General features: G+C 48.1%; 3 protein-coding genes across 7 annotated transcripts; all 3 read left to right on the top strand.

Moving 5' to 3' along the window:
• Positions 1-15,821: 15,821 nt before the first annotated feature.
• LOC104581058 (regulator of G protein signaling 8) lies at positions 15,822-30,855 on the top strand. 5 transcript variants are annotated; one of them, XM_010228612.2, is made up of 6 exons: positions 15,822-15,853; positions 17,300-17,831; positions 19,717-19,818; positions 20,721-20,785; positions 28,683-28,849; positions 30,601-30,855. In XM_010228612.2, the coding sequence occupies exons 2-6, from the start codon at positions 17,806-17,808 to the stop codon at positions 30,781-30,783; spliced, it is 543 nt and encodes a 180-aa protein (XP_010226914.1). In that variant the 5' UTR covers positions 15,822-15,853; positions 17,300-17,805; the 3' UTR covers positions 30,784-30,855. The 5 variants fall into 5 exon arrangements, with proteins under 5 accessions (XP_010226914.1, XP_010226915.1, XP_010226916.1 ...); XM_010228613.2 differs by having other exon boundaries at positions 20,724-20,785; XM_010228614.2 differs by lacking the exon at positions 19,717-19,818.
• Positions 30,856-39,635: 8,780 nt separating this feature from the next.
• On the top strand, positions 39,636-42,550 carry LOC104581057 (regulator of G protein signaling 16). Its single transcript, XM_010228611.2, has 4 exons — positions 39,636-39,741; positions 40,365-40,426; positions 41,886-42,052; positions 42,341-42,550. The coding sequence occupies exons 1-4, from the start codon at positions 39,701-39,703 to the stop codon at positions 42,539-42,541; spliced, it is 471 nt and encodes a 156-aa protein (XP_010226913.2). The 5' UTR covers positions 39,636-39,700; the 3' UTR covers positions 42,542-42,550.
• A 7,874-nt stretch (positions 42,551-50,424) lies between these two features.
• RNASEL (ribonuclease L) lies at positions 50,425-55,047 on the top strand. Its single transcript, XM_010228633.2, has 6 exons — positions 50,425-51,908; positions 52,314-52,402; positions 52,786-52,976; positions 53,078-53,183; positions 53,747-53,865; positions 54,823-55,047. The coding sequence occupies exons 1-6, from the start codon at positions 50,456-50,458 to the stop codon at positions 54,959-54,961; spliced, it is 2,097 nt and encodes a 698-aa protein (XP_010226935.2). The 5' UTR covers positions 50,425-50,455; the 3' UTR covers positions 54,962-55,047.
• The last annotated feature ends 3,637 nt before the right edge of the window (positions 55,048-58,684 follow it).

Raw genomic sequence — 58,684 nt, forward strand, 5'->3', positions numbered from 1 at the left:
TGGTTTTGGATTCAACAAAAGCAGTGGGAGTGTTAATTCTTATAAACTATCCGCAGATGCAGCAGCCCATGACATGTACCCAAGTTGCAGGTGTGCGCCAACAAAGTAAATTATATAAAAGCATTTCTAGGAACAGTTAGTACAAGGGGAATACAATTGCAGTTTTCTCTGGATCAACACACATTCTGTACTATTGGATTTTTTTTATATTACTCTCCATTTAGGGAGTGATAAATTTAAAATAAAAATACTCCCAGTCCTGACAATGTTACTTGTTTGCTTAGCAGCTCGAAGAGAATTGCAGGTGAAGCCTCTAGCTCTTTGGTGGTGTCCCTTGAAACGCAGGATCCTCATTTGCCATCTATTCAGCTCTTCTTGGCATTAGATGTTTGCCTTTTGTGCATAAAGAAAAAGACATCCAGTATTATTTTGTAAAAGAAAAACCTTAAATCGTTTTGTAGCCTGAGCAGAATTAATTTGACAGCAATTACAGCGACAGGGCTCGGAGTCGAATGTGCCACGGGACTCTAATCATTTTTTTTCCAGTTCCTAAAGCATCACTTATTTTCAGTGCAAAACAGCAATGTTGGGAGCGGAGGGGATGGGGGTGTCTCCTCGGCAGCGCAGCTCCCGGGAATTGCGGCCACCCTTGTCCAAGGTACAAACACCTCAAAGAGCAAATAGGGCAGGGGGACAGATGACGGGTTGTTTTGCTCCCTCGGGGTCACACAGTGTCTTGTCCCCGAGGTAGCAGCCCAGTAATGTGACAGATTGGGGAGAAAGCTAACGCACTGCCAACCCCTGGTATCCCCCTACAAGGGAAGAAGCCTGCAGTGTAATTAAAAGATACTGTCATGTACAGAGTAAAATCTCTTAAAAACGATTTAAAAACATTAGGGCTTGATTTGGATGTTTAAGATGTCTTCTTGTAAAACCCCCAATGATTTTTTTAAATGGGAAGAATATCAGGCTGTGAATTCTCATTTCATATTTTCACTGTTATTCTAGCATTATCAAAGGCAGATCCAGCAAATCTCATAGACTGGTTAAGAGAGAAAATGAGAAAGAGAGAAAAAAGGGATCCTTTTAATGTGAGGGTTTTAATTTTAGCAGAGTTGCCACAGAAGTGCCCAGTACCAGTCTCTGCCCACTGTTACATTTGGAGAGAGTTTACTGGTTTTACTATAGGTGCAGGGGCAATGTGAAGAAAATACCTGGCACTCTGTATTGTCAATTTCATTAGAGGAAGAGTAGATAAATAACAATGAATATATAAAGCCTTGAACCCAGACTCGCCAGTTAAATCAGTGCATTGACTAAATAATGAATATAGAAAGGGGAACTCTGTAGCCAGGATGACCTTCAGCCGGTGTGACACTTCTGAAATGCCCTTTCCTAGAGTTTATCAACTTACCTATTCCAACAGAACAACGTTTTGGTCAAACCTAAGTAGTGATTCTGCAGCTTCCCTTCCTTGTTTTAACTGGGATTGATCTTTGGATCCACCTTGCTGCACAGTCTCCTGACAAAAAAAGTTGTATTCTCGACTCAGAAAGGGTTGCTCTTTTAAATGGAACTGTACTGTTCACAGGAAGGACAAGGTTCAGTACGTAGTCTTTTTAGTATAATTTACCTATAAATCTGCTAAAGGGAGTGTAGTTACTTCTGTGAGTGAAAGCAAGAGGGGTCTGTGAGTTCATGCAGCTTGTTCATGCTGCCATCTTGCGGCTCCTGTTTAGGGAATTTGAGAATACAGAGGGAAAAAAAAACTGAAAATAATGGAAGCCCATGAAGCAATTAGAAAATGAGATGCTCTCTAAACAGCCAGTGACACAGCTAGAACAGTTCCATGTATTTTCCTAAGCAATTGCCATTCCCTTTGTAATCACAAAACTAGCTGTCATTTTCTCCTCAGCCTTTTCAGGGTAATGTGAACCCAGTGCTAGAGTGTGTATTTATATGTATTCTTCCTGATTTTACAGATCTGACTATGGTGGGCAGTAATATGCACATAATCATGTAACACGCAATGAGAGAGATTTTTGTAGATTTTTAGCAAATTCACCTCAGAAATGAGGTTTAACGCGAGCATATGTCTAGAATGCACCTTTGTGAATTAGGAGGTTGTTGAGCCTGTTATCTTGTACCATTATACTATGCAGTAGCATTATAATTGTCACCTATTAAGTTGCTGTTATCCCTGAAGGATTAGTAAAAAGGAGGATGAACGCTATGGCCAGCGTGTGCCGAAGGCTGCGTCCAGCCCTGATGACACAAAAGGAGAGAGGAGGAGGAGGAGGAGGGAGGCGACTTGCTTAACTCTCCTCGCTTTCAACATTCAGGAGTTGAACATGACGCTGTTAAACAATAGGTTGTTTGTAACAGGGCTTAACACTTCCATGAAATCTCGGGCAGTGCCTGCGTTTCACTTGACCTTGTGTTTAAAGTGCTGTTTTATTTTTTTTTTCCATTTTTTTCCCCCTTCCTGGAGCCAGAATTTCTCATGCTAGTGTCTTAGATTTCTTGGTGGGCAACAAACCCCGATTCCCTTAGTCGCTACAGTCCCAGGAACTGATTTCCTGGTAATTCCGTGGCTGTTTGTGGATCTGCTTTTTAGGGCACAGCTTTTCCTTAACCATCACTTACTGTAAGGCTGTCAGGCAAAGGCTTTTGTGACTTTATTGACCATCTCTTGCTGTTGTCTAATTTAGATACCTGTTTTGTAAAGGTTCAGACTGATATCCTAAGTGCACATCTAGAAATATATATGCGTATATATATAAATAAACCTTTTCAAATACCATTGTCTTTAGACAATATCTAGTCCATATTTTCCTCGCTTTTCAAGTGGCTTTTGGATGCTGCAGAAGCCTGCATTATAAACCAATTAATCTTGCTGCTGTTGTGTAACTAATCTTCCCACCTTCTAAATTTCTCCCCCTTTTTGTGTTAATAGCGCCTGCAGCTCTTGTGGTTGCATCTCCTTTCAGGCACAGTCTCTAGCCTGCTAGTTTAGCATTTGAAAAAATCCGAGCCTGCACAGATTGGCATCGCTTAGCTTTTGCTATTTGTCATTTACAGTGTTTGATGTAATCCCTGCTTCTCCACAGACTTGTCTTTATGTATTTTCCACTTGGGTCCGTATGCAAATCCTGTGCTTAAGTTTGGAGGCTTTTTGCCTTGGCAGCGCCGGCGTCATTTGCCGCATACTCATCCTTCCGCTGCACCTTGAGCACATTTCAGATAACAGATATTTCCTTTGATTTGCTGCTGGCTGAAGGCAGAGTTTCTGTTGCAAAGCATTGATTTTTTTAAAGATGCTTTTGAATTGTCTTTCTCTCTATTGATTTTTTCTAATAGTTACCAGTGGGTTTTTTTATTGTAATTTCTCTACTCCTTTGGTAGGTGACGTGTTTGGACTCTGCTGCATAGCTTGCATTGCCAAATATGTGAGGCTTGTTTTTTTTCTTTTTTTTTTTCCCCTCTTTCCCCAATCAACTAGATCTTTATTCTACATTTTGGCTTCTTCCAGGTCACCTAGCTCAGAACTTGACTCCTGAGGAACAGAAGAGGACCTTTGATGGCAGCGACCCAAAGGGCCCCTACCAGCTGAATAACTGTATTTCTCCCTTTATAACCAGAGGATTAGTTTATCTCTCAGCCTGCAGGGCAAGTACTTTCTGCTTTGTCACAATCCCTTAATGTAAGAAACGCTTTTGGTAACTGATGATCTGTTCTTTCAGTAGTCCCAGTGAGCACCACAGATGAGAGGGCCAGCACTTTCCTACTTTCCTTGGTCCTCCTCTTACCACTATAGGACGTGTGGAGTAATCATGGGAAAAGAAATATTTATTGAAAAGATGTCAAAAAGGCCAAACTGTTTATTTTTCCCCCATACTTTATTATAAAGCCCAAGAGGAAAGAGGTGATTAGGACTGCTGGTGATAGTGAGAAAATAGTGAGTTCTCTGCTTAGACTCGAGAAAGAGGATGTTCAAGAGTGTTCTTGGGAAATCAGGTGGTTTCAAACTGTCTAGGGGTCAGGAATTTTGTTAAAGAACCAGCAAAAAAAAAGGTTTTGGAATCATTTGTGGTTATTTTTCACAATTTACAGTGGATAGGTGAGGTGCCCGAGTGCTATAAAGGCCTGGCAATACCTGTCCCTAGAAGGAATAAAAACCAGGTCTGGGTAAGAAAGATCAGTAAAATTTTTGTTTACAGATTAAAAACCAATTCTGAAACAAAAGCAGTCTGGAAGAACTTGGACAAGGAACAGACCATGGGGGTTTGTTGATGAGAGTCATGTCAAGCCATAATAGTTATCATCCTGTGACAAGGGAAAAAGGTCTTATGCTAGAGGAGAACACAGTACCTGGCAGCATCTAAAGTCTGTTTGGCATAGTCTGTGGCAATCTAATGATGAGGTTTTTAGACTTGTAGATTTTAAATGGTTGGATAACACTATTCAGAGAAGCATTTTTTGTTATGCCTGAGAGAGAGGGAGTATTTCCAGGTGCTTGTCCTGGGAGCATTCCCTTCAAACTTGTTTGTGAACAGAGAATATAAGTTTATGCATTATTTAGTTAAAAAAAAATAGTGTAGATATGGTAGCTGGGAGAATCTGCAGGCTGTTAGGAGAGGAATAGGGTGAGAATTCCTATCTTGGTAGATAAATTGTCTTGGAAAAACTAGGATGCTGTGCGGTAAGTGTAAATGCAGGCTCCTTACCACAAACCCCAGTTGAGGACTGGCTGTTCTGCAGCAGGCACTACTGGTGTCTGTACATATGTCAAAAAAGTCCTGATGTGAAGAAGCAAATGCTCTCAAGGAGCAGTGCAGGCTGCAAGACGTGTGCTGCGGTGTCTCTGTTGTGCTCAGCACGGGGTGGTCTCAGCTACAGCACTCGATTCTGGGTTTGGAGCTGTGCCCTTGGAGAGGTTGCGTGTGCAATTCCGTCGTCATCCCAGATCTGTGCCTCTGCAGCAGGGAAAATAACACTGCTTCTTACCTCATCTCTTGGACGTGAATGTTTGTCACTGAAACAGCAAGTCTGAGTCCCCCCTCTGAGATCAGTGATGGGGGAGGCTGATGTGAGAAAGTTGTCTCAGAAAGTTGGGTTCTCCCTTGAGTGTCACGTTTGGTCCTCTTGAAACTTCATTTCTGATCTATGTCGAGCTGATAGAAGAGACCTGTTGTCTTGGTGCACTTTGACAGTTAGTTTTATTTTTGGGTCAGCCTGTCTTGTCTAGTAGATGCTGATATTTTCCAAGAGGGCTACTGAATGTGTTGCTTCAGTGACAGACCCAGTTTTTCCAAGAGATGTGAACTCCTACAGTCTCGCCAGCTGAAGTGATGGAAAACTTGTTTTTGTCCATAAAGATTGTCTTTATAGTGGCTGAAAAGGAGCAAGACAGGCATTCAGGTAGCTATGACAGTCCCTTCATATATACATACACAGCCACATGTATTCTGTATACATACACACACACACACACACAAGTAAGCACATTTACACACATGCATATATATGTATATAAAAATTCAGTCTCCTTGCAGATTTCACATACAGTGAAGGCAAGTAGCCTTTAAAAGCCCCTAGGCCGTGCATTAGGATGCTTGCACACTCCTCAGATATCTAAGCAATCTTTGCTGGCCTCCCTGTGTGTTTTCTGTAGTACTGCCAATATTGATGTTTTTCCTCTCGAATTTTTGAGCTACTAGCTTTTCCTGTCAACAGTCCTGTAATTCTTTCTGTCTTAGGGGTGCCTCTCTTTTGGGGCCTTTTCCACAGCTTAGCAATTTCCTTTGCCAATTTTAGGAAGCTGGGATGCCTTGGAGCTGGGTGTTGCATCCTTGGACACAGCTGAACCCCTTGGAGAGGAGGCGAGTGGTTGCAGAGAGAGGATTGCACCAGCCCCAGGCTTGGAGGCGTTAGCAGAGCTGGTATCAGGCAAGTAGAGGGTTAGGCTGCCTGAGCGGGGAGCGGGGTGATGTAGAGCCAGCCTCAAGAACCAGAGGCAGCCCCATCTCCCCACAGGTGTCAGTTTTGGGGGTTGCTCTGGCTGCTTTCTGGGCCCCTTAGGTGACAGAGCTTCCTGACGGCTCCTATGTGTTTGGAATGGACTTTCTGCTGCCTTGCGCTGGGGTTTGCCAGGCTGCACTGATGGAAATCTGAAGCAGGGATTAACCAGCAGACGCTTAGTCGAAGCTGGCATGAGTTTTCCAAGAATGTAAGCCAGTTCACAGGGTCAACTGGCTGGAGCGTGTTTGTGTATCCTAGCCAGTGTCATCAGAGCATCTAAATACAACAGTCTCTGTGCTGGAGTGAGATGACTGGGTTTTCTTTAGCAAGTAGTGCTCAGGTCACCCCATTTTCTACAGAGCGTGGAAACAGTCACGCGTCTTCTCCAAGTGCAGCTTTCTTTAGAAAGCGCCGCAGCAGTTTTCCCAGATATTAGCTCAGTAACACCAGGGCTAAGTAAACAGCAACAGATGGCAAGTGCCCTGTTCTTGGGCACCACGAAGCTGGGGGCTGGCTCCGAAACGCGTTTCGCAGAGCCGCTGCTCACAGCGGGCGAGTGCGAGCAAGCAGCGAACTGCAGCCGGAGGAAATGAGGGAGCAGCAGGAACGTTGTTACATCCTCCTCCGACGTGATTAGGAGGGAGTATTGGAAGATGATGACTTACCTCTAGTCTCTGTCCCTCGCTGCGTGAGCGAGGGTAAAGGCAGAATTAAGAGGGTTTTTTGTTGCTGATTCTTTCCCCAGAAGCCCTTTACCGAGAGTGCGGTTTCCAGGGGCATTTACTATAGACGAGAGAGAGGTGATCTCGAGAGCCCTTTCCCAGAAGAGCTTCCTGTTGTGGGATGCTTTAGCAAGAAACACTTTCTCCAGAGACTTTGCTTTCCCTCTGAAAATTGGTCTGTGCTGCAGAGCTGGTTTTGTCTGTGCTTCAAAGACTAATTTCTGACTCTTTGTCTGAAAACAGCACTTAAGACTGGCTATAGTCTCTGGTCTGTAGTTTTCTCTGTGACATGGTGTTTTCTCCTACTTCCCAGACTAGACTTTCAACCACACAGAAGTTACAAAACAAACACCCCTAATTGATGCCCCGGTTCAAAACTGTCTCTAGTTTGGACTCTGCTTAAAGACATTTAAAGCCCTGGGTCACCATCCTTTCTGAAAATCCTCCTCTGCTTTCAGACAGATGTCCAAGAACATCTGTCAGGATCTGTCAGTATCAGGGACTAGTGGAACCGGAGACCATGGAAGCAGCCCCAGTTCAGTGCTGTTTCTCTTGGTTACCCTGTGGGAGCAAAATTGCCAATTCTGCTATTTGCTAGCACAGCTTAGCCAGGTAAAAGGTTTCACTGGAGTCCTAGGGTCATAAATTCAAAGCTAGACAAGTATCAATATCACATTTCCTCCCAGCATCGCCAAGTGATGGTATCTAGAGCTGGAAAGCCTCGTAGAGCGCAGCGCATCCGAGAAATGTCTGAACCACCTGCTCTGTAGTTTCCATTTCCGAGGCTGTGCGTTGCTGCATTCCTGGCCCAGTTTGAGCAGAGAGGGATGTGTGTGTGAGGGAGGAGGACTGTCACGGCTGGGTACAGGTGGAGCTCGGCAAGGAGCAGGTGAGATCCAAGCCAGCAGCCTTCCCAGCCCGGGAGCTGCTAACGGCAGTAACGGCACTGAAAGATGCCCTGGGATTTCTTTACGCGCCAGACACTCGGTGTTTTTGTGAGCGTCCTGTCCACTCGGGGGATGTCCCCAAGCACAGGGGGGTGTCCCCGAGCACAGGCCTGGCTCTGGTGCCATCCTGCACAGCCACGAATGAATCCGTCCTTTATCCGGCGCCCGCCGAGCCGAGTGCTGGGCACCGCTCCCGGCTGCACGTGCACTCGGCCAGCCGAGCGTCCTCGCGCCGCTGCCCCTCATCTCGCCCGGAACGGTGGCCGCGGACAGAGCCGCACAACGAGGCCTCTATTCCTAGCCCAGAGCCCCCTGAGCCGCTTCTGCGGGGCGCAGGGCTGTGGATCTGGAGTTCCTGGAGCTCCCGACAAAGCGAGCGAATAGCAACGTTTGGCCCTGAACGTGTGTTCCTCCTTCGCTGCAGCTCTTCACGGTTACATAAATATGGCCTATTTTTCCTGTGAATTAACATCTCGCTTGCTAAGTTTAGGCTTTCATGCGCACACCAAACAAGCCGCCTGATTCTTCACGCGCAGCTGGAATCCTGGCTCGGCAGGGAAAAGCCATCCCCGCAAGCAGCAGCGCGGGGCGGCAGTGCCAGCGGGGCCCCTCTGCGTGTGTCCCCGTGAAATCCTGGCCGTGCCTCGTCCTGTCCCGCTGGGGAAGCCGGAGCCCAGCAGTGTGGATGTGAGGATGCAGGAGATCCTGCTTTTCCCTGGCAGGCTGCATGGTTACACTTTCCGAGGAGCAGGAGAGCTTTCCTCTATGCTCTGGGGATTGGAGAGGTGGCTGCATGCTTTCAGGCATAGAGCAGATGGTCTCTCACTCCCCAGAAGACACAAATCTGGGTATTTTTTTTCCCAAAAGATGTTTTTTTCCTCGTTCAAAATGCACTGGGAGACAGAGCTGCTGCAGTGTTTGGAGGACAAAGCAGCCCCGTAAAGAGGGTGTCATTTGGAAATCACCCGCTCCTGGGGTGTAAGGAGGCTGACTTACAGCCAGTAAACTTAGCACTTACTGAAATAAGTAATACAGAGGTACAGGGCCACGAAGCCAATTCCTGCACATATTGCTGCCTCCTTCAGCAGCCATCTCCAATACAGGAGATTGACAGTGTCAGATCTCAGCTTCTTCCTTTCCTGTTGCAGAGGGAATACAGAAACCTGGCTGTGGTCCTTGCAGCAGCTCCTTAATTTATCATCCCGTGGGTCAGTGGATCTGCTACCACAGCCAGAGAGCCCCTCCGTGCCCTTGGTTCTGATGTGAGACCTTTCCGACTCTTTTTCCAGGACAGTTGGTCCGCAGCGACTGAAACACAGTGTGTGTGTGTGATCCCAGGGGAGTCCTGCAGGTGTGTTATTGAATGTGCACATGGATTCACTGGGAAAGGCAGGGGTGGCAACGTGGTGTCCTCTCAGGTGAGCTGCCGTGGAGGGTATCGACTCGGAGGCTTCCCATGCTCGTAATCCAAGGCGTCTCGCCTATTTTTATTAACAGCAGCCATGTGGCCAGATCTCCACGTGTCTCTGAAACCCCTGGAGAAACTCTTAGAGCAGGGAACTGTGCTGAATGGGTGACCAGGGCTTTTGTCAGATACCTGGAGCATCTGATATCGTTTGCTGTCATCCTTCCTGCCAGTGAGAGCCCGTCCCTCTGAGCAGTAAGGCAGTGGGGCAGAAGAGGAGACACTGCAGGGTTTTTCAAAATGCTGCTGAAGGCATTAGGTGCAAAATACGCAGTTCCCTTCGAAGGGGCCTGCATTTCTAAGTGTGTTATGCTTTAGAGAAATGCTCTCTAGAAACTGTGGGTGGGAAATTGGGAGGATTAGGCCAGGTCTCTGGATCCCTACGCTTTGTGTCCGTCATTAGAGCAGGTGACCCAGAGAGCGTGTCGGTGGCTGCCAGCACTCTGCCTGTAGCTTTCAGTGCCACGTCCAGCTGGGAGGTGCCTTTCCACCCCCTCCGACGGCCCTGCTGTGCCTCGGACCCCACAGGGCAGGACCCAGGTGATGGGAGCGCGAGGGGAGGCTGCAGGTCAAAAGATGCTGGTGTTTTCTGGCTGTCTTGATGCGCTGCTGCGTTCAGCCCTGGGTCTGGCCAACCCTGTTCCAGCTCTTGGCACAGCTCGGGAGCACTGGGGCCTGGGAATTATTTTATGCTCAGAATAAATGAGTCATCAAGGAAAAGCTGGACTCCTGGCGGTCACCGTAATCCTTTCCTCCTCTCTAGGATGGCCCCTCTCTCTCAGGTAAAAGCAAACAAAGGCGGTAAAAGCCGAGCCGGTAGTTCTCCTTGCTCCAATGGTCCCTGTCTCCTTTTTCCGCCGTGTCCCTTGGACAGCAGCGGGTGCTGGCGGGGCCCCCGCGGGCAGCCCAGGGCACTAATGAGTAACGAGAGCCGGTCAGCGCCACCCTCCGCGAGCCCCTGCCCGCTCTGCGCGGTGCCCGCGGGAGCCCGCGTGTCCACAGCCCCCCTTCCCGCAGCTCCTGCTCTTTCCACGAGCTGCAGGGCTCGGGGAGCCAGGACAGGGGCACGTCGTGCCGTTCCTCTAGGGTTTACTGCGTCTGCGCTGCTCCTTTGCGCTCGCCGATGCACCAGGAGGGCGCAGCCGGTGTCGCGCAGGGTCCGTCCAGCGCCAAAAGCCACGTGGCCACCGCTCTGCTGCCAGCTGCAAGACAGGTAAGGGCTGCGAGAGTGGCCTGGCTTCCTTGGAGGGCCTTGCAGGGTCACGAAGACGCCTGGGGTCTAGAATCTGTGCGCCCAGCAGCATGGATCCCGCTTGCTCCGGCTCCGTTTCGATTGGATTAGTGGTGGGCCTTTGATGTTGGGAGAAAACATTAGTCGATGCTGGTGCCTGTAGCTCAGATCTTCACTGCGTTTTGATTTTTTTTCCCCCCCTTCACTATTACTATCATTTTTAAGTGGTGGATTGCATTTCCTTTGAACATTCGCATCGAGGTTATCTGTGACAGTGCGACTAGCACCAGGGCCGAACGCTGAGGCTGAGTTAGTTAAAAATAAGATTAATTGGGGCAAGAGGAGAGTGTCGGAGACGAGAGAGCTGCATCGAGCACTGGCTGCAGTGAAAGCTTGCAGATGGCAGGGGAGTGCAGGTGGGGAAGAGCTGAAGGAAAATCCAAGGGGGCTCCTTTTCCTGCAGCACTGACTAGCAAGCTGCTATCACTCCTGGAGGTAAAGGAATCTGCTGGAGAAGAGGATGAGCCTGTCTAACTCATTTCATTTATGTTTTAATTAAAAACTAGAGCAGCAGCTTCCGGAGATGAAAGAGAAGTCCCAGCTGAGCCGGGCAGTTAACTGTGTTTGCATTTCATCATACAAGTCTCCACTCAGCAGCCCGCGTGTTTGAAGTTGAGCACGTGCTCAGGTGTTTTGCTGCAGCAGGAGTGACCTTCCAGGGCCACATTGCGTTTCTGTGTGGTGGTGAATGGTCCCAGCAAATCTTTGCTGCGGGACCTGAATGTCCTGGAAGTCCAAGGCTTTGAAATAGCAGTGGTGAGCACAAACAAGTGCAGACTTTATCCCTCATAAATGGATTTGTTACTGCAACCCTGAGATCTCGGGGGCGATTTCTAGCATTCGGGAAACAATGAGTTCACAGAGTGCTCAGCGAGCAAAATTCTGGCTGCAGAATTAGCCCTGTCTTCCAGCAAGCTCCCTCCCTGGCCCGAGCCCAGTGTCAGATCTCAAGGCGTATGAGGGACAGAGCATCTGCAGTAGGGAGGTTTTGTGGAGCTCCATCAGGGCGGATCAGTCTTGGCTTCCCGGCCGCCCGAGCTGCAATTTGGGCACTGCCATATTGACAGCGGCAGCAATCCTGCGAGCTGGGAGGACTCCGAGGCTCCGCAGAGCAGCTCCGTGTCAAATCCAATCCTTTCTGCTTCCCTGCTTTGCGCGTAGCAGCATCCTCCCCGAATGATGCGCGCGCACATGTGGAGGCACCAACGTGCCGCTTGACTTGGAACTGCTCCTGGACATGGCAGCGTTGTCTCCCAAGAGAATAATTACAAGATTATAGTAACGTGCATTAAAGGGGAAGCTGTTTCCCTTAGCGCCTACTTGCACTCTGCCCTCTCCCCCATTGCTTAGCTGATGTTTTTATCCTGCCTGCCCGTAGGGTTTGAGGAGAGAGTTGGGATCACCCAGGCTGGGGCCAGGAGGCATCTGAACAGTTGGAGGCATCTGTTCTGCTGCAGCAATCACAACACCCAAAAGCTGCAAACATGTCCAGGAGACACTTTTGTCATTGACAGGGGGCAGAATTTAAATAGCTGCCGTTCTGTTAAGCTAAACCAGAGACAGAATCGTGGATCACGTTTTATGTAACTCGGTTTTATTTTTGAACATGGTCTCTTATTTTCAAGGGGAATTCAACTCAGTGGGTGTCTCCTAGCTCCTGCCCTGTCTCATTAACACATGAGATGAGGCTTCTTTTATCAATACCTCCCATCCAGTGCATCAGCTGCATGGTTTCCTCACCTACCCAGAAACACCAGGTCTCCTTGTTTCACCTCTCTGGATTTGCTGTGTACCTGGGAAAGAAAAGAGTTTGAGCTACAAGGTGAATAAAAGCCTCATTTTTTTTTTTTTTTTTTTAAGTTTTGTGATGCATTTGTGGGTGTTTATGGGTGACACTGGAGCTCCTTTTTAATAGCAGGAGCTGTTCTCGTGGCTCTGTCTCATGGGAAGATGGTCTGTAATTTGTTTTGCAGTTTAGGAATCTGTCAGCATTACTTGTAACGTCCTCTTACCCAGACTGTCACCTTCTGCTGGACCAAGTGTATTTTACAGCAGACCCTCAGATGGGCAGGCAGCCTGACACGGCGCCTGGGGCACTGGATGTTTTCTGTCCACTAGTAGCAGCACTTTTATCTCTAACAATTTTCTTTCAAGCAGTAATGGAGAAAAGCAAGCCCTGGTGACAAATTGATCACTAGTTTGAGTAACCTTGGTCTCGTACCCCATATATATAGTCTAGCTGCTGGATGAATTCAGAATGACAGTGTGTCAGAGGAGGACCAAAGGATGCTTGGTTTTGTGAGAGGTTCCCCGCAGTTTCTGTGTTACATGGAGGGCAGTAGTTCAGGCCAGCCCTCCAGCACCAAACCAGAAGCTCTGCTGGGTCTCAGCAGAAGCTGGCCTGAGGTGGAGGCTTTTGGTTGAGCTCAAGGCAGCCTTCATGGTGTGTGGGTCACAACTTCTGCTATGGGGATGTAGCTGCCAAACATTGCAGTCCTTTGGAGAAGCACGTTCTGGACGCGAGGGGAAAATACGCTTGGCCTAGTGAGTCGCAACGCACAACCTCAAACGAGTTTCTTGCAGCACAACCAACAGGGACGCTGGCACAGAACCAGCGAAGGTCGTGAAGCAACCACAAACATGACTCCACGAAAGTTTAAACCCTTGTGGCAGGGATCACTGTAAATACGACAAGAGCTCAAAGTCAGAAATGAAGGGTGGAAGTGACAGGAGGGACTCGCATGGCGGCTGGTTAAGCATAAAATAATGGAGTTCCACAGAGGCAAACAGACCCTCAAGGAAGCAAAAGCACGAGTGAGAAGATGGGGGGAAATCCACTTGAATGTCAAGGTGATGGAGATGACCTAAGGTAACCACTGAGATGTCAGCCAAGAAATGAACTAGTCAGTGAAGACTCTCTGAGGTGCCAGCTGCAAGCTGGCTAAGGTGGGGCTACCGTTGCCTTCAAGAAGGGGGGTCAGATACCAGCCATGGAGATGCAAGGAGCCAGAGCTACCTTTCCTCAATTTTCATCCAGCAATTCAGTAGCGGTAACTGCAACCTACTGAAACCTGTGATGGCGGTTTGTCTGGAAGAATTTTTTGGGTAAAAACCACTTGAATGACAGTACAGAATGAATGGAGTAGGCAGGAAAGCAGTGAAAATAATAGAGATAAAATAAATATCCAGGCTGGCAAATTCCCTTCCAGCCTGTGCAGTCACAGCCAGCAATCCCAATGCTGTGCATATTCACTGCCTGTGCGTTTGCTATTCATAGGTCATGAGGAAATTGCTTTTAAGTATTTCTTGAAGAGATTTAAAATGTTGGGTGAGATCCAAACCTAATATCAAAATGGGTTATTTTATTAAATGCTTTTAAACAGAGATATAGAGTAGTCAGAAACATGAGGGTCTTTTTAGAAGGAATTTTCTATAAACCTCTTCTCCAACCTCACAGAAGCTTTCTAAAATATTACCCTCTAAAACATAATTCTCTTTATCTGCAATTTAATTACATTTCTCCCAGTGCCCGTGTCAACACAGCGTGCTTGCTTTGTTCCCAATTAGCTGAAACCTGTCCTGGGAAAGTAAAAGAAGGAGATGATAATTTTCAGAGTCACTGTGGGCTGCTCCAGAACCATTTTTTTCACCCCAAGAAATGAGTGTACTAATTATTGGAGTAGTAGGGACTGGCGTTTCTGCCCAAATTAGTGATGACAGTGAGATAGCAATGTGTAAAACTGGGGTAAAAGCAGATATAGTGCTTACACGTTTGTTTTTTAATTATTATTTATCCCATCCAGAGTTGGTCAGAGATTTTGATTTCTTCCAGACCAAAGCGAAGTCCAGTCAGACAAAAAATGACATATTAGAAGCTAAGCCCTCGATATCATTATATTGAATTTGGCTTGCGGTAAGGGCTGAAGTTGATTGTTATTTAGCTTGAACAAATTAGTCTGTTGCACCAGAGGCGTAAGATGAACCTCACCCTTTGACTTGGCTTCCAGGGGCTTGTATCAGCCCTTGCATTTCTTCAGTCTTCTGACAACTCGAGACGCGATTAATCCAAGCCGGGATGTTGTGATGGGAGAAGGAGAACAGGGCAGGTAGTTTCCTCGCTAGGTTGTGTAGGGCAGGAGAGGAGCCAGGCTGAAGAGCTGGGGTCATTCCCCCAGCACATCTAATTTTTGTATTTTCTGATTTCTTGTAGGGCCATCTTTCTGCAGGGACGCTGCCAAATGATACCATGCCCCCTCGAGGTACGCTGCCCATTAGTGGTACAGGGATAGCACCAGGCCTGGCACTGCTTTAGTGGAAGAGAAACAGGTTGACTCCAGGCTTTCAGAAAACAGGCAGGGCAAAGAACTGATAAAGAAATGACTTGTTTAACTGCAGAGGACACTTTAACCTTTGCTAGAGATCAGAGTTAAGAGACAGCAGGAGTTTGGAGGAAACGGGAGGCTTTGCAGAGAGTCAGTGTGGCCAAAGGGTCATTAACCATCCCCTGTAGCTGGAACACAGAGGTCACATCTGGTGCCCAGCCAGGTGGGGGCTGTGGCCACAGCGTGTCCTGGCACCTGGGAGTGGTGATGGAGATCCTATAGCCACCCTCTAAGTCCCTGGTGCTTCTCTAGCACCCAGTAAAATCCTCGTGTCACCTTGTGGATGGATGCAGCCCTGGCATGGGGGTGCACGTGGAAGCCCCCTTGTGTCTCCTACCAGTTCAGGAGAGAGGTCTGGGGCTGGAGAGGAAAGGGGATGGGAACCTGTATTGCGGGTGAGCAGACTAGGGATGGCTGCAGGGACCCGCTGGGAGCAGGGAGCAAGCGGGGCTGCACACATCAGGTGCGAGGCAGGTAAAGGGGGTCACTTGCTGTCACTAATTCACCAGGGAGAATTTTCTTTTATCCCGTGTGCTGCAATAGGGTGCCTTCCTTGGCTGCTAATGGTTTTGTTCGGCCCTGCTGCCTCTGGGGCTCTTTAATGAAACGCCCCAGCCCTTTTTTTCCTGTGGCAACTCTCAGTGATCCGTGATTTGAGGGCTGGAGCCTTCCTTAAACCTCAGAGGAGCTGATTAAATGATGCAGGCTGCTGCTTTATTCCCGCATACCGAGAGCGCCGGCAGCGAGCGCTTTCCCCGGCGTTTCCCCCTCGGCAGCCGCTGCCCGTGCGGAGCCGGAGCCCGTGCGGAGCGGGGGGGACCCGCGAGCAGGTTGTGCCCAGGGATGCGCTGAGCGCGCGGCTCGGGCGGGCTCTCCGGCGGCGCGGGGACGGGAGGTGTCCTGGAGCGCCAGCGGCGCCCAGCGCGGGGGCCGCCCCTTCGGAGGCTCCTCTGCTCCCTCCCGCAGAGCCTCCCCGGCTGCGCTGCTGGCCAAGACCCGCCGCGAGGGAGGACAGGTCAAAGGCAGTGAGTATCTTGTCTCTGCGCGCGGCTGTCCGTCTGCAGTGCCTCTGCGTTCAGTCGTTGTGCTTTACTGCATGCGAGTGGATGGTCTTTATCTCTTGAAGCCTCTTAGGTCTCCTGGGTTTTATCCTGCTATTTCTTTTTTCTCTTGGGATGGCCTCTTTATCTTTGCTCAGGTGATTTCTTGGGGTGGTCTGAGAATCTGAATGTCATAAGCGAAACATCCCCCTCCCTTTTCTTCTCCCAAGGAGAAATCTCTGAACACATCCATGATGAGACCAGCAATTCTCCTTGACAGGGGGCCCTTTCTTTGGAGAAGGGAGGCAGGATGAAGCAAAGCTGCAGACCCTTGCTGAAATGCCTCTCTCACACCGTTATTATTATACCTTTTATTTCTGAAGCCGTCAGGATCCGGCTGTATTCGCAGCCAAAGGGGGCACGGTGGGTAGGTGAGCCCAGCAGTGGGGCTGGGTCTTTGCACCCACACGGTCGGACTTTGGGACCGGGGGAAGTTGAGCACCGCTCAAACGTGTGGGATTCTGTTGGGAGCAGCTGAAGCGAGGGGGCTTGTAACAGTACCTGAAAGAGCAGCTGCTAGAGGGGACCACGAGGGAGCGGGAGCCCAGCGGGCACCCGGATCCGCTTCCCACGGGCAGCGTGGCAATGGGAAAGTGGAGCTGGGGGCTGCCGGGCTCCAGGGGATAGTGTGCTGTGGCCTCACATGTGGGTGAGGTTGTTAATGAGGAAATTTAAGGGGGCTTAAGGAATTACAAGGATTGATTTCAGTTAAAGCACAGCGAAGCAGCCGGTCAGGGTGAGGATTAGGGAAATGCACTCACTGGCATGTAGTGCAATCCCAGGCCCATTAATTTAGTTGGGAAGAGGCTTTGTGCGTTTTTAATGTAATCAGGTTTTAAAACGGATGCCGTATTGGGCAGCCCAAGCCTTGGGACCTTCCCAGGCGCAAGGAGAACCGCAAAGGTGACCTGGCTTCCCTGCACACGGACTCTTCTCACGCCGGTTTCTTTGCCCCCTCTTTGGCGTCCCCTCTGGGCAAGAGGACGTGGAGGTTATCTGGAACTTACCTCTGTGCTGACAAGTAGGAAGCATTTGTGCTGTGGATACTATCCAAACATCTCGGTTCTGCTCTTTGTCCCGTCGGCCTCCTGGCCGGCGGCCTTTGCCTTCCTTCTCCGATGTGAGATTAGTTCAACCAGCCGGTCGCATGCCGAGGCCAACGGGGACGCTGACACCCCTTCTTCCTTTCCCCCACACTCCCAGACCATAAATCTCCACCCTGGCTCCCCACAGGCTCCCAGCACCCAGAAGAAGAGGAAATGCCTTATTTAAGTTATTTTGTGTGTGTGTGCGTGTGTGTGTTTGAGGCTGTGATGGTGAAAGGAGCATCATCTGCAGATGCGTGAAGTCCTCCTGTTATTTTATTTGCAGTGCCAGCTTTTCCGTGATGCCTGGCCAATAACATCAGCCATGACGTGGAGGGACAGGGACGAGAGGTAGTTTGGTCTTCTTAGCGAGGGCAGTCCGGAGCTTTGCCTGTTGAGGAGGGACCTGCAGAGGTGTTGGATGATGAGTACGATAATGTCAACTCCCGCTGCTCTTTGGTGAGCTGTGATGCCCCAGTCAGATCACTTTAGACCTGCAGCTGGACTTAACTCCCGGTCCTGGTCTTAGAAGGAAATGCTCTCTCTCCTGTATGATCATCCCTCAACTCTGAACGTCTTCTGTTGGAAAACCGACCTTCCACTCTAGGAGGAGAGGATCAAATGGGTTGAGAACAACGGGCCCTTCTTTTTTGCAGAGGATTCTTTGATGTGTTTTAAGTGCCAGGACATGAAACGATAAATCCCTCCTTCCTGCACTCCTATCTTCTGCAAACAGCCCGGACTGCTGTCCAAGCCAGCCAGTTAAAGGGTTAACCATAACTGGATGCCTCCATGGCTGCCTTACTGATCCCGCGGAGGTAACTGCAAAGACATGATGCATTCCTCACCCCTGCCCATCCTGTTGCCATCTACCTTGTCCAGTGAGTCTTTTAGCTTGCTGCAGTGTCCTCCCTTCCCTCCCACCCTCTCCTTGCCTCTCCACCCCCTGCAGACCCGGTTTCTTTTGCTGTCCTTCTCCTGTGTCCTGTCTTGGAAGTCATGACCTGAAGATCCGTGTTCCACAAGAGATGAGCTCCTTTCTCATGCTGCAGCATCTCTGTCTCCCACAGCCTGCGGTTCCCTGCTGCACTCCCTTGATCTCGGGCATCAGAGAGAAATCCGAGCAGCATTGCGGTAGTGCATGTCACACCTCTCGCTGAGAAATTTGTGAGCTTTCTTGCTGAGAAATTTGTGTGAACAAGCAGTGCAGGGAGGATAAGGGCTGGGGACATCAGGAAGGGTACCAGGAGGATCATGCAGCACGAGGGTTGGAGCGGAGCAGAGCTCGCACACCCCGCTGGGAAGAGCTCTCTGCATGCAGCGTTCTGCACCGGTGTTTGAAGTTTACGTAGCATTTCATCCGGAGAGCACTGGTCACGGGGCTGTGTTTTGAGGCTGTCCGACACTTTGTGTGACTAAAGATTTCAAGGTTTTGTGTCTTTTAAATGCTGTGAGCTCTCAGCGCTGCACCAGGGAGACACTCACTGCATTTAATTAACATTTAATTTGCTTTAAGATTACATGAAAATGTGCAATAATAGAAACTATCCGAAGGGCGGGAGGAGAAGGGGGGAAACAGGCGTGCCACAGATTGCCTCGATGATTAGCACTGAAGTGTTCTGCAAGGATTGCATATGGAAAGGAAAAAAAAACTGTGTTTCTCTGCAGTCACAAAAAGTACTTGCTGTCTGTTTGGCACTAGGGATCAGTGAAGGGCTTCCTCCTGCTCACAAGTGGGTCCAGCAGTTGAAAAGTGCAGACTGGGTTATTAAACTGTCCTCTGATGACCAGGGGAGCCTGGGCCTGCTCAGGATTGGGGCCAATTTAGTAGAAACGATGCCTTTAGGCTGGAGAGGCAAACTAGGACGATGTCCTTCTTCTAGACACCATTTAAAGCCATTAGCCAGCATTTGTATGCTTTTGAGAGGAGGCAATGCCAGCCCAGGCTAATGCATGTGTGTGTTGCATTTCCCTCTTTTGTGTTTCCTCTCTTCCCAAGTCTTCCCAGCCTGACCGTTATGTAAGGAGTGATGCTGTGTATGTGTTGTCTGTCCCAGGAAGGGGCTGGCAAGGACGTGAGGGGCCTGCAGAGGAGCAGGAGCTCTGGGACTGTTTTAAAATTTAGAGGAAAGAGAAATGAAGCCGTTTTCTGCATGGATAAACCTGTCATGGAAGAGACAATTCCGGTCTGCTTATGTAACCCTGAGCCTACAGAACCCGTCCAGGATCCCAGCTGGGCTCCCAGGGCTCTGCAGCTCAGGCTCTCGTGTGCAGGTGCCTTGCTCGCTCTCCTCTTCCTCCAGCCCCTTCCTCTTCTCATGCACTGGTGTTTGTGCAGCTCTGGTGCTCCTGGATCCCGGTGACTGATTTCTGGTATTGTGGCCCTTTGCCATTCTCACACCCCTCCCCAGCGCAGAGCTTTCCAAGAAACCATCCCAAAGAGCAGCCTTTCTGGTCTTGTTGCTGGTTGGACCAGCTGAACGACTGGTCTGGAGGAGCTTCTAGCTCCTCTGGGGCTGCATCTGCCCTTGGTGTCTGTTTGGCCTCAGAGATGTTTCAGGGTCCCTGCCGCAGAAGAGGGCCTGGGTTTGGTGAGCTGCAGAGCCACTGAGGTCTTTTTTTGTGACTCTGGCTAGATTTGTAATGATCATCTTCTTTGGTTTTCCCCTGCTCACACCCCTGCTCCCCCCACATCGACCACAGGAACAGAGGGATGAGGACTCGCCTGGGCTGCCTGTCTCACAAATCAGACTCATATAATGATTTCACAGCTATTCTTCCGGACAAGCCCAACCGGGCTTTGAAGTGAGTATAGCTGCAGCATCCCACCCTGTCCCTGTTTTGTCCTTCCCCTCCCACTTACACCCTCTACTTGTGTTACTGTCCATTTATTGTACTCTGCATAGGCTTGGAAACCCAATTCTTGTCGCCACAAAGAAGGAGAAAAACACAACAAAGCGAATACAGCAGCATCTCTCTTTAGAAGATACCTGGATCGTTGATATTATTTCATCCCTGAGACAAGGCATGCAGACTGTTTTCACTGCAGCATGCAGGGCATCCGCACATCTGTGAGGACAGTTATGCCTCTATAACAGCAAATTAAAGTCTGAGCAGTTGACTCTGTGCGAGAAGTGACCAGCATAAATTGCAGGTCATTGCCCTCCTTAGCAAAGTTTTTATTAGATGCTGCCAATATGCCCTGTATTCATTCACACATCACTTAGGGAAGATACTTTCTGAAGTACTGATTTAAGAGGAGGTTTTTGGATTCGTTTGGTCACAAGTTGTTGCTTTCATCTGAGCTAAACATCTAAACTTCCCCTTAAAGCCAAGAGAGAAATGAACACTTCTGCAGGAGTGAGTTTCATTTCACTTAACTTTTGACACCTACAGTGTAAATGTCTGTATCTGAACTTGTTCCCTGGGGTGCTCTTTAGAATCAGTGAAGAAGAATTGGCCCCTCTTCGTCTGGCCTGGTGATTCATCTCGCCTATTTTATCAACCTACTTGAGGATGAGGCGAACCCTCATCCTCACTGACTCTAAAGGGACCCCAGGGTGACTTGCTCACCTGGAGACCTCTACACTGTAGACATCCAAGCTAGGTGAGAAGGATTCCAGTTCTGGTATCCCTGTGAAACAGCCCCGGAGAGAGCTGGCAGCTGTGGGAAGTCTGCAATTTGTTTCTCTCTTCCTCTCTTTCAGAAGACTGTCAACAGAAGAGGCTACAAGATGGGCGGATTCCTTTGATGTCCTTTTGTCCCACAAATGTGAGTAGAGATCAAATCCTACCTTTTGTTCCCCACAGCCCAAATACGGAGTGACTATAGGGCAAGCAAACATGTCCCTTGGGACCCTCTGTCATCGCTGTTTTCCCACTAGGCAGCAGTCAGTCGTTTGCAAGAAGGTGACCTGTGGTTAGAAGGTGGAGAGAGCTTCTATGGCAGGCGCTCCACCTTGTTTCTCAAGTCTTCTCCTTCCAGCTGCTCTTCTGGGCTGCTGCAGGACAAGATTCGGAAGCATCTTGGGACACTCTTCATGCCACTCATCACTCCACTGATGTTATACTGATTGCCCGTTAATATTTTACTTTCACATTTGGAAAGGCTGGGCAAATTAAAAAAAAAAATTCCTATCAATAAAATCTCTTTGCAAAATATTCTCATTCAAGCCAACACTGCAGCTGAAGTTCTTAAAAATATCTAGTGACCCTGTCAGGCTGCTCCTGTTAATTTTACTGGAAAATTTGATAGGTAGTTCAGTGACCTTGAGCGACTTGATCTGCAGCAGTCCTCACTGGAGAAACCGTGCATGGTAGCACCTACCAGGATATAATTTACAGTTACCAATGCAAACCTGAAAGTTTCACATCCAGAAACCCAATGCAAACATATAATCAACACACTTTATTCCACTCAATGGATCAGTTCTGTTAGAAAATATTATTTTGCTTTGCTAACATATTCATGCTGAGAAATTACAAACAAGATAGCAAGGTTCACAGTGCAGATTCATTAATGTATTTCTGGTAGAGAATAAAACAGGAGCAAGTCAAGGCTGGGGAGATGTCAGTGTGGGTGGTGAACTATTTTATTGCAATAAGGAACTGACTGACTTTTTTAACAGTTCAGGTTTTTTCTGCACTTATTTTAAAGCATAAGTGTTGAATTATATTATTATTATTTTAAATAAAATGTAATTTTCCTGGATCTTTACTGAAATGACAACAGTTTTGGCAGGAATTAACTGCCAAATTTAAACAGGCTGGCTGTCCTAGGCTGAAAAAGCAGGATAAAATTCTAGCTGCAGTATTTTGTTGAATTCATTGCTCTCACAGCCAGTATTTTTTTTTCAGGGTACAGTTGAGAGGGAGCTTTTATTTTGTCAAAATTCAAAGCGAGAAGGGAAAATGCACTGAAGTCACTAGTCACCCTGGGGGGTGGGAAGTGGAAGTAGACTGGGCACTCACCTCAGTATTGCAGTTCTCCTTCCAAACTTGAGCTTATCCTTCACCAGTGTAAAAGTCAGAATTTTCCTCGTTAGTGACAGACTGCAGCAAAAGAGCTTCAGTTGTAAAAGCCAGTGAAGGTGTCCATTTAGGTACTGAAACCATGCAGATTGTTCCTCTTCAGCTGACTGCTGTGAGTGATATATCAAACCTTGGTACAGCCACTTCATCCAACAGCCACCACAAGAATATCTGTTTTATTAGTAAATTGGCCCTAGAGAGTGATAGATGTAATAACAATATTTTCCTTGTCTCTAGAAGGCAAAGTAATTCTGATGACACTGGCACCTGATGAAAAATACTTAGTTCCTAATAGCAACAGGGCTGATTTTAAAAATTTAAATTAATCTTTTTTTAACAGCAGTCATAGTGACGTTATCTGGTGATCCGTGGCAAAAACTTGTTGTTTAGCAAACCTAAAGGAACACATCACATCTGCTCTGCACCTGAGGTTTCTGGAATTGCTAGGTTGACAGCCAAAGCCTGCATTTGGTAACCATCATGCACATACAAACAGATGATGTTATTTTAATTAATTGATTTAGAGGACATAAGAGCATATATATACATAAAAGGAATTACCTTGTAAAATTATAACATTATATATACTTGCAATCAGAAGGCAGAGGAAATGGCAGACTTGCTACATTCCTAGGACAGGATGGGACCGTATCAGTATTATTTCTCTGTCGCTGCACAGGTGAACAATATTAGCCAGGGAAAATTGCAGTTCATGCTTGGGGGCACAGGCTAAGCACCAGCTGGGCTTAGGGAGAATTTCCCCTGCAGCTGATGACATTAGCAGGTAGAAGTGTTTCTGCTTGACACATCTGTCATAAACTCCTCCTTCACTAGATGGACAGTTTTCATCTATTTTGGAAGGCAGATTTCTATGCTGATTTCAGGGAGTTAAGAGTCTGGCACAGTCTGTCACAGCCAACATCACTTTTCATTACTCTCTCTTTTTTTTTTTCCCCTCATCAATCCATTATTTGGAAAAAAAAGTACACAGGTCGGACTTGGGAGCTGGATATGGCAGCTGGAAATGAGGCAGTCGCAGTGGGGGGTACTGCAAGGCACTGGACATACAAAAACAGAGTCCCAAGGAGCAAGAAGGTAGATCAGAGTCACTCTGATCACCTAAAAGTCACTCTGTAGTGCCAAGATGTGTGGGCAGGGAGGCTGGTGCTGCTGCAGTGCTCTTTGAGAAAGTCAAGCAACTTTTACTCCTCCGGTGCTTGTTTTCATGAGTTTCCAAGAGGACTCAAAAATGGAGGTGATCTGATCCAGTTCTATACCTTGTACCTCTCCCGTGGAGACTGTTAACTTACCCATTTTTAAAAATATCTTTCCAAGCGTGGTGGCTCTGTGATCCTATTGCTTTAACGATGAGCTCTATAGTGAGGTTTGAGCCCAACATGCTGCTTTCTGGTAGCATCTTGAGAGCGGTATTGAAAAACCCTGGGTTTTGAAGCAGCCTCAGAAATTCTCAGGCTGGGCAGTACTTTGTGTAAAAAGAGTGGCCTCATTCAAGCTTTTTAGTATCCAATTAATTCTCCTGTACAGAAAGCACCTTTCTTTTGTACCAGCACTGGGATTTCAGCATCCCTCCGTCTAACCCACTAGCATAACCCACTAGGCTGTGGTTCAGCTCAGCTTCTTTGAAGCCTCAGATGGGCAAGTCAATGCAATGAAATCTTCTTTGCTTTTGCAAATGAGTGAAGCAATTCAACTTGAAACCATCGGGTCAGTTCTGCGGCAGGGCCTTTGCTGGAGCTGCTTGTGAGAGGCACACCTCAGTGCCACAGTTTTGCCCTGGGTTGAGGCTTCTAAGCATAGCAGGGAGCAGGAGAAAGGAGTTGGAACCTACTTCACAGGAGGAGATTGAGAAAGCAAGAGGCAGAATCGTGTAGCATGTTTTCTTAAGTGCTCAGGGAGCAAAAGTAGTGGTTTTAGCATGCCAGCTTATGGAATCTTTTCCCATTTTGTGCCAGTGCAGATTAGCAGTGACTCCCAGGGAGCTGGAGCCCCATGTGCTCTGCAGAGTTGGTGCACATGCGTGTGAGAAACAGAGGAGTAATCCCCCTTCTGTACCCGTGCCCAGGAGGTGCATTCTGGTCAGCCAGATGGAAATTCCTTTTGACAGGTTGCTAGAGGGAAATACAGGCGATGGCATGTCTTGTTCTGCATCCCTTCCGGGGCTGGACACATGGCTTGTCATTTGTCCAGAATCCAGCAGGACAGTCTGTCCTCAGCCCTTAGTCAGTTTTCAGTGAAGCATCAGATGCAGAAAACCTTTGCACTGGATTTCTGTTTTTGTCTCGAGGGTTATTTTTCCTCTCGAGGGTTATTTTTCCTCTCCACTGTCTTTTGCGCTCCCTGGACTCTTCTGCCCAAATTTTATTGTCCTCCTCCTCTGTTGTCTACACACTGCTGCTCTTCCTACACAGCACAGGAATATTCCATCCTACCCCCAATTCTTTCTAAGCCAGAACAGCATTAGCATTAGCATCGTGCAAGTGACAGGCAGCTAACACTCACCGAAGCAATGCTAAGCAGCAGTGAGAGCTTATACATACGCTCTATGGAGACCTGGGGCCTTGTCTCTTCAGTCTGAACCCAACCTGCTCTATACAGCTGATCCATTCATCTATTAGCCCTAAGGAGTCCATATTTCCTCCACCAAGTGCTGATCGCCCTGATAACATGTATACATTAAATAAATGTTTGTTGATAGCTTTCTCATTCTGGCATTGTCTAGGTGCTTGGTTATTAAGCTGTCTGCCTGAATGATTTGGCTAATCTCAGCTCTTCCTTGTTTTGTTAAGGTCTGTCTTAGTTAAAACCTGTTGCGCTTGCCAGTTAAGTCCCTTCTTCCCCAGCCTTTCTTGCTATAAAGGGTCAACTCTCCCTAGCCCAAGTGACAGTATTTGAACTGGATATCAGGAACTTCTGAATCTTGATCCTTATGTAGTCACTGCTCTGCTTGACAGTTTATAAAACACAAATTCTACTCTTTGTCTTATTCACAGTGAGGTGTAGGGTTGTATCTGTAGAGCACACTGGGATGGGGTTATCTAGAAATACTTGTATAATCCTTCCCAAAAATCATCTCTTGTTTATCCCCCTCATCCATTTGAATGGGCAGCAGGGCATGGTCCTTTTAAAACTTATATTTACACAGCAAAAGTAAAAGGCAAATGTCTCCTGCTCCTTTCACGGCTGTTGTGTTCCCACTCAGTAGAAGAGTGTGCGTATGTGCTCTCTCTTTCTCTCTCTCTCTCTATATATATATATATTTATGTTCATTTTTGGCCTTCCTCCGATCAGCTCCATCAGTAGTGATTTACTGCTTTGGGTTTAAGCAAGGTTTGCGACTCTCTGGCTTCAAATTCCTGCTTAAGTGACCATTGGCTTTTTAAAGACCATGCTTCTAAAGCAAAACATCTGGTTTCTTGAATGGTCGTGTCTTTAGGCTTGTGTTTTGGGGATTTCCCATGCAGCCTCATCTGAAGACTTCTAGTCCTGTTTTTCCTTTCTGTGCTTTCTCTGTAACACATCCCTTTGGAATCACACTTCTCGGGAGCTCCGTGTATCTTCCAAGATATTTAAGGAGACTGACACAGCAGACGATGTCTTCTGTTCATATCGCATCGAGTGCTGGCTGCCTCACGTTGCAAGAAAAGCTGTCGTTTTGGGTGAGTGATCTTTGAAACGCCCATCCTGCTCGTTCCTGGCTGTTGCTCCCTTGGTAGCCATCATGCGTATGAGGAGATTGAAGGGAACATGCAGGTCAAATTCCTGCTCAGGGGCCATCACCCCCTGCGCTTACCTGTCCTCCTGACCTCTCAGTTGGATCTGTTGTGGTTTTGTAATAAACCCATGGGCGCACAGCAGTGTGGCTCTGATTTACTGCCACACAGTCGCCTGGGCTCCCTGCTCAGGCCAACCTGTGGCTGCCCAGACACGGCTGTAAATGCCAGCAGGCAGGCAGAGGCCAGAGGAGAGCCAGGCACCCTGGGGCCAGCAATCACCTCTCCTGTGTCCCAGGCCTTCTCTGCAAGGTCCCCTCAGACCTGTCCTGGTCACCTCCAGCCCCCTGAGGCTGTGAGGAGGGCAGAACAGGGATGTATAGAGTGGATCAGAGCCAAATACTATTATTTATCTATCCTCTATCTAAACTTACTTCAAAATAAAAAGCAGCCGATTGATGTGAGAGTGGGAGGCAGATCATGTGGAGACCTCCTGGCCTCAGCTGCTGTGACTTGCTCCGGGCTGCTCTCTGGGGCAGGGCAGAAGCACAGGCTTTTCTCACCCCATCAATCATGAAGTCCATTTCTTCTAGCAGATACTATTTTTTTTTTTTTTGCAGTTACTATATTTGCCATGCAAAGCTGCTATTTCTGGCACATGTTCCTCTGTCAGTACTGGGGCTCCAGGACTGCAATAGAGGAATGGGGATAAAAAAGCTCAGGACAAAGGGTGGCAAACCTTTTTAAGGACACAGCAGCATGGATTTTATGGTTGTAATAGTGTGTTGGGGTGCTGGAATATGTAACATCAACCATCCTAGGAGCTGATGATGTATAAAATGGCACACACCTTGGGGATTTGTTTTTTTTTTTTTCCTCGCTTTCATACTTTTTCCATCTGAAATCTGTCAGTCCACAATGACGTCCCCTCTCTCCTCCCTGTAGAGACTCCAGGGTCTGTTCTCAAGTCTTTCCCTTGCTCTTGTGCAGGCCCTGTGAATCTGATAGGCATTAAATAGTGGAGGAGACACAGGTTTTGCAGTATCTTTGTACCTCCTGGATTTTGGGAAGCAAGGCAGACCTAAATATCTTCCACAATATTTATGTACCCATGGATATGCTTGAAAGGCCCAGGGACACTGTGCTCCTGGTAGGTACTCTGCTTCTTGAGGTGCTCTGCTGGCTTGTACAGGGCTTATAGCCCCAGTCTCAAATTCACAATTTGCACCTTTAATTTGCTGCTCCCAGCAGCAGGCAGAAACCCTGATGATCCCTTCTAGAGGTGCATTAATCAAGTAGTGTTAGGATAAGCTGGTGTCATACAGCTCTTCCTTGTCCTCTGGGGGAGGCAGGAAGAAGCAAGTGCAACCAATGTATGTCCCTATGTCCTAAAATATCATCAGAATCAAGAGAGGAGCAAGAATGAGATCAGGACATAGAGAGAAGAAGATATAGACATCCTATATGTGGGGTGGAGGGGGGGCATACGTGCACACACTGCTAGTGGGCACAGTGCCCAGTGGTTCCTCCTGTGCTTTTCAGTGAGATAGTCAGTGTTCTTCCCTCAAGGACTGCTGGGGTCTGAGCAGCTGTCTCGGTGGCTGAACTTTGCGTTGGTTGCACAGGAGCAAAGAGCCCCCCAGTTTGCTCTTCCATCTCCACTAGTGGCAGTAACAGAGTCCTGGGGAGGAGGAGTAGATCCCCAAAGGCAAGAACAAGTTGTCTCTGCTTATCCTCCCGGCATTCAAACCTCAGTGCAGGGATTTCCTGTTGCATCTGGACCATCGGGTTCAAAAGCTGTGTGCAGACCCGTCCTCTCCGGGTGTGGGAGAGCCCCCAGCCCCTTGCAGCATTGCGGGAGGAATTGAAGCCCTGTGAACCCTCCTCGGTCTCTGTCTGCCTTACACACAGGTGTGTGCACCCTCACTCCTCACATCCTCCCCGTATGAGCGGCCTTGCTGAGTGAATTCCCAATTTCACAAGTATTTTTAGGGACTAACTTGGAAACAGCTAATGCTGAATCAGCAGGTTTCCATGTCATGAGCTACAAATACTCGGAAAAGTTAGAAGCATGTTACTGGAAATAAATGAAGAGCTAAATTCATCCCTACCTTAAGGGAGAAAGGGCATGTGTAGAACCTTCAGCTGTGTCAACTCTGCCTGTGCCATTCAGGGAAAGGAAATAAAAAACAATAGCTGTGTCCATAAATACACTTAGGCTGAGGTTTAGGGACACACAGATTTCCTAGCAAATTTTCCATATTTCTAATCTGCCTGTCTGACTCAGATTATGTTGCTGAAATGCCACAATTGCTACGCATTAACAAGTGATAAGAAGTTTTTACCCGCTAATCAGACAAGCGGTAATTATGCTGTGTCCCTTTTCCTTTCTCCTTTAATGTTGCTCTAAGAGTTAGACTCTCTAGAATCTTTCCTGTGTATAAATAAGAACTAAAATTATGTCACAAGGCAATAAAGCAAAGTGACAGAAAACTTAAGAGACAAGTCTACAGATGCTGTCTTTTATTAAAGTTTTCTCTTAATGACAAACAGGGTATTACAAAGCAGGGCATTAGTAAGCACAAGATGATGTGGTAAAGAGAACATGTTATTGAAGCCTGGCATTTTCAAGGGGAACTTTTCAAAGGTTAGGTAACTCAATCCCAAAGGAACCCTTTTCCTATGTTAACTGGCAAAACACTGTTTTTAAAAATAATCATAGGTAATGTGGGTGCCTCTCCATTGACTTCATGACATCTCATGAGACTTCAGACTGTGCTACATCTATTGCAGAGCTTGTGAGAAGAATCTAATGGCCTTTGGTAGGCAGAGCTGGATGGAAGGGTACCTCTAAAACAGACTGTGTCCTGTGTCCTCCCCGCTGTGACTACAGTGTCTCCCTTGCAGATGGGCTGGCTGCTTTCCGTGCTTTCCTGAAGACCGAGTTCAGTGAGGAGAACCTGGAGTTCTGGCTCGCCTGTGAGGACTTCAAGAAGACCCGGTCAGCGGCCAAACTGGCATCCAAGGCCCAGCGAATCTTTGAGGAGTTCATTGATGTTCAGGCTCCTCGAGAGGTGGGTACACAAGTGCCCCAGGGAAGCAGAGTGTCCTTCTGGTGCAGGGAACAGGCCCATGCGCCCTTAGCTGGGAGCTGGGACCTGTGCATGTGTGTGGCAGCTCTTCCTCCCCTTCTAGGGGTGATGGTGAGCAGCTGGTAAGGAGAAGAATGTTTCCTGTTACTGGAATACTGGTCCTGTCTGCTGCAGCTGTGACTCATCTCCTAGTTAGGGCAACTACATTGCTGATATTTAGTTAGTCATAGAGAATGATTTGACTGGCGACTGCAGCCTACATCTCCTAACCTCCACCAGCTTCATAGTAGTAGTTCACCTTGAAATACTACTTCTCATCTACTATCAGTACCCGAGCAGGGTATTGGGCTCATTTCTCACAGGACATTTTGTATAAGAACATCCCACGAATGACTAACTTGTTGACTCTCCAGGGAAGAGTGTTTATCTGCTGACTAACGCTAAACTCAATTAAACCTCCTAAAAGATGCAAGCAGCAACTCAGAGCTGAACAAAAATGCAGTCACAGCTCAAAGCCTGGAATTCTTAAGCCCTCTTAAAGCGCTGTCAGGCTGATGCTATAGTCAGATCCTGCGTCGTGACGTTGGGTTGCTTTACCCGTTGGTGACGCAGCCAGGAATGCACTTGGTGGTTGTCCTCTGTACAGCTGCTCTCCCGCGGCCATCGGCCAGGTAGGCAGCCTGGGTGCTTGCAAGAGCACTGCCTGCAAGAGCATCCTTTAAATGTTTGAACTAGCATCGCTCTGTGGAGCCAACACGAGTATCCTGATTTACACCCGACGCTGTGGGCATCTCGGGTCATAGCTTGATCCCTAGGGCCCTTAGTGACCGTCTTCCTGTTGTTGTTTGTGAACTTGGGTGAGATGTTCAGGACTGCAGGACAGAAACTGGCCTGGATTAGAAATGTGAGTGCTGCTTGAATGGAGTCTTTCCTAAGACTGGTTCCTATTTCTGTAATTTTTTGCATGCTAGAATGTGAAATGACCTGTAAGTGACTCAGAAAGCTAATCTGTATTGCCATCATCTGAGTTAAGGCAAACAGCTTTACTTTCTAGACTGCTTTAAATTTGGATAAATTTGTAATAATGACAGATAACATCCTTTCCGTCAGGTTTTAAACAATAGCCCTAGCAAACGCTGGCTGTTTGCTGGGGAAAGAAAATAGGAAAATTCATAGTGTTGGCTTTGCAAACAGACTGCAGTCATAACACATGGGTTGTTTGTTTTTTAATGTCCCTTCATAAGTTATTGTAACATGAGGCTGTTATGGGAAAAATCAAACAATTTATTTTATACCAACACAGTTTAAAAACATTTAATAAGGTTTTACTTATAGTTTAAACATAGTTAAAAGTTCATTCACCCTTAAATTGGGTAAATATTGAAGAGAAGAAAAAGAATAGACGAATCTGAGTCAACAGGAGAAAGGTATGCTATGACACAGTTAGCCTTTTTAGAAGATTTGCTACATAAATCTGTACTAAGAGCCTGACTAAAAGCAACCTGATTTCAAGAGTGCTCAGACCAGATAAATCTTGTTCAATTCCTGCAAATTTGGGCCAGGATTTCTTGCTCTGGAACAGTAAAACGCAGAGGTTGGGGACTGTTTTACACACAGATGAGGACAGTGCCCAGTTGCTCTGTTGCTTCTGCAGCCATCACAGAGATGAAAGAAGCTGTTTCAAGCAGACAAATCAGTCACTCAGTGCCACACTCTTCTGTTCTTTTCCCCAGGTGAACATAGACTTCCAGACACGGGAGCTGACAAGAAGAAATATGCAGGAACCCTCTCTCTCTTGCTTTGACCAAGCCCAGGGGAAAGTGCACAGCCTGATGGAGAAAGACTCTTACCCCAGGTTTCTGAGGTCCAAAATTTACACAGACCTGCTGTCTCAAACGCAGAGGAGGCTCAGTTAGAGCAGTGGTGGTGCCCTCAGAAACCATGTGCTTCCCACAACAGCACAAGTCCATGCCTAAATGTGAAACTTCCTCGTTGTTAAAAGTGGTGGGATGAGAAGAGAGGGAGGAGTGGAGAAGTGAGTTCCCAGAGTATTGTATAATGCAGTATTAGGACTCTGAGTTTCTGTGCTTTTTTTGATTAGTAGTTACACCTTCTCTCTGGCCCAAAAGCATATCCTTTGTAGTCATCTCTGGGTCATCTTTTGGGAAGGTAGGTTTACATAAAAATTACTACATTTTGGTTTGTGTGTAAATAATACCACCTCACCCCTATGTCCCTCCAGACATCTCACTGGCTCTCTCCTATACCCTGTGTTGGAGGGGCCGCAAGGGCAATTCTGAGCCTTGTGTAGCTGAGGACAGTCTGAAGCACCATTGCTCACCCTGGCTCCTGGGGTCTGGATCCTAGACCGTGAGGAGGAAGAGAAGGGAGGTCGAGAGAAATCAAAGGCAAATGATTCATGCTACTTTCCAGGATGGAGACCAGCAGTAGACTCAGCTCACCTTTCCATTTTGGTTGCACACCTTACAACACCAGCTGCTGCCCTCTCACAGCCTCTCCACCCCTCTGACATGCTTATATTCCAGGGATGTTACTTTTGTGACTGTCAAGGAGATGAGATTTTCTCTCAAGAAGGTAATCCCAAAAGCTTCTGATAGACCTAGTCAGGCAAGTCTTCTGGTGCAAGTGATTGTTTTTCGTTAACATCGTTTATTTGTCGTGTAGTTCAGCCTCAAGAGCTCACATAGGTTCCAAATGTTGGTTGTGCTAGGTGCCGTACTAAAGCCTAACACAAAGAGGCTCCTGGCACCAAAGACATTACTAGGCTTGCTGGCTTCTCAGGAAGCAGCAGCCAGTTATCAGGAACGAGTTAAGAGAAGGAATGTCCTCCCTGTCCTGTGCTGAGATGTAAGAAGAGCACAAGACCCGTCTGCTGCATCAGATACCATTTTTCATGTAGTACCTGACCAGCACATGGCAGGGAGAGGAAACATGAAAATCCCAATTATATTTTTGTTATTCACTGATTATTGACTGTTGTTACCAGCTGATTGCCCACTGTGTACTCAAAACCATGTAAAGAAATACTAAAGACAAAGACTCTGCTGCATGGCGCTTGCTTAAAAACAGCACCCAGGGAAGCATGTAGAGGGCAGGATGGGGGTCTGGGTGTGAAGTGGAATGCAAAGCACATGCTGGCCCTATTCCTATAGCCTGGATCACTTGGCTGCAGGAGAACACTGTGTGCAGATGTGAGCTGCGTAGCAGCACCTCTGTGCTGTGCAGTCATACTATTTGAAGGTCCAATTTCCATGGCGTTGCTTTTCCAGCTTATCAGCTGCCAGATTCTTGCCATGAGGGGAAACAGCCTGTGCATGAATTTAAGCCTACAGACCAGAGGTCTATTTACTTAGTTTTATGAAGGCCGGGGAAGTGATCCCATGGATTTTTTCCTTCTTTTCCTTCCCTTTCCTGTGGATTGCAGGTGGTAAAACACTGCTGTAGTTTAGAATGGTGGGTTTGGTACACCAGAAAACGGGTGATAAAGTTCCAATGTAAAGCAATTAAAGCTGGGTAGACTGAGTACTAAACCTAAATGACAATATACAGAAAGTCTGCTTGGATGTTAAAAGCCAAGGTTTGGAGGCCTGTCGTAAGGATGCTGTGCAGGAAATTAGGACATATTTGGGCTTGGCGCTTGGGCTCTGTGGTGCCTTCTGAGACTGCAGAGCTACATGAGGTCTACGGAGCCTTGAGGATGTGTCCAGAGAGACAAAACTCAAGGCCAGGGCTCCACTGTGCACATTTCACAGGGGCAGCTGCTTGCAAATACCTTCACTGCCTGTTTGAAAGTGGAGGAATGAGCAAAGTTCACAGTGAAAGCGAGTCACTTGGAAGCGCCACAGCTTTGGCTGTGATTCTTCCAAGGAGGCTGCATTCCCCAAGGGGCTCAGCTGGCCATCGGGTTAGTTGCACGTGGGCCTGTAGCTGTATGGCACACAACACACCTGGCAAACGCGGTCTGGGGGGACAGTGGTCTGGGGATACTTGTGCAATGCTCTAGAAGAGGGCACTGCAGAGAGGGCTAGAAGATTTCCCCTTTCCAAGAAATACTGCACCAGCTGGGGTCATGGAGACAGGCAAGTGAAGGAACAGCAGGATAAGATGGGTTTTGTGTAGAATGAGGACAGGAAATTCAGAAGTGAGGACAATTCCCAGGATTTCCTTTTGGCTACAAAGGTTGATCCTGTTGAAAATGTGATTCCAGAAAGTGCAGACAACGTCTCTGAGCAAGCATGTGCAGAATCGGTGCTGGTGTCCTTTCAGTTCTGGTCAGAATTCATCAAAAAAACCCATCAAAATAGCCAATATCCTGTAAAAAACAAATCCCATATTTCTTGCACTGATCTGGAGTGCTGCCTTGAGCAGATGCATTCAGAGACAATATTGCTACAACTGCAACAGGAGCTGTACTCATGCAGGCTGATGTAGGATAAAAGTTTGCCCTCTTTTGTTGATGCTAGACTATATTCTTCATAAGAAACAGCCTAGAACATACAATGGAGCAAAATTTACTGTCTGAAGGATATGAGTCTATCAATTATTTTTGTTATTGCTCTTAAATTTTATCTCCCCATCAGGAAAGCAGCCTAGTTATTTAAGGTATTTTATTTTAAAACAAGAAATTGGCACTAGCTGCTGCTTTTATGCCAAATGTCAGTCTGAGGGTATTAAAATAGGCAACTTCTATCTCTTCCCCCTAAACCTGGGGCTGATTAAGGAAATAATGACTGAGCCAAACTTTGGAAAGCACCGTGTGATGACTAATCCTCACTGAGGACAAATATCCTTTGATTCATCTGTTACTGCTGTGAAAGGGATATTCTTAACCTACAAAACACATTTCTTCCTTCCACAAGTGCATGCCTCCACAAATTTGCTCCTGTTTCAAGTAATGTCAGAGAGCGTTAGCACAGGAAGAGAGAAAAATCATTCCATTCACCTCCTTTAATTCTGCATGTTTGCTGACATGAACCCAGTCAGCACTGAAGCTTCTTGACAGCAAAAGGAAAGAAGATTTCGCAGTTGCATTTTTCTAGTCTGTGAACTTCAGAACTTGTGAAGTCCAGAGGCAGATGCAGAACCTGAACCTGCGTTGAATTTCTTGCTCCTGCTTTGCTCTTTGTCACATCTGGGAATATGTTCATCACTTTTATTGTACTTGTTAACGTAGTGATGGGTCTCTGCTCTCCATGCCGAGAAAGTGTGAAGGGCAAAGTCCTGCTCGTCTGAGCATGGGAGGGAAGCGGGGTGTGCGTGTGCGCGAGCAGGAGCATGCATGGGAGGTCGTGTACATGTTATTTAGTGTCTCCCACTACAGAAGCTTTTCTGGGATATAGATGTGCATGTTAGACTAGGAAAATTATGCTTAAGTGGCATAAAAAGAGATATTAGCTAGTGTTGTCTTCGCATTGTGTGTAGGTTTGACTAGTAATAAGAGATGCAAAACTCTGCTAGGCTTCCAATTCCCCGTAAGAGCACATGTATCAAACTGAACTGAATGTTCGCTGAAGACACAAACCCAAGATGTTTACAGCATTCAGAGCAATAGGAAAGCATACCTCATGCCAGTCCTGGAGTGCCTCTCGCTCATCACTGCAAACCCTGCCCTCCCTTCACATCTCACTTTTCCCTCCCGATTCCCCTCTCGCTGTGTTGTCCTGGTGCAATCCCCTCCTTCTCCTTATCCTCACCTCCTCCAAGCGCTCCTGTCTGTGCCAAACCATCCTTTCTGCCAGCACTGCTTGTCCCCGCGCATCAGCCCTGGCCTCGCATCCTGACCTCTAGCCCCAAATCCACTATCCTTGTGTATCCCTCCTCTCTCCATTTCTTTTCATCTCCCCAGACGCTTGTCTCGACGCTTGTCGTGGGCCTTTCCATCCCACGTACCTCCTACTGTTGCTGTAAAGCTCTTAGCAGCTATCCCTTGCCCATTACATAAGAAGAAAATGCTCTGCATAATTTCTGCATCATTTTTCATCCCTGGGGCTGCTGCAGTCATCTCGACTCTAGCTACTGTGTTTTCTCTGGCATTGTATCCTAGAAGTGGAATTAAAGTCTATTTTGCTGCTAGTCCAGGCTGCTTTTCTCCCCCTGCGCACCCCTTGGCTTGTCCCTGGTACCGTGTCTTTCTTACATGCTTTGCTTCCTGGCAGGGTCTGAGATGGGGGCAGTGCTCCCGTTCACGGTTTTCTATCCCTGAGTGCGCAGCCAGTAGCTGCTTTGACAGGGTCACAGCTGTGCTTCCTTTTAGCCTTCTGATTAAAAGAATAGAGCGTAAATAAAGGTGTGTGTGTTGTATTTGCTTAGCAAAATGAGTTGTTTTGCTCCGTGCCCCGCTTTTAGCTCTGCAGGAGGTCTGTGTCTCTGATGTGAGACTGTGTGCCCTAAGCTCACCTGGGTCTTGGGGCAGTGTGTGCACCGGAGGGAGGTGGCAAAAGGAGACCCAAGAAGCCTTCTTTGCAAAAAGAGGAAAAGAAAAGGCAGACCCTGCTGCTGGAGAGACTCGATATCAGGGAGGGCCAGGGATCATGGTGGGGATCGCTTGTCTGGTGGCCACGTGCCTCCCATTGGGAGCTCCACCCAGCCAGGATATGCTCAGGTTGGATACCAGTCCCTCCCTGCTGCTCCTGGCATGATTTCCTTGCTGTCCTGAGGCAGCATGAGGGAACTGCCATCAGAGTGGAGGCTGAGCTCCTACGGCTGTAGACACAGCAGCACCTTTCACCCTTTCACGTGCCGCATCCCCCAGGGAGCATCTAAAACAGGACAGGTCAGGAGCAGCTCAGCTTTGTGTTTGTGGCATAGCGCAGCAACGTTGCCCCAAGAGAAACATCTTTACATTGCTGTGCCAGTGCATGCAACCACCAGCTTAAAAGGGGTGGGGGAAGGATGTGTTTAATGTGGTTGGTTATGTGAGAGAATTGGCCTCTGTGGGATTACCCATGATGAAAAGAAAGCAGGTAAGGAGTGCTCCCCAGTGGGTGGATCCCCCTTCCTTAAAACAAACAAACAAACAAAACAACGAAAACAAGATTGAATATGTCACCATTCTGTAACCTCTCTTCCCTTTCCTCTACAAGCAAAGTGAGTCAGGCACATGGAGTTCAGAATTTTCCTTAACGCCTATGGCATCTGCATGCTCCATGGGATGAAGGGGATCCCACTGGGAGGAGGAGGTTCTGAGGAAGCTGAGTCAAGAGCCAAGCACGAGTCCTGACTGAGGTACGGTTGAAGATGTCTTTGCTCCTGGGGACACAGGGTTGTGGGTAGCTCAGAGAGGGTTTAGGAGGGCCCTAGTATGTGGAGCTAATTCCAAACAGTCACCTATATCAGGACAGAAGGACCAACTTTTAAGACTTTTCCCATGCCACATTTCTCTTTTAACTAAATCCTTAAGTTGAAAAGCATCTACAGTGTGCAGGTGCTACCGATTTTGTTGGATCAGTAGCAGGAGCAGCTGGACAGGACACAGGCTGTTCAGTCCCATTCTTTTCTATTCAGCATCGAGGGAAATCCCGGCTGCTGTCCCGACCCCAGCCCCAGGGGTGAGTGTGCATTGCTCGGCCTGCGCCAGCATGTGCCGTCCTTTAGCAAGAACGGTTAAATAGATCCTGTTTTCTTCTGGAATCACCACAGAGGAATTTCGGAGCCCCTCCTTTCTCTCTCTCATTTCTTGCCCTAATTCTCTTCTCTGTTTTTATTGGTTTTCCTTTTCATTTGCCATTTTCTTCCCCCTAAGCCTCACTCAGAGCCAAGATGATTTGCATGCATCCGAGGGAAGAATCTGCCATTAGCACTGCTCTGTCTCCCCTCTTTGATAAGATATACTTAGCAATTGCTTTTGGGTGGCTTTTTTTTTTTTTTTCTGGCTGTTCAGTTACTTTAAAAGAGCAGGTGCTGGGAGCGGAAAGAGAAGATTAAAAATACCTGCTGTCAGATCCCTCTGCCTTTGCGGATGCGCTCCGGTGCTGCACAAAGAGAGCGCGTGAGCTGAGTGGATAACAGCTGCCCCTCGAAACCCTTATTTGTAATTCTGATTTTTATTTCCAATAATCTCTTTCCGCACTGCTACAAATTTCCTGAGCCGCTCTTTCCTCCCGTGCTCCATGCAGCGCTCCCTGCTCGGTGATCAATGAAGCAGCCTCGGGGTTTTGGCAGACGACCCGGCCGCTCACAGCACCTGCCGCAGCGTCTCTGTCTTTCTCCCCAGGCTCCCTCCAGTGCCCAACATCCACCCTTGTTTCACTGCAGCTCTTTCTCTTTCGTGTCTCTTCAGGGAAAAGCTTTCCAAGGCTCTCTCTCAAAGCACGTTGCGCTAAATGGCAGCTGGGTCAGTGCGTTTTCAATACAGGTTTGTTGTTGGTCCCTCCATAACTACCCACCTTTGCCACCCTGCAACGAGGCAGGTGTTGGTGAGTGCAGGCAGCAGTACGCAAAGCTCAAGTGATGGTACCAGAAATGCTCCTCACTGGCTCACAGCCCTTGATGGCACTTTTGGGGCACATGCGTAAAGGTGCTGTGCCTCTGTCCCCAGTCCCTCCTTCCTTCTCTTATATCTACTTCATTTATGTGGTCTTGGGGAGGGAAAAATTATTTTCTTGCTTTGCAAGGCTCTTCCTACCCTAGAAACAACAGAAGTGAGGCCTGGGGCTAGGAGGCTGTGTGCGGGGTTTGCTGGGCAGCGAGGGGGTAACCAATAGCTGGTTCCCCTGAGGATGACACTGCTACCCTGGCAAACACTGCTGCACACACAGCTCCTTCACTGCAGGCACTTATGTGACCTATCCCTGATCCCACTGTCACAAGCCAAATGTCCCCCAGCCCGGGTGACACCGGCACATGCTCAGCCGAGAGCCAGGACCTCCCCAGTGGGGGCGAAACACAAGGATCATCTCTGTGGTGCTGGAGGAGTCGGGCACGCCGCAGGACGGGCGCTGGGCCACGGCATTGAGGTGCTGGCTGCTTTTTGTGTTCCAAAACAAGGGCTGATAATGCCGGTGACTGGGCTGGAGAGCTCGATGATACAGGAAGCACGTAATCAAATCAGATCTAGGACAGAATAAAGACATCAGAGGACGCAGACGTAGCTGGACAATTGCATAACCTTAATGAAGAGGAGTGTATTATAACACATTGCATCCGCTGGAGAGCTGCTTCCTTTTAAGCAAAATACCTTATTTCTTGCTGGAAAAGGAGAGCAGGAAAGCTTAGGCCCCAGAGAGGAGCTGAGAACGTACATTTGGGCCCTATTGCTGTTACAGCTTTTCCGGCTATACATAAACAAGACACTTGAGTTGTTTCTTCCTACACGCCATGGCGGGAGAGGAGGATGGGTCTCCCCACTTCCCCTCTGGAGCTGGCGTGGGGGGTGATGTTGCTCTGTACACTGCAGCTTCCCCTCCACAGCTTCTCCCATGGCCACGATGCACGGGCGATTCCCTGTGCGTGCTTCAGTTCATGAGAAATGTTGGTGCTGGCCACCAAGTTGATCACAGCACAGGCAGAGACGGGGGGAAGGAAGATGAGGGGTGCAAACCCCAGTAGCTGGACCCTCCCTTTGGCCTGGGTTCCTTCTTTGGTTCCCATTATCATCCATCCTTACGGGATATTTTCCTTGCTTGGCCTCTCCTTGGTATATTTCTTCCCTCCTCCTCTTCCACCACAGACCTGGCAGGAAGTTTGTGGTGAAGTACAACCCGCAGGTCACTCCTGCCACCATGACCGCTCAAGCACCACATTTATTCGGGCTGCAGCCCAACGATGTGACTGGGTTGGTGTGGGAATAATGCTCCCTTTCGCTCCTCTCAAACCCAGGCAGTGGCATCACCTGTGCCCCTTGTACCAGCTGTTCACCCAGGGCAAAGCAGGCGCTTCACAGTGCCAGGAGAATGGGGAGCCACCATCCAGCGGGATTCAGTAGGAATGCTGCCGGCCTGCCCGTCCCCACCGGCGCCTGCTGCCTTTTCGCCGCTCTCCGGGACGCCGTTGGGAATGCGATGCTCAAGGACAAGCCTGGGCCTCCCGACCCCGCCTCCGCGCTCCTTGGCAGCACCAAAGCAACCGGCTATCGCGGCGGGCGCCGCTCGCCGTTGGCTGCAGGCCGGAGCGGCGCGGGGCTCGCCACGCGCAGCCCTCCCACTTCCCCCGCGCTATAAAGCGCCGCTCTGCTCGCTCCCCCGGCAGCCGCAGGTGCTGCACGAGCTGCTGCGCGCCCGGGCGCCCAGCCCTCAGCATGTGCCGCGGCTGGGCCGCGCTTCCCGGTGCTTGCCTGGAGAGGTAGGAGGCTGCTTTCTGGGAAGAGCGCGGCACGCGCCGCGGGGATGCTGCGGGAACAAGAGGATGCCTGCGGGACGGGAGCCCGCTCTGGCTGTGGGGCAGAAGAGAGCGGAGGAGCAAGGGAAGGAGCCGGTGTCGCAGGCTGCAGGGCTGGCGGGGAAGGAGGAGGCTCCAGCCAGGCACCCGGAGGAAAAAGCTCCCTGTGGTTTCTGCCTGGGGACAGCCAGGGAGGGACGGGTGCTGTGTGAGCGGTTGCCAGGGAGCGGGAGGAGCAATTTGGCGGATCATTTACTTCATATCTCCAGGCGCAAGAGAGCCGCCGACGCCGGGGGCCGCGGCAGCGAGCTGACGAGAGGGCTGCCTCAGGGGTCCGGCCCCTGCGAGTTGGCCTGGCCGCTCACCCCACCGCGACGTGGGCACCCACATCCCTCCAGCGGCCTCACAGTCCCACCTCTGCCCTTCTTCCCTTGCAGAGCCAAGGATTTCAAGACACGCTTGGGGATCCTGCTTCATAAACCAGAGCAGGGGCACAGGATGGGGAGCTCCAGCAAGCTGCAGCTGGGTGCCAAGCGGAGGTGAGCGGCGGCGTGCCCGTCGGGGGGAGCCCCATGCCGTGGGGACAGGAGCAGAGCAGCAGGACGGTCCTGTGGAGACGGTGCTGTCCCGAGGGATGCTCCCGTCTGTCTGCATGCAGAGCGCATCTCACCACCCCGCGTCCCACCCCGCCGCCACGGGAGGCGGGACGCTTCCCCCTCCACCGGTTATAAAGTCAGACTGGGGAGCTGAGGCTCTGGCACTAGGCAAGAAACCCGGAGCCTTCCTGCCCTGCGCACGCCTGAGAGTCAATATCCCCGCTGGAGGCAATCCTTGAAGAGGGGCTCTGCGGAGCTTGTACGTGGTGCCAGGGGCTCCTCTGCCACTCCTGTGCAGGAGAGGGGCTGGCCACAGCCACGCTATGGAGCTGAGGTGTCCTGATCCGGTGGGGAAGGTCGCAGAGAGGGAAAAAGAGAAAGGGAAGAGGCCCCACAGGTAATGGGGGCCACAGTTGGGTTTCCTACCCAATGGTGCTGCCTCTCTACTCACCCTGGCTCTTCCTACGTGGGACTGCTTGTAACGAAGCCTCTTTCCAGCCTTCGCTGTGGGGCAAGGAGACTCTGCCTGTGGGGCAGTAAAGCTCATGTCCTTCTGTCTTTTCCAGGGATTCCTCGAGAGAGGCGCTGGAGTGGCGAGAATCCTTCGACCAGCTCCTGAAGAGTAAAAGTGAGTAGGACTTCGTTTACTCTTGATGGGAACATGCAGGGCAAATACCGCCTCCGTGAGTAGAGGTCCGATTACATGTCTGTCTCCTCCTCAAATCGGACATTTGGGAAGTTAGGGGAGGCCCCTTCCCACTCGGAAGAGCTGATAACTTGGGTTACTGCCTTTCTTGGTCAGAGACCCGCACCATTATACCTTCTCCTGAATGGGGCACAGTCACTGTCTTGCCACGCAGTGCCACTTCTTTGGGCCAAGAACACTGTCAGAGTGACCTAGAGCTGACTGTATGGAGCAGTAGTGGGATAGGCACAATGCAAAGAGCAGCAGCAACCTGATGCAACTCTCCCTTTAGTTTTATTCACGTTGTTATTTTTTGGATCACTCCATCACTTCTTGATGCCTCCATCGCCTCTTTCTTGCAGCCTCCTGCTCCTTTTCCTAATGGTCCATAAGCAACCCAAGCAGCCCCTGCTTCCCCAAGCTTCCCTTTCTGCACATGCATAAAACAGCAGCTCTGTCTCTCTGTCAGTATCTTCCACTGCACAGTAACACAATCACCTTTATGTCAGTTTTTGTTCCTTGGAAGCCTATGTTGCTGCCGTCTCTCTGTCTGACTGGTATGAAAGAATTCAGCCACTTTATTGAATTATATGTATCCATCTTCACATTCAAAATTTGCTATATATAATATGGCGCACAGGATTTCCAGGCATTGCCTCCCTCTCTCTTCTTTAGAGTGTCCCTTCTGACCTAGAGAAGGCATCTCCTTCCGAGTCCCACACACAATCCCTCCCTTACATTGGCTTTACAGCAAGAACATAGCAGCAACACTGCCAGATTTGAACGTAAACGTTGTGGTCTTCCTTAAAAGTCATCCCACAGTAACAGATAGTCCTTCCATACTGCTAGTTCAGGCTGGGCATATTTTTTTCCAGCTTTTGCTGTGTGCTGTGATGGCCAGCAAGCATCTCCCCCTTTGTAATCAAATAGATTCTCCGAGCCTGGAAGCAAAATCATTGCTGCAAGTACTCTCCCACACTCCTCAGCATCTTCCCTCTAGCTCTCAGCCAAGAGGTAAAAATAAAGCCATTGTTGCTCCGTTCCTCCAGATGTACTAGTACCTAAATGGATTTCTCTGTAGGTAGAATTAGATCTTTTCCGAAGCTGTAAAGAATATACTCCAAAGACTCATTATAGAAAGGTCAGATAAATAAAGCCAGAGGAATACTTGTCTGTGGGAAAGGATTTCACTGGAGTCTAGAGGCCAATTAGCAGAATCTCAGAGGGTGGAATTTGTCCAGCGGGAAAGGAAATCTGCAGATGTCATGGTCTGAACTCCCAGGGAGACTCTTGCTCAGCAGTGCCGCATCTGGCAGGCTTCCTTGCCTCCCAAGAAGGAGACCAGCACTCCTTTCCTCTCCTTCTCTCAGTCCAATTACCTGTTTTTCCCTTTTCCTCCCAGGTGGGGTGACTGCCTTCCACACCTTCCTGAAGACGGAGTTCAGTGAGGAGAACCTAGACTTCTGGCTGGCTTGTGAGGACTTCAAAAAGACTCGGTCAAAAACAAAGCTAGCGTCCAAGGCCAACAGGATCTTTGAGGAGTTTGTTCAAAGCGAGGCACCCAGAGAGGTAAGAACAATTTCTGGTGCCTGATCTGCGGCCTTGACACTGAGCAGAGGGGCTGAAGGAATAAAACATCCTGGTGGTCTTTGATAAAGTCTTTCCTCAATTCAGTGGGAAGATTTGTTCATTCCCATTCACAAAAGCATTCGTTTTTAATGTCATGCTGTGTTCTAGAACGAAGGAATATAAAGATGGGAAATGTCTTTACTCCTATTTGGAGAAAGCAGTTTCCCTTCCCACGTGGGAGGGAAGCCAATGCCACATGTATGTTTACGGGCCCTCCTTTCCTTGCAGGTGAACATCGACCACGAAACCAGGGAGATTACCCGGAAGAACCTCTCGGGCGCCACATCCGCATGCTTCAACGAAGCCCAGGCGAAAACGCGCACCTTGATGGAGAAGGACTCCTACCCCAGGTTCCTGAAATCCGCCTCCTACCAGGACATGACCAAGCAGGCCGCCAGCCGCTGCCTCAGCAAGCGCTCGCACACCTGAGCCGGGGCAGCGCCCGCGGTGGGGCAGGAGCTGCGGGACGGGGCGGAGGCACCGCAGCGGAGGCTGGAGCCGGAGGGGCGCTTTGGGAGGCCTGGGGACCGCGCGTGGGGCTTTGCCTGAACTCCCGGGCTGGTTTCGGGATTGCCAGGAGCGCACGCGCATCGCCTGGACCAGCAGCACCCGTGTGCAACGGGAGACCCGCACACCGCAGAGAAGGGAAGAATGAAGGATGTCACACGCGGGTTGCAAGCCCAGGGAGAAGAGAGCAGATCCCCCTGAGCGCTGAGCTGTGCGTAACGGGAGAGCCTCATCCTGCTCCCAGGACCCTGCCTCCAAGCTGCACAAACGACCACAAGGCGGTTCCAGCTGTTCCCACAGCCCCAGGGCAGTGGCCCAGACTTGCCTGCAGGTTTTTTCCTATGCAGGAACTTGCAGGATAAAAGTCCAAAGACTGCCTGACATTTTCAGTGAGCGGGACCCTGCACTTGTCCTGATCATGAGATTGTTACTCTGCTGTTTTCCATGCATGCGCTGTGTCAAAGCTTTACTTCTTTCAGTACAGCATAGGCATTGCATTGGCATCTTTATCCCTTTCTTAAGCTATATGACCTTTAAATTGTGCCCAATCTTGGGTCACTTGAATAACTTTTTATGACTATTATTTATTGATAGTACTGTTTTAAAGTGTGTATTTATAGACATGTACTGCTCAAAGCACGCACAAGTCTCTTGCTCTGAGGAGCTTGTAACTTAAATGATTTACATGTTGCAGCACTTAGCATGCCTTCCGCGTTTTCTATACACAAACCTGAGAGAGACAAATAGACCGTATAACAGAACCATGGAGCAAAAGACATGAATCACAGTTGTGGGAGCTCTAACCTGGCAGGGTTGCTAGTGGGGTCCAAGGCAGAAGGTTTACCAGGAGCCTGGGGGACTGCTGATGGTAGCGAAAGGACACTTTGCAGTCCACGTTGTTTCCTTTCTCCCCTTAAATGCAGCTTTGTGGCTGGTATCTTGGCATTTAAACTAGCAGTTTGTCCTAGACGGAGAATATTGGTGCAAAACGTGCCCTTTGAGTGATCCTCTTGGAAATTTCTTTTTTAAAAAAAAAAACAAGTTCTCTTTAAATGTAACTCTGTCCTCAAACAGGCCTCCCATACCAGCAAAGGAGTGCTGTAGGATAATAGTTCACGGAATGACGCAGATGGCTATCCCTCCGCATCAGGCTTGTGGAATTTATATTTTTCATAGAGGATCTTATGGAGAAAATAGTTTCTTTTAATGAGCTGTGGAAGAGAAAACCTGGAGCTTTCCCTGGTTCAAAGCTGGCCTTGGTGCTCTCTTAGCTGGCGAATCCTGCAGCTTCAACGGGAGCGCGGCGGGGCCTCCACCAGCACGAGCCACATGCTGGGAATCCAGTGGGAGACAGGAAGAGCATCTCTGTGGGGATGGCAAAGCATTTCACAAGTGCGGCCCTGCGGTGCAAGCTCTTCAGAAACCCTGCTGAGTTCCCAGCGCTTCCCTAGGCAGCCCAGGCTTGGGCTGCGGCCGCGCCAGGGACATCCACTCCGGAGCATCGGTGCTAGCAGCGGCACTGGGGACTGGTGCAGAGCTGCCCCGCGTTGCTGGTGCTAGGGCAGGGACAGGTGCCACGAGGGCACGTCCTAGTGAGACGACGGCCTTGTGTGGCTGTGCATTCACCCGCAGGCCATCCCAAGCCCAAACCTCGAGGACCTTGTTCTGCCCTTACTCATTGCTCGCTTCCTTTGCCCTGCTCCAAGCACTTGCCTGACTCAGAGCAGGGGATTGTTCCGGTGTTTTATGGCTGTTTGCGCGGAGCAAGGGAGAGCCTCAAGAACCAGCACTTGTGGGAGTCCCCATCCCGATTCTACCTCCGGGTCCCGGGAGTTCCGGCTGCATTCGCAGGGAGATTCTAGCAGCTGTATTATTTATTGTTTGTTTTTACAACTGGAACCACCTTCATAGCGTTACTGAAGTGAACAACGCACAACAGTCCATTTTTATTGCTAGATAATGTCATTATTATGTCACTATTAAATGTAAAGAGAGAAGTACTGTGACACCACGGGTTCTTATTTTGTTGAAGGCTTCTAATTTATTTCTACATTCTAATTTTGGATTACTGAATTACAAAGCATACAGTGTTGCATGGTTTGCAGGACATTTATAGTTGCTTTAAAAGTTACAATACCAGAAACAGATAGAAAAAGAGGGGGAAAACTTTTGTAAAAGGAAAATCTTGTGTGATATTTTGCTTATTAAAGAGACACAGACGATTCACTGAAACAGTGAGTGCCCGAGCACAACACAGAGATGCTGTAGGGAGGGGATGTGAATACACCAAATAAAGACCAAACTGAACACGTTTCCTGAGCTGCAATCTTGTTATTTATTGCATGTTTTTAAAGCCAAAACTAACTGCCCTGCTTCAGCAGAGGAGAATGTGAGGGGACTGCCAAGGAGGAGCTGGCATCGGAGGTAACAGGAGCTCAGGGGTCCTTAGATCCTGAGGCAGTGCTGCCATTTAAAAGTCCTTTACCAGCAACTGCTGCTGTAACATGGAGTTTCCAGAGCCTTTTGTCTCTCTCAATGCAGCCATACAGAGTCCAGGAACCATCATTCATTCTAAAAACACAGAAACTCTTTTTGTTTTCTCTTCTCTGCAGTTGCTATCCACCTAATTAAATCTCCTGTCTTCTCATTCACTGTTTCATTGTGTGGCCTTGCTTGATGGGTCGGTTGGTCTAGGATTACTGCAATTTGCATTGCATGTGAGAAAGAAACAGTGAAATGAACATTATCCAGATAATACTTAAATTATCCAGTAAGAAAGACTCAGTGAGATTAGCAAAACAGCACTGAAGAACACGAACACAAAATCATGTTTTTCTTGCTGTTGGAGTTTTTTTTTTTTAATTGAAGCTTCTAACTGAAAAACAAAAACAATAGTTTCTTTTTCTGACAGAGCCTGAAGTTAATTTAAATCTGATTGTCCATAAAAGAAATGTAAGTGGAGCGAACAACCAAAAAAAAAAAAAAGAAAAGAAAATTTAATTAGGAATAAAAATCTTTTTGAGAGATGGAGGACTTGAGCTGTCCTTAGAAGGAAGCATGGGCCTGCATTCATCCTTGAGGCCACACGCCTCGAAACGGACGCCCCGGACAGGTTTTAGTGCTCCGCTCATTACAGCTAATGCTGTAGCATCACGTTCTCAGGATAGCTCCCTCTCCCAAGCCTGACAAGCTTCCCCAGGGGAAAGCTGGCCAAGGAAGCCCAGGAAAATCGCGCCGAGCGGGCAGGAGGGAGCACGGGGACGATGCATACTTGCTCCAGGGCCAGTGTTCCATGAGCTGGGTGGTGGCGGCAGCAGTTGTGTTGTTTTGGTGGAAACCCCCTTCCCGGTTCCCTGCATTCTGGGAGTTTCCCGGTGCTTTGGCACAGCCCCTCCTATGCCCAGTGGCGAGGGAGCAGCTGTATTTTTACTGTTTCCCACCCTGTGACTGTCCTGCTTGTTCCCAGCTCCCTTCAAGGCCTTGGTGGTAGCAGAGCATTGCAAGCCGTGCTTGATGCGCGATGGCTCGTGGTGACTCTTGCTGTACCCACAACCCAACGCCACGATCTCCCCCTCTGCCATAGCCTCTCGTGGTGACTCCAAACACCACCGTGTTTGCATAAAAAGATTGAGAGTCATGCATTTAAAAAAAATCACGCTTTTGGCCACTGCCAGGGCCTGGGTGCACCCACAGGCTCCCCGGTGGCCCTCATCTGATCTGGGTTTGGCTGCTGATGCCCAAGGCCAGCGTTAATGTGGTGCAGCTGTACCTGGGCACTAGCTGCTGTGAAAAGAGCGGGATGAGGAGCAGCTCAGGGAGACATCGTCTGGCACCACCTTCTTTGTTCCAGAGATGTATTTAAGCTCAGGACCGTGACTTTTTGCTTGTTTGCTCTATCTTGGTTAGATGTGGGTGCTTTCAAAGAGCTTGGGCTTGCTTTTCCAAAGCCAAAATATACAGACAAAAGTGTAAGCCGGCGGGTGGCTCCTGTATTTGCAACTGTACCTCTAAGTGCTTCATGTCTGTCCTTGTGTTGATCCTTTTCCAGGGGTTTGTTCCATCACTGCAAGCTGCATGAGTGTGACAGCATCTAAGCCTTGGGAGTTCCTGCTTGGTAATGTAATAAGGAGGACAGTGCTAGGAACATGAAGGAAAAATATGATCTTACTATTCAGGGGCTCTTTAAAATTGGATTTTGGCAGGCAGTTTTTATTGTTATATTTTTAGCTCAGAAGCCTCATGTATGTTTGTGGATGTTGGCCAGTACTTGGACATTAAGGCGATGGCATCCCAAGGGAAAGGGTGCAAAATGGGCGCAGCTCCATCAGTGAAGAGGAAAAGGGGGATTTGCAACACTGTGTACTTGGTTTTCCCAATCATTACATCTCTACAACTCAGCTCTGAGCCTTTGGGTGCATGGAGGCAACTAAGGACTCCCTGCAGAAGTGCAAACATAGCAGGAACTGCAGCAACCCAGAGGCTGCAGTGATGGTTGTAGCGGGCACTAGCGAGGGCCACTGTGGCACTTATACTTTAGAAAACATTTTAAGCTTTTCTACCCTTCAAAAACTACCAAGCACACAGATCAAGAGTATGAGCTTAGACTCTTGTGTGCTTCTGGAAAACATTTTGGTCCTATGCTCAGACCAGGCAGGAAGAGTGTTACCAGGAGTCATCCTTTCCAGGTGTAAAGAGCAGCGTGTGTCTGTCACAGCTCTCTGGTTGCAAATGTGTGGTTTCTCATACCTGGGCTTGACATCGGCCTAGATTTAGCAAATGGTGGGGAAATCCTATCTGTTGTGGTGGATTGTGCTTCACCAGTGCAGCCAGCTCCTCTATATTTGGTAACCACCAGCACTTTTCCCATCTCTTGGCTAATCCCTTGTGAGGGACAAAACAGACTTCCTTGCCTTGGTTAACTTTTCCCTTTGTCCTATAACTGCTACAATTGCGTTCACTCTGTAAAGTGCACACTGCATTGCATTGCAGTCTGTTCATTTGAGCAGCTGAAATATAGCTCACACTTCATTTTTTTGCTCCTGCAGCAGTCTTATTTATGGACGTTTTATTTTGTGGGTAACAAATTCTCATGGTGCATCTCTGGCAGAAGCAGATTCCTTTCATCTTTTCAATATAGGGTAATTAATTGCCTTAATTAAACTGGCAAGTTAAAGAGGTCTTTTCTATTTAGCTGGCTCTGTATGGCAACTCCAACTTTCTTTACTGACAGGATGCAAGGATCTTTCTAAGGTGTTCAGATGAAGGGCTTCAACAGTGTCCTCTGAGCCAAATGTGACTCTTGTGATTTTTTCCAAAAAAGGTTTCAGAGGCTTTGTACTGCTACAATATGAAGGACATCCAAACAAATAACCTTCGGCAACAAAACCCAGTGTCACATTTGGAACACAATCCCATCAAAGCCATCAGGCAAGAGGTGCTGCCCAGGTTTCTGCTCTGGCAAGAGAGGATGGCATCCTGGTTCTACAGATAGACTCAAACTCCATGGCAGCTTTTTCTTCCAAAAGAAAGGCTATATTGTACATTCTGCTGGCCAAGAGTCACCAGCACAGAAACGACGAGGGCTGTGATAGAGCCGGGTCTGTAGTCATCTAACAAACTCAGATGCTGTTGAGTTCAGAAAACTTTTGTGAATTAAAATGGGATTTTTTGACTCTGGCATAATATGCGATTGTCCCGAGTTTTCAAGATCTTTGTCTGTGGGGCTGTGTAAAGGTCTCCTTCTGTGCAGCTCCATGCAGAGATTGTGGGACTTGCCAACGCCTCATAGATGCTCTGTGTGCTGTGAAAGGATGCATAGCAAGGTGTGCTATAGAAGGTGTGACTCCTACAAAGGTGGAACTTTTCCAAGCGTTTGTGTGTGTTGGCACAGAGGATATGTGCAAGCAGTGCCAGGGTGCAGGAGAGTTTGGGTGTGCATGTAAAACTGGTGTGCAGAGCTGTGTCTAAACATCCATACCACCCTTGGCAGCGTGTTTTTCTGCATCCATGTCCACAGGTTTCTCTGTGCTTGTACCTGGCTGTGCTTTTGTGTACATAGTTGATGTGCAACTTGTGTGTTTGTGCATGCATCAGTGGTGCAAGGCCAGCTGTAGCTTCACTGATGTGGTTTCGCCTCATTTTAAGTGTGGTCTGTTTGCAGCATGTCCACGCAGTGGCGGAGCCCCTGCCTGCCAGTCGCATCAGCTCCACAGGCTGCTAGACTCATCCAGCCTTACTGGGTCGTGGAAGAAATGGGCTGGTAGCCTCCTTGTGCCTCAGTTGCTGAGTTTGTTGGTGCATCTCGATGCACATGGGGTTCCTGGATGGGTGGAAAGCGGCTTCCCTGCTTCCCCCGGGGTGGAGCCCCTGCAGTGGTAGGCGCCAGCCCGTGGGCTGGGTTCCGTGGGCTGGGTTCCGTGACTAAGCGTTTTGTCTAGGAGCCGGTGGCGGAAGTGCGAAACTGCTGCTGGATAAAAGCCAGCAGCAGAGGATTCAAAACACTTCCCAGGCCAGCGAACTCACAGCCTCCAGCCCCGCTGCCTGGAGGAGGAGGAGGAGGGAGTGGGGAGGAGAGACGCACGTCTCTGCTCACTTGGATGCGCCGGCCCCATGCTGGTGCTTGCAGGCCCGGAGCCGGTGGCACTCGCGTGGTGACGGGCGGAAGACCCTCCAACGCGGGCACGTTGGCTGGCTTCATGCCAGCATCGCGGTCGTGCTGCTGGCACAACCACCAGCTTCTGTGCAGGTGAGTGAGGATGTGAGCTCTGCTCTGTTCTTCCTTTGTACCCTGCTCTTGGCTTCAGCGGGGTGGAATCAATGCAATATGATATTTATCTCCCACTTTTAAGGGGCAGGGGTGCTAGGAACCTCCCAAAACCTAAAATGGGGCTCCTATGACTTTCCAAATTCAAGTGCATTTGACTTTCAAATTTAAGACCTCTCTATACATAATCTGATTTGTTTAGGTGAATTATTTCCTTGTCAAGCCTGTCACACTGTGACTCCAGGAAGTGCTGCTCACGGGCACTAAAGAACTTCAGTCACCCTTCACAGCCAGCAAAAGGGTTTCAGATCTCTGACTTTTCACGATGGTTGAGGTCCTACCTGATTTACTTCTTACTGTCAAAGGCATTCAGAAAGGTTTCTAGTCAGATCAGGTCTCCTAATTACATTTGGAGGTGGGGAAGGATTAAGGTGGGTTCAGTGGCTATTCCAGATATGGGACCAGGGCCTTTACAGGCCCCTTTTTGCACTTGCCATCCAAAGCTGAAGGAGAATGCCAACCTCTGAATATCTACTGGTATTTTTTTCATCAAGGAACTGAAAATGCTACTGGCCTGCTTAGGCGACTCATAGTAGACTTGGCATGATTTTTATAGCAAGAATTCCCTGGATTCTCTACTGTCCTTTTGTAAGTGCCCAGCACTGCTGGATATGCTTAAGGAATTGCCCAAGTGCCCAGGGCCACACAGTTCTCAGGGAAGATTTGTTTGTAGTGTTGTGAGTAAATCATAAGAGGTGATAAATGTCTATGTTTGGGTAAGTGACAAAGCTTTCCCAGGCTGAGGCACTCTTGACCGACACTAGCATTACTAGTTTTGGTTTCACTTCACACAGATCTTCCTAAGATCAGCTGAAACTGGAGAGATCTCATGGTTCAATAATTCTCTTTAATTAGGTGAAGACCAGGAAGCCTTCACCTAGTGCATTTCATCAGCCAACTACAGAGCAACCTCATCAAACGAAGGCGCTGAGCACTCTGCCTCTCTCATCCCTCAATGAGATCCTTAGCTCCATTAAGAAAATAAAAGGTACAAGGCCCTCCCTCTAAAAATCATGGAGCACACAAGTCGGAGTCAGTTGATGGCATTACCTACTTCAAGCAGCAAGACACTAGAAGACCTTGACGCCAAGCTACACACTGCTGTGAAAAACAACGAAATGGAAAATGTGAAGGAACTGTTGGAGAAAGGGGCAAACGTGAATTCCAGAGCCGAAGCAGGCTGGACACCACTGCAGAGCGCTGTGCATATGGACGAGGACATGGCCCTGTTTCTGCTGGAGAAGGGTGCTGATCTGCATGCCAGAAAGGACAACGGTGGCACTGCCTTTATTGAGGCAGGAGCGGCAGGAAGTGTGAGGCTGCTGGAGGTCTTTCTTGCTCATGGGTCAGACATTAATGAGTACGATAACAATGGATTCACAGCTTTCATGGAGGCTGCGTGGTATGGGAAGGAGGAGGCCTTGAGATTCCTGCATGGCAGAGGAGCAGATGTGAATATGGGGAGGATTGTGTGTGAGGAAAAAAGGAAACTCAATAAAGGAGGCGCAACAGCCTTGATGGATGCTTGTAAGGAGGGCCACATGTCAGTTGTAAAAGCTCTGGTCCAAGACATGAATGTTGATCTGAACATCTGTGACAACCAAGATAGAAATGCCTTGATCCATGCCCTCAAAGAGGGTAGTAGTCACAAGAAGCCAGAGATATCTGTCTCTATAGGGCTGTTCCTGCTTGACCGTGGCATTGATGTAAAGAGCAGAGATGAAAATGGGAAAACTGCCCTAATCCTGGCTGCTGAAGTGGACAGCTTGGATTTGGTGAAAGCTTTATTGGAGAAGGGTGAAGTAGATATTGATGATGCAGATAACAAAGGCAACACAGCACTGGTAGTAGCTGTAACGAACAATAATTACAGCATAGCAGAGCTGCTGTGTGAAAAAGGAGCAAGGACTGATATTGGGGACCTTATCGACATTGTAAATAGGAAACGTGCTTCTGACCTGAGGAAGCTGCTTCTGAAGCACAAGGCCAAGTTTGTTCCAAAACCACCTACAGACTGGGAGCCCACCAGCAAACGCTGGAGGGACCAACTGAAAAAGCTTTATGAAATATATCGCCCCATGATTGGCAAACTAAAGATATTTCAATACATTTACTATAAGATTCTGAAAACTTCCCTAGGTAGCATTTACCTAGGGCTTTATGGTGACACAGAGGTGGCTGTAGGAATAGGCCACCACAGTGATACGGAGTTTGACGAACAGAAAAGATTCCTTGAACAGTGCGGTCACTGCAAGCACCTAGTGAAGCTCTTTCAGCACGAGAAGGCAAAAGGCTTGGTATATTTGTGCTTCCCTCTCTGGGAACGTAACCTTGAAGAGTACTTCCAAGCATCAAAAGATGGACTGGGTTGCAAAGACATTCTGCGGATGATCTTCCAGGCAGTGAGAGAACTGCACTCGCTAGGATTTGCTCACCAGGATCTGCATCCCAGCAAATTTTTGATAGGTTATCTTTTGATTCCTCAGTGTTCTCCTCTTATTTTCCTACAGCTTGTTTTCTGCAGCTCTTCTTTTTGCCTACACCTTAGAGAGGAGGACATTTCCTAGCTGTCTGTAAAATAGATATGAAAATATACGTGAAGACGTGCAGACATCTTTATGTGGAATAAAAGTGGCATTAGCTCTCTTGTTTGAGTAAGTGTAGATGTGTTCCCAGAGAGCCATGGAGCAGTGGATAGAACAGCTTTACCTGTCTCACTAGGTCTGCCTTCCTTTCCAGGGCTTTACAGATAGACCAACCTGCAGTAAATCCCTCCAGAGATTTGGTTCCTAAAGAAGGAGCCATCCAGAAATCAGTGTCAAGCTGTATCAGGGTTCTATATTATTTGTTAACAGTGTCTTATTTCCTCAGATTTAAATGGCAACATTTACTTGGAGGATTTTGCTAACCGAAGAAAGTTGATTGAAGGCAAAAAGGAACTTGTAAACACAGACCTGGAGGTAACTTCCCCCTGAATCAACGTATGTTTCAAGTTTCAGGCTATTTCTGAGCTTTTTCTTCCCTTACAAATGCCAAGGGAGTTTTTTTGCATCCTCATCTTAAAAAAATACCTTGTTTTTTGGGAAAACCCCTAACGCAATAGGCAGAAGAGTGACAGTGGTGAGGATATCCAGCAGCCAGCCCTGTGAGTACAGTTATGGGACCTGCTATGCCTGCCTTTGCGTATGCAGCTTTACAGATGTTAATGTATATTTTTGTGCTTGTGCATGCCTGTAGTTCTGTGTATATTTACATAGGCAGACTTTATTTTGGAATATAAATTTCCTCTATTTGTCAAGAAGCTTCATATATCACACCTAAGTAGCGATCTGTTTCTTTGCAGGCCCTTAGCAGGCTCGTGCTGTATGTTATAACAAAGGGTAAGAAACCATTTGAGCAAATCAGTCCTGAGGATGTAGATGCAGATTCCCCTGATTATGAGGAGGCCTTGGACCTTGTGGAAAGCTTGGCATTGCATGACAAACGAGGCTTGGAAAATCTTATTAAACATCCCTTTTTCTGGAGCAAACGGAGGTAAGTCCTGGGAGTGCAAAGTAAAAGTTTGGAAAGGAAAATTTGCCTGTAACTGTGGAAATGATGCTCTGTTGCAGCTAATGAAGCTTCTGATTCTACAGCAGGTTCGATTTCCTGAAGGCTATATGGAAAGAAGTCAAATTTGTCACTATTTTTAAAGATTTGAAAAGTCCTAAATGTCCTGATTACCAGCAGTGGACTAGGAAGGTAATCTTTTTGTGTTTGTATGAGAATTGAGTTAGGCCTATGGCTACAAAGTTTTACACACGCTCTTTCTAAAACCATATCTAGATAGAGGAACTCTATGTATATACAGATAATTGGGGAAAACAAGTCTAAGTAAGTCGTGTAATCGAAATAGCATCAATCTCTTCAGTGTGGTGTCAAGGGGACTTCCATCGACAGGGATGAAGCAATTTTCTAAAATGCCTGATAGACATAATCCTGAAGTGCAGCAGCCCTCCCGCGTGGCCAAGGCAGCAAGGGTGTCTGTTCATGTTGGGAAGAGGGCATGGAGTTCAGTGCCGCAGAGATGGTCTTGGCACCCTCACAAATGCCCCAAGAACAGCTCTGAGCAGCAGCACGGAGGGGGCTGCTCTCTATAGGAAATGTCCTGCAAAGCACTCTTCTGTCAGTAAAATGTTTGACAGTCACAAGGTCTATCTGTGAAACATGGTCTCTTTATAGAGAGCAGCTGTGGTGAGTGAAAGATGATGAGCTATTTTCATGATATTTGAAAGGTAGAGAATAATCTGCAAATTTTGTTCCAGATTAATCCAAAGGTTCTGAAAATCATGCAAAATCCTGAAGGTAGAACATACATATATCGTAACGGAGTCAAAAACCTGCTGAGGTTCATCAGAAACCTGGATGAGCACCTACATGAAAGGTAAACATTCACTTTCCTGTCCCTGCCATAGCTATGTTCTGGGGTCATCTGTATATGTAAGTGTCACCAAGTTTGAGAGCAAAACTTTTTTCAGAAGTGGTCCTTCCTTTTCTAGAAGAATGGATAAAAAAGTTCTCAAACCCGACATGACTAAACTTCTTGAAGCAAAACCTGGTTCCCAGATTATCACTTATAGGTACACAGCCTTTAAGCAGAACATTCAGTTCCAGAGGGTTGATGATGGCTTCCTTTTTGTGCTCTTGCCTTTCCAGGGAAACCTCCCTGTCGTATGGAGAGCTGTCTGATAGCTAATGCCAGGTTTTGGCTCTACAGCAGGGCTATGAATGTGTCTGGGCTACTGTTCTTGCTGCAGGCTGGTGTTTCTGCCATAGCTCCGGGAAGCCTTCTAGATCACTTTTGAATATTTGTACTATTTCTTATCTTGAAGCCTCCTTGTATACCTTGCTGTTATTTTCAAAGTGCTTCTGTGTGCTGAGGTGATTTGAGATACAGATCAGGAAGCACCAGTCCTGTTAAGAGGTCAGAATTCTTACTCTCACCCTTTGGATAGGACTAGACTCCTAAATTGCTGCCAGACCCTCCTCTGCTCGTTGCCTTAAAGTCATGGGGACTTACATGTAAGGTTAGCTATCTCCAACCACACAGGAGTGGCAAAATTGGCACAGCATTGCCAATTTGAGGTGCCTGTTTCACCGAGGCTGGCAACCACCACCACTGTTCAGTGAAGATGCCAAGGGAGGTGTGGGAAGAGTGAAAAACAGAGTGCAGAGCTCAGGAAGGCATAGCAAAGTGGCAGCTCATGGATTTCCAAAAACCTCCCCATGTTTCAGAAAGCCCCTAGAGTGGCTTTCCTTTCCTGTAAGGAGCTAAGGCATTATTGAACTTTGACTTCTTGGACAAGATTTAAAATTCCATTTTGTTTCTGTTCCATTTCAGCATCAGCGAAATAATAGGGGATCATGTTGACTATTTCTCGAAGCTGTTTCCAGCGCTGACTATTGATGTCTACAACTACTTACGCAAGCATCCTGAATTCCATCACCTTGCAAATATTCAGGACCCTTTTCTACCATAATATGTGTTGTTGCCTCGTGTACCTTAGCTGATCCAATCATCTCTGCCTCCTTTTACTCCCTATTTCTTCAGCTGTGGAAGAGTTGAGGGAGATGGAAGGAGTGTATGGAGGGACAGAATATGGGGGCTTACACAGATGAAGCATCTCTTTATTTTTTTAAATATTCGGTGTAGGCTTTGGAGAGGAACTGAACTGAGGCCCAGCCCAGGTCCTCCTTGTCTCTATCACTTGAGGTTTATCTGCCCCTGTGGTGGAGATAAAGGCCCTGGTTCTTATAGAGAGGAGGGAGCTGAGAGCCCTCAACCCTACCTACATTGGAGGGTTCATGATATTTGAAAGGTAGAGAATAATCTGCAAATTTTGTTACAGATTGGAGCTCAGAAAGGAATCCTTCCTCTTGTATAGGATAAACTCAGCACTGGGTCTTCGAGCGGTGCTATCTGCAAGTCAGGGCTGTACACAAATATTACCTGTCCCCAAAACACGGGTTTTGGGGTATCACTGTCCCTCTATCAGGGATGGCTCCCTCTGGCAGAGCTGGTGCCTGTGCAGCATTGGTAGGAATCCAGCTTAGTGCTTTGATATTGGAGACTGGATGATATAGATCTATTTTTGATATGTAGCTAGGATCTAGGGACATTCAATGTGCGAACCCATTTATCCTGGGATTTCTTTGTTTCTCTATTCACAGCTGCCTTTTTTCACTTTGAGTTGCACAGTGATTGCGTGTCATTTATGGAAATATTTTTCAAGTGTTGACTAGATTTTTTTTTAATTGGAATTGTAAACTTATTCCATATAGAACTAAACTTGGAATAAACTTTTCTGGAAAACTGACCCTTATTACACTTATGAGGTTTCCCATTCCTTCTGCATAGAAGAAATTAGTGTCTTGCAGCACAGTGAAATGCCCAAGAGCCTGGGATTTCTGGCCTTGCTGTGGAGGTGCCTTTTGGCTGTTTAGGTAAGGTAGTGGATAGTCTTGTTACTGCTGAGTTGAGTTACTTCTGGCTGATAGGAGGTCTGAAGGAGGAGAAGAGTGTTGCAAAGGATTTGGGGAAGAGAAATCCAGTTTGGAGCTCTGGTATTTATTTAAAACTCCAACAATTCATCAATTCAAATAAAGCAAATTCTGCAAGGTATTTCCGTACTTCAAGATTATATGCATCAGCAAGTACTGGAGGCTTCCTGTCAGCGGAGGCGTGCTGTCTCCTGTAAAGTAAATGGCTAAATGGTGATTTATTCTGTTTTATTTTTCCTTTGCAGGGTGGGGGATCCTTGTGGATGAGTTAATGTGTGTCCGTGAACTACAGGTGGTTGGAGACTGGGAAAACGTATCCCATCCAACTATGGGCTTCCCTTGCTCTGCTCTGCCATGTGTGCTTGTTGCGGGTCAGTGTTGGAGACAAGACTTAGTGATACCGAGATACTGAGACTGGATCAGTGATGCTGGTGCAGAGCAAAGGTTCTTCTGATGGTCTTAAGAACATCTCAAAATACATGTGTATTTCATATGTGTATCAAAATGCAACAAAAACTCATTTAGACTGTTGGTGAGATGTCATCAGAGAAAATGCATCCAGGAGAATGATGACACTGCAGGAGAAAACAGGCTGTAAAATTTCCCACTTTCACCATCTGGCTCTTTCCTCCTCTTGCTTAATGCTATTTTTTTTTTTTTTCCTTTCCTTGCTGCCCTCTTTCTTTCAGGACGAGTGCTCTGTGCTGTGCAGTAGCAGGCGTGAGCGGTGCTGCTTCTGCTCTCCCTTGAGGAGAGGTGAGGCTTTGGGCTGGGCTTGTTCAGCCTTTGGTCAGATATTATGTTCCTGTTTGCTTTGACCTTTGCACCGTCTTGTCTCTCTGCTGTCTTACTAAAGATCTATGCTGTGGCAGTCTGAAAAAGTTGCAGAAAGCCCTTCCTGAAGGCAGAGAATCCCCATGGATGCCCAAACTGAGGAGTGATTAAATCCATGGAGGCTATTTGTCTTTCTGGGACAACCAGAAAGAATTTCTGGGAAGGTTTCTGTGGTGCAATGTCCTGCTTCCTGTGAAACCAGAGGTGCTGCTGAGAGCAAGCGGTGGGGATTAGGTGCTCCCTAGTGTCACCTGTGTGCTAAGGACATGCTCATATGCGCAGGGGTGGCCCCTGGTCAGTGTGGTGTAGCTTGCACTGGAGAAAACCTTGCAGAAGCTGCAGCTGGGTACAGGGAGGAGCGGGTGCTTCCACCTGCAGAGATCAGCTTCAGACACGTCTGTGGATGCTGTCCTGCTGGCGGGGATGGGTTTGGCTGGGCCCCGACCTGCGTCCTGGCAGCTCTGAAGCTTTATTGCAAAGCATGCAAAAATGCAGCTAGTCTGGGGGGCTGCAAGCTCCCGGTGTTGCTCCTGATGGGACAACATCAGTAGGTGAGCAGTTTTGTGAGCAGCTGCTCAGTCCTGCAGCTGTTTGTGAGAAGCTGATCCAGCTCCTAGGGCAGTCTCTTATTCACGGTGGAAAAACAACAACAATAAAGAAAAGGACTTCGGGGTTTCTCATGCTCCAGAAGCAAAATACTGTTAGTAGACAAGTACGGAACCTTAAATCATTTTTCTGAATCAAAGGCACCTGATGTCTTTGCAGGATATCTTCTAGGGTTTGGAAGCGGATAAACAGCTTAAGTAACAGACCTGAGAGTTTCCAAGTGAAGGAGCAGTTTAAGGCCGTTCCAAGGGAGGGTACAGCCCTTTCTTTCAGATGAGCTCCCAAGGGCACTTCGGATTTCTGCAGCTTCCAGTGGCTTGGCAAAGCTGCTCTGCCTCCATTTCACACAGGAAAATACTGGTATTTGGTATGATGTGGTTAGTGATTATAGATTTAAAAACATGCCAGGGCCCTCAGATCAGGCATTTTGACTGGTCACTTGGCGGCTGTGGCAAGGCTGCTGTGGTTTGTCTTCCCTCAGGACAACTCCACAGTAAATAAGTGCAAGGGGACCCTCCTGGCCTTCCCATCTGCAGCAGATACTTTGCTTCTGTAGCAAGTCTGGAGGGATGATGAGCTGAGACGTGGTGTGAGCTCCCTTGGCCTCATCTGCACTGGGAGCTCTGGCAGCACCGGCGCTGCTCTAGCACGCTTAACCCTCGCCTTTGCCAAGCTGTGCCCTGCACAGACTTTATCTATGGGAGCAGCGAGGGTACAAAGGTCTGGCACAGGGACAAACAGCACAGAAACATGCTCCTGGTGCGTGGCTTTGGGGCACGGTGGGATGTGGCAGCAGGGGATTTCTCAGCTATGTTACTGAGAAAATACTCATCCAATGACAGTGTTGCTGTGGACACCATCATTCCTCAGGGGCAGGATGAGCTTCAGTGCATCCTCACTGCCTTCAGACCATGCCCTGTTTCTCTAGACCCTTTAAACTTTTCCATGCCTGAGAGACATTCTCTTTAGCAATCACCTTCTTCTTGGCTGGCTCTGAGCAAACAGATGTGATGTGAACTACTAAAGTTTCCATAGATGTGCATTGATCCTGAGGCCCCTAGTCCTTTGACTATTCATGTATATCACCGCCCACCACCATTCACCCATCTCATGTGAACAGAAGTGGTGGGTCATTGGCACCTCTGAATGTCAAGTCCAGTTTTTAGAAGTCAGAATGTGATGTCGGATTTTTTTTTCTCCCCTCATTCCCTCCTACCAGCCACTGCACTGGCTGGTTCTGGTGGTACCCATGGTACGGGTTG

The sequence above is a fragment of the Tinamus guttatus genome, unplaced genomic scaffold, assembly GCF_059628265.1.
Source record: "Tinamus guttatus ecotype Peru unplaced genomic scaffold, ASM5962826v1 Tinamus_guttatus_pri_ptg000215l, whole genome shotgun sequence".
NCBI classification, from domain to species: Eukaryota; Metazoa; Chordata; class Aves; order Tinamiformes; family Tinamidae; genus Tinamus; species Tinamus guttatus.

Excerpts from the sequence above, each read along its gene's own strand:
- LOC104581058 (XM_010228612.2), top strand. The coding sequence starts at position 17,806 with ATGGCTGCCTTACTGATCCCGCGGAG. Across the intron at positions 20,786-28,682 it reads TGTCCTTTTGTCCCACAAAT|ATGGGCTGGCTGCTTTCCGT; the intron begins GTGAGTAGAGAT and ends TCTCCCTTGCAG. Across the intron at positions 28,850-30,600 it reads ATGTTCAGGCTCCTCGAGAG|GTGAACATAGACTTCCAGAC; the intron begins GTGGGTACACAA and ends TCTTTTCCCCAG.
- LOC104581057 (XM_010228611.2), top strand. The coding sequence starts at position 39,701 with ATGGGGAGCTCCAGCAAGCTGCAGCTGGGTGCCAAGCGGAG. Across the intron at positions 39,742-40,364 it reads CAGCTGGGTGCCAAGCGGAG|GGATTCCTCGAGAGAGGCGC; the intron begins GTGAGCGGCGGC and ends TGTCTTTTCCAG. Across the intron at positions 42,053-42,340 it reads AAAGCGAGGCACCCAGAGAG|GTGAACATCGACCACGAAAC; the intron begins GTAAGAACAATT and ends CTTTCCTTGCAG.
- RNASEL (XM_010228633.2), top strand. The coding sequence starts at position 50,456 with ATGGAGCACACAAGTCGGAGTCAGTTGATGGCATTACCTACTTCAAGC. Across the intron at positions 53,184-53,746 it reads ACCAGCAGTGGACTAGGAAG|ATTAATCCAAAGGTTCTGAA; the intron begins GTAATCTTTTTG and ends ATTTTGTTCCAG. Across the intron at positions 53,866-54,822 it reads GATGAGCACCTACATGAAAG|CATCAGCGAAATAATAGGGG; the intron begins GTAAACATTCAC and ends GTTCCATTTCAG.